General features: G+C 38.0%; 2 protein-coding genes across 2 annotated transcripts in view; one reads left to right on the top strand and one right to left on the bottom strand.

Annotated features, from left to right (window-relative positions):
• ppp2r3a (protein phosphatase 2, regulatory subunit B'', alpha) overlaps nucleotides 1-28,198 on the bottom strand; it is an 85,667-nt gene extending 57,469 nt beyond the window's left edge. Inside the window, exons 1-2 of the mRNA XM_034029400.3 lie at nucleotides 27,940-28,198; nucleotides 8,547-8,616 (exon numbers count right to left, since the gene is read on the bottom strand). The gene's annotated coding sequence lies outside the window, so the exon portion shown is untranslated. The remainder of the gene's footprint in view (nucleotides 1-8,546; nucleotides 8,617-27,939) is intronic.
• Nucleotides 28,199-62,448: 34,250 nt separating this feature from the next.
• On the top strand, nucleotides 62,449-71,544 carry nceh1a (neutral cholesterol ester hydrolase 1a). Its single transcript, XM_034029546.3, has 5 exons — nucleotides 62,449-62,690; nucleotides 65,596-65,824; nucleotides 66,140-66,209; nucleotides 66,538-66,709; nucleotides 66,967-71,544. The coding sequence occupies exons 1-5, from the start codon at nucleotides 62,553-62,555 to the stop codon at nucleotides 67,582-67,584; spliced, it is 1,227 nt and encodes a 408-aa protein (XP_033885437.1). The 5' UTR covers nucleotides 62,449-62,552; the 3' UTR covers nucleotides 67,585-71,544.
• Nucleotides 71,545-72,089: the final 545 nt, after the last annotated feature.

The following is a 72,089-nucleotide window of genomic DNA, read 5'->3' as shown; positions in this document are numbered from 1 at the left end:
ACTGTTACCGTGCCAAGAGCTTGGACAGGATGTGACTAAGGGATACTCTACAGACTGCATGCACACTCTCAAGTTTATTTATTTCAAAACTTCAGCAAGATAAAGCATCTCCTTTAAAAGGGTCTACTGGTGAAATGAAATGCGTTCACATTATATAAATCGTACTACTATCCAACAAAAAAGAACATCACTGTAGAAACATCCATATTAAAAATGTATTAAAATCCTACAAAACACTGAGAAATTAAGCTGTAGAGTCCTATCAACACCCCATTCAATAAGAATATCAGAAAACTGCTGTATAGCTCACTACTGTGGAGCTCCATCTTAATTCTCCTTCTTGTCCACATGTGATAATGTCTGCTTTCTTGACTTCCATTCACTGTTAGTCCCCTATCCAAATCTGAGTAGCATGGAAACGAAAAAACTGTTTGCGCTGTACTTGAAATAAACCTCCGTTATCGGGTTATAACCATGGGCACAATGAAGCACACTGCTTCATTATACAAATAATAAAAAATAAAAAAACCTCCCAACTCACACGTATACATTACTATGAAGTCATTCTGTTTCATTGCCTTCAGCCAGCGCTGCTATTTTAGAAGACCCTGCAGAGTGTTTGCAGTTAATGCACTAAACTGGGTGTCTGGGTGCTGCAGACTTGTTGTAATGCCATTTGTCACTTATGATCCAATTTCAGCAAACGCCTCATGTGATCTCCAGCCATGTTCCTGGCTGTGAGACAGGGACCCAGCAGATCAGAGTGCTACCAATGCTGGTTAAAATGCATGAGACAAAAGGACAGGTGAACACCTTGTATATATTATTTCTTTCTGGTTACGGACGATGCAGTATTTTGCTTTTTAGGTGCCTCGCTGTTAAGGTTAGGTTTTCCTTTGCTCGGATTTAGGTTTCTTTTATGGGAAATTCAGTAATTTGTGGTCACTGTCATAATATGACTTAGTCGCTTAGAGTTGCGAGCCAATCGGGAGGTGAAGTACAGATCTGATTGACCCTAAACTACATAGTTTTCGTTATTGTAAAGCATTTTTTTATATTGGGGCTGTATGCTTTTTAGGTTCAGCTTCCTTAAAACCTACAGTATGACACTGTATTTCTGAAATGACTGTAGTTCAGGTATGCGATTCAACCAGGCCTTGGAATTACCAATATCTTATCTGAAAAGCAGGTCACTATTGAGATAGTCTAGGACCAGGATTGCCCTTTGGAGACCTATTGCTTTGGGGTTTCAAAGTCAGTCTCCTGCAACCTGATCAGCACATGCAGCTGCACTCAATAAAACTCCATCTCCCACTTTATAGTGTAGCGTCAGAAAGAGTAGGATTTCAGACTGAAGACGACACGCGAAGATCTGAATATGTATTTCATTACTTGTTAAATGCATTATAGACCAGACTCTCACCCAGCACTTCATGCTGAAGCAATGATCACAGCCAGATACCCAGTGTCCATCCTTCCAATACCCGATCAGTCATGTTCTTTTATTTCTTTTTTATTAACTCACTGCACAGAGTCATAACAGACTGATTGTCATAAAGCTCTCATATAAACTGTATTAATATATCTATCTTGTATTTAGAAAGAACTATTGTAATTGCTACATGTCGCACATCTGTTTCACCCCACTTCCAAAATTATTTTTATATATACCGGTAATTTAACCCCCAAATTAATCTTTTGATGGAAGCCCAGGGATTAACTATATTGTAATAACAATTGGAATCATTACAGTTTATCTTAAGTAGCACAAAAATTAACACTTCAGCTACCACGCACCAAGAAGTTACATTAACTAGCCCGGCATAGACGTTAACCTGTGAGCCAATATGTCTGTTTCAAATGTCTAATGTATTTAATATTTTAAAAAAACGACATAAGGAGAGACATATGGTATTAATAACTTTCTATATAATTTTTTACGGGATGCGACTTCTCACTCTTGAGGATAGACCTCCATAGCCCAGCCTCTAGAGGCTAAGCCAGGCAGTGATTTAGTGTGGCATTCCTCTATGGTGGGATACAAGTTTTGCATTCCATAAGAGAAGACAAAGCAACCCCCACTTATCCGACATCTGCCTTGAATTTATTGCGTCATTTATAGATTAAAAGGTTTATTAAACTACTTACTGTATTTAGGGAATGATCTGGCAATTTACAGTACCGTTCCATTGCATTAGGACAGCATAGAGAAGAAGACATTCATATAATGCCAAACACTTAGCGATAAAGACTTGCAGTACATACATGTAAACTATATTTGAGCATGGGCAGGTAACAAAATAACCACCGAAATGATCTACTGTGCATGCAGATAATATTATCTAATAGTTATTATTTAATGATGATCCACATTACTTTGGTACTTATTCATTATTTACTCACTCCAGATTGAATCCATACCAAATACCATGACTGAAGTCCTTGATCCTTTAAACTTGACACACAAAACCACTGAATATCTTAAGATAAGGCCTTTACAAAAACAGCTACAATGCCAACATACTGCGACTGAACCATAAATGTTTCACATCTGCTACCGAGTTTACAAGATTAGGAGTAATTTGCCCAAAGATTGAAGCAGATATCCTATTTATTCAGAACAGCTAGAACACTTAGTGATTGTTGTCCTGTGTTATCAAAATGTCACGCAAAATGTTAACAAGATGTAGTTGGAAACCCTGAATCTCCACAAAACCTTCTGTGTCTGAAAATATGGCTCTTAGAAGATCAGCATTGAGATGCAAAAATGTGAAACACAGCATCTGTAATCACAGCGGAAGCTCTTTAGGATATTCCCTGTGTATGAGAAGATGCCTGACAGGCTGCTCCTGGGCACAAAGCATTTGTAGTGTTAAAATAAATAAGAGTTATAATGAGGGAGCTTTAAATAGGAGCCTGTGTAAGTAGCCTGATGGGAGACAGCCTTATATAGCAGAGAGTAATATAATGAGTGACTGGTACATTTAACATTTGTGGTATATTTAAGATACAGACTAAAAAAATCTAGATCTGTGGCTCTTTCTGCAGGCATAGTATAGGTCTGAAGGTTTCACCTATACATGTGCTGCATAAACTCAGCTGTTTAAAACAGTTTGCTTAAAATTACAGATCTGGGTCACTAGGGATAACTATAGGGCTGTAACACTCAACAAAACCTGCCAGCCCAGGACAGAAATTGACTGCCGCACACCACAGACTCCAAGTTATTTTTGAGCCTCCCCCTTTAATAAAGCCCCATGTTTATAGTCTATTATTAGTTTGTGTTTACACATGTGATTCCTCAATTGGCCGGCTGGCCTCACACACCAGGATACGACTTGTCTACATCAGCTGTTGGACTGACACAGGGTGGCACCAGGTATGCAAGTGAGCTGGTGGCACCGAGACCTGTCTCTCAGGGTGATCTGTGATTAGGGTTTTGCAATTACCTCCCCACGCCCAAAGCCTTTAAGGAAACAGGGGTGTGAATTCAGTTTTACTGCTGGGGAGCCACCTTTGAAAGTTGACACAATGAACTGTGGGCCAAAGTCAATATGCACGATTCAGTGACACCTCTTCAGCTGTAGGTGAAAGCGTTAGCATGATGTAAGTGATTTCTAGTCGGCTTTGATGAATACAAGAGCAGATTGCCCATTCTTCTGGGGCCTTAAATGAATCCTAAACTGTTTAAACAAATATACCACAAAATGGTATGTTATTGTTCTTGAATTTAATATTGAAGCATGTTCTTGTATTTAACACCCACCTCTGTGTAAACTAAAACAGCCTACATTTGAAAATAAAGAATAATGCATACTGCTCTGTTTAATGTCCATCAATTATTTAGCATCTGTTACAAATCTGTTTCAGTAGGAAACTGTCTACACTGCATTGCGTTTAAGAAGTATTGCAGTCTAAACGGCACAATAATATGTAGGGAAAAGAAGTAAATACTCATCCACAGATGTGTCAACCATGTGCCTTGGCAGGCTAACGCTATCCTTTCCTTAGGACTGAATGTGCTTTCAGAGACCAACAGAATAAAATTATACCTGGAGGAGGGTTCTAGGTTACCATCCCCCACACCTCCCTAAGACAGTTTGAAGATGATTAAAACATTTTTAAACTAGGTCAGATATTTCTCCCTGCAGGGCAAATCAGCATGTAGGAACGTTTACTCTTACGAACCAATCCCATGTAAGAGTTAATATTGAGGTAACTATGGCAACTGGTTTGCTCTCAACCTAGTTGAACATTAAACACTATCATTTTCACACACTAAACTGACCACTCATGGTGCACATTTTCATCATGACCCTTTTGCTGTAAGTATAGGGCCCTCTGTCAGAAGCAAGCAGTGACACAGAGCTGTATGAAGCACATTTGGTACAGTAGTGCCTCCTATATCATATAAAAAAGGAACAAGTATTAAAAAAAACAACATATAAATCATCAGTCTATTTGTTTTTGTTAGAATACAATAGGCGTGTAATGATTTAGATTGTGTTTTCGAGCCAATATATTAGGTTACACCCAGCAATTCCAATGTGTTTAGAAATGTGCATAAAATGGCTCTTTAGTGGACCGTAGGCAATATCGCTATTTATGGCTCGACAAGGCTCTCACAGTCACAGCACAGCTCTTAACCATCGATCAGCCTTGCCATGTAAACACCAAACACCACTACATAACTGAGCGGGCAGAAGCATGATGAAATCCCAGGATACAGGTGAAATAATAATTATGGAATGGACTTTTGAAGCACATGGCTGCCAATATCTAGACTATGCCACCAACTCGCTTGCGTAATATTAGCACACAGTCTGCTGCCAAGGCATATCTTAGTACACAGATTACTTTCACCCTATGGATAGTCAGTCCCACATTGACCAAAGCAGTATCAGTACTATTGCTGGTTAAAAGGTGTCCTGAATACATTTTCATAACCTTAATTAGTTTTATACATTTTTCACAGACCCTTATCAATCACGGTTATATTTTCTTAGCTTTAGAAGATAATAGTGCCAGGAGATACAGAAGAAATTCTGTACACAGTACTTGTTTATATACAGTATATATGGTTCATGTATTTACATATATACCATATATAGACTGTATATATTATTTTCCTTCATAAATCAAAATCTATTGTATTAAATCCAATGATGATATTTTAAGGTACTGTCAGTGAAGCAAGTTTGCTCCTGCTGTATATCTCGATAAATTCAAGCCAGTACAAATATATCATCGGTCCCTTTGCTACTTGATGTGTCTCCTGAGTGAAGTCTAGACTGAAAACATCCCAGCCTAATGACAAAAATGGCTTCCTTATGTATTCTTTCCATCACTTATCTCTCGCAATGGCTGCTGCACAGAATTTAATTTACACAGTGACTGACAAAAGAAAAAAGCATCGCAGCATCAAGTCTGTATATTAAGGCATACTTTCATCCAACTCAAATCCACTCAGTGTCACCGTGGCTACGACAGAAATAACAAACAGGAGTTCAGTACCAAAAATGATTATGAAAATTCCATAATGGTTTGTGCAATAACTTGAGAGTCTCAAGAGGGATATTGAGTTCCTGTCCAGAATGCACTGCTGGGCAAACCACAATTAATAATACTTAATAATAATAATTACTTTGTATTAATGACTTTTTATTTAATCTCCGTAGGTGGCAGAATGTTTTCTTCATTTGGACAAAGGACAGAAAAGTAACACTGCCCAATCCGTCACTTTCAGATGACACAAGATGGACAACGACATTCAGCAGAAGAGTTCTCCGATTTGATTTGTACGTTTCCAGGGGTATCTAGTCAGGTTCCTCCTACAGATGAGGAATGACCCCATGTAAACAAATTGTAGAAATCGAAGCAATCTTGATTATGCTGAAAAAGATATTGTGGAGACATTTACACTCTTAATTCCGATTTCTTTAACACCTCAACAAGTAGTATAGAGGTTACACACCAGATTTCAAAACACATGGATATTACCAAAACTTTATTACAGCGTTATGGAACGGGGGACTTACGTATACGAGCACTGTGTGGCTCACTGACAATACAGTCCTGGTTCCCCTGGCTCTGATAGGTCAGATCTAACCACTAGGCAATTATTATATTAAGTTCAAGTTATAATAAGCCTTTATTTAAAAAAGTACATTAGTAAAGACAGGGTAAAGCATTAGTCTAGGAGCAGCAAGGCTCTCATTAAGGGTTCGGTTCTCCTGTCATCCACGAGGCCCCCCAGATGACACACTAAATTCCTTGATGAGAGCAACTCACTGAATCTTCGTTACTAATACATTGTAATTTAGAGTGGGTTCCTTAAACGTTGTACTCCCCTACTCTCTCAACATAGGACCCTCACACCCTACCCTGCCTCAGTGTTGCTAGGAGGGACAGGCTCCCTGTGACCTGCAAAAGCCCAGTTTAGCAGGAAGCTGAAAGCTGATGACAGGCGCTGTGATAATTCGGTGCTGGTAATTGCTCCGGAGGGCAGAAACTAATGAATGGCCTGATTATAGGAACAGGAGCAGGGTAGGGGGACAAGAAAGCTGCCTGTTCCGATTAGTGTTGTCATTCAGCATTCAACAGTAATAAACCTAGTAATAATTGAAGTTCTTCTCTACTAGCATGGCGCAGCAAAACAGCTCCGATCCTGATCAAATTCAGGGAGAGATGATGTGTTATTAAGGCTATATGCTGCTTATCACAAGAGTACAATAATGGCCAATGCTTCATTTCTCTGAGATTTTTTTTTACATTTTGACCACTTTAACTTTTAAATTGCATTCCCTGCCTTAAAATGGCTTCCCATACACTCACCTTACATAAACAGTTGTAGCAACACATGGGAACATGTAACACAATTAAATAAAAAGGTCCTTATGTGCCCTTTAAGTCTCCATTTCTACCAATCCAGCTCCATTAATAAGCACCAAATCTATAATTAGCAACGTCTAAATTAATAAACAAATAAATAAAAAAGGACTTATAAAAAAAGTGAATGTACCAAGAAGAAAATAAATATAAAAAGGACATTCAATATGGCATGCACTCAATTTAGTATTATTAGACTCCTTCTATAAATCGAAGAGAATGATTGTGCTAGAAAAAATATCTGTCATTCCTGTGTTACACTTTCTTTACAACCTGCGCGTATCGTAGTAAATAGTCTGCCTCTAAGGCCAATACATTTCTTAATGTACTGTGCACCTGTTATTAACACATGCGTTTTCTATGTTACAGTGCTGTGCAATGTATCACAGGGGTCTCATAACTAACACAGTGGCCGCTGTTGTAAAGCTGTAATGAGTGTTTGCTGCCTCTCACTTTTCAATAGGTACAATAATGAACAATAAAAGATTAGCTCATGGAACAAATGGCCCATTCATCATAAATTAAGGGTTTTTTTGTTTTTTTTTGTCCCAAACCACACCAGGGCTGGGTTGCACCAGCTGTGTGCAAGTTCTTACAGAGCTCTTTACTAACGTTGGTTTTACGCATTACTATTATTTGTTTATTTATTTAGCAGACGCCTTTATCCAAGGTGACTTACAGAGACTAGGGTGTGTGAACTATGCATCAGCTGCAGAGCCACTTACAACTACGTCTCACCCGAAAGACGGAGCACAAGGAGGTTAAGTGACTTGCTCAGGGTCACACAATGAGTCAGTGGCTGAAGTGGGATTTGAACCGGGGACCTCCTGGTTACAAGCCCTTTTCTTTAACCACTGGACCACACAGCCTCCTAATTACTAGATTTACACAGGTTTTACATTCAGGTTATCCATTAAGAAAGTGGTTATTGGTCCCTTTTCTCAACAAATACCACAAACAATTTCTGAAAGTAACAACACAGACTCAGACCAGTATTAATATAAGCTTCGTATAATAGGTGTAATGCGGATGCAATTTCATTTACTGAAATGTGCAACTTGTTATAATGAACACTTCTATATATTGTAATATAGGTACCGGTATATTCATTAGCCTTAGATTAGGCAGTATGTTAAACAGTTTCCATTGAAAATGGAATACATTTGGAAAATATATACAGTAATAATATTCAAAATTAATAATAATAATAATAATAATAATAATAATAATAATAATAAATACAACACTGAGTGGAGAGGTAAGGCATCTATATATGCATTCAAAACTGAGCATCCAGCCTAGAAGAAACATTATATATTGACCTTCAAGCCAAAGTGAGTGGGGGGTGGGCATAAGAGACATTGCAGGAAAAATGGATGCTGAAATCCTATCTTCTGAATGCATTGAAGTATTGAAATATTGATATATATAAGGTTAGGCAAGGAAATACATTTAAGCACACAGTGCCAAAAAACCCCAAAGAATTCTGGTCTGACAGTGCTATTGTAAATATGATCATTGTGGACCTCTTTTCCAACCAACTAATTTTGCTGGAGTTCTGGAAATTGCACACAGATTGCAGCAAATAGCCTGAATTATTTAGGCTCATCAAATTGTATTTGTGAATCAGTTTCTAAATGAAGAGTTATTTTGCTTACCTAGTTACAAATAGGGTAGACAAAAGGGGCGGCCACATTCCACAGCTTCATCTCAGCATTCCATTTTGAGCTGAGGGAGAAAAAGTGCGAGGAAGGTTAAAAATAAACAAAATAAAAACACACACACAAAAAAACAAACAGTTGAGTAAATATCAAAAGCGACACCCACAAAGGTAAATTCACAATATTTGTGGGGAAACTAGATTGTATTCCCATTAACTTAAATCCCAGCAATGTAGCTTTGAAAATAACCAGGTCAACTGCTTGCATTGCCCTTGCTGTGTAACACACTAGGATACTGACCTCATCTCTCCTATTATGTCACAAATGTACAGGCATTCCTCTATTTCTCTCTGTTACTGGCATATTAAACCTGAGCTTTGATTAATCCGGCATTGTGCTAGGTTTGGATGCCAACAACAAAGTTCTATATTACAGTAGCATTACCACATGACAAGGCTGTCATTTAATATTGTGAATTTAAAAAGAACCCCTAACAGTGCTTGTTTTTGTAAGACAGGTCCACCCAGGTTTGTTACATGGCCCCAACGTCCTTATTGATTTTACAGCATTGATCTATTCACCACATTGATCTATTCACCACATTGATCTATTCACCACATTGATCTATTCACCACATTGATCTATTCACCACAGTGTCAATGAGGTGCTGCACAAAACCCAATACCTTCAGCATTGCAGACTGACTCATTAACAACTGGGGAACAAAGAGGTGCAAGCTCAATCTCGTAGACTTTCACAGTAAAAAACTGAAATATGAACATTACTGTACCGTGCCAAGGAGACCCTGAATGTGAAATAAAGTCTAATCAGCATGGTTGTGCTAATTATTTAGGTGGAAGCCAGGCACACTTAACATTGAAGTGCTAAGCCACTAATTTGCTCTGCATCATATATGTGGTTTTAAGGGTTTGCTCTCTCATAAACTCTCGCCATACATAGTGTGTGTCACCACCTACATTGAAAAGAAAATTTCATCAAGGTAACAGAACCTTCTGTGATTTTTCTAGAACGAGAAAATCAAACACAACTGGCTGGTAACTGGTATTCTTTAAACCACAGTGAAGAACCCAAACCCTATCCCTTTTTACCTTGGTCAATTTTAATAGTAATTTTGCAGTTTATTGTTCTTTCATCATACCAACTATTTACAATGCTATCATTTTACTGTTCTTTACTATACTTTTACTACGGTTTACCATAGTAAGCTTTAATATGGGTGGCTAAAAAATAAGTCTAATAAGAAAAATGGTTTTACTATAGCTAATCACCACAATACCTTTCTTTCTATCACACCCTTAAAAAAAACCCAAAAGCTCTCATTAGTCACTTATCAAAGAAGGGTTATAGAAAACATTAAAGGCAATCTGGGGATTAAACACAAGCGAGCCTTTGTGTGCTGCTTCTGTGCACCAGCGAGTTCAAGTGCAAAAAAAAAGAAAGGTGCAGATAGGAAATGTCAAAACCTACCTGAGCAAGACGTCTGTGATAAAATATTCCTCCATCTTCACAATCATAAGCATCTCAGAAATGCAGAATAGGTTTAGACACTAACACTTTTGTTCATGAATTATTCCATTACATTACAGTAGAGATTATACCACTTCTGCACTGTAGTCAAGAAACCACAAAATAATCAAAGTTGAAATTCATGCACGCGTAACTCATTAGCTGAAATGAATTCACTTCATCTCATAAAAACACACAAAACAGGACCCTAGTCATCACAACCTCACCCCACTGCCTTCCAACCTTTTCCAGAATGGGGTCTTAGATCATGCAGAAGTAGCAAAATAGACCAAACCACAAACCCTCCTGACAGTGTTACATAACAGGCTAGGCCCTTTCCTTACATTCCATCACCGCGACAGCAGGTAAAAGGTTCTACAGCTGGTGAATTCTACAGTATGAGCAGCAGTGTCCTGCCCTGGTCCACCAGCAGTATCCATTCCTTAACCACTGGCAGTTGGCAGATGGTTGTCAGCATCTCTTTTTTTCTGGCTTTTTTCTACCTGCCTTACATACAGGGTGTGTCTCCCAATTATCGATCAATAAACCATACATGTACTGAACATTTTATTTTTTAGTTTCAAAATATTTTCCCCTCAATTAAATGACTGGGTTATAATGTTCTCATTATAATCCACTGCCTGCTTCACTGTAACCTTCAACCCAATATAAAACACAAGCAGAAGATAATGTCAAAAAGTAATGTTCTTACATAACTTGAAAGTGTAGAGGCGTTGGGATTGGCTGCAAGATCCTTGTACTCCATCATGTATTTTTCCTGGTCCAGATCCAATGAACTTTCCAGGTCTATTTTTCTTGGCTGCCACCTGGAGTCTTATTTATCAACATACCATAAACAGACTAACTCAGCTCCAAGTCTAAAACAGGCACAGAGTTCATTATGATGAGAGAGTACTTTGTTACTCTGAGTCATCCGAAGCAAACCAATCCTTCTCATGCCTTAACTCTCATTTCCCATTCTTATAACCTGTAGATACAGGCAGGTACTCTGGCAATACTTTATGTAAGAAACAGGCTCAGTGCGCCTGATTTTGGTGCATGAACACTGTAAACACACCCTTACATTGCAAAATAAAATTAAGTTGAGAACCAGAAATGATACAGAGTAAGCTGAACCGTAACTTGCGTGTACATAGGAATGCCTAGATGGTCTTTTGTTGTTGTCTACACAGACGCACCTACACCAAGATCACTGCAGACGATAAAGGTTGTTATCTCTGTGCAAAAACCCATTTGAATCTAGTACTGTAGATAGCATGAGACAGAGCTTTCTTGCAGGAGCATAAAACATTATCCAAGCTCAAATTCTGGCAAAAATAATGGAAGGAAAAGAAATGTCCCTTGCCAGCACACGATCCACACTATATAAAGGCTTGAGTAGTTGAATTTCTATGCTCATCTTCACAAACCTACAACTCTAATTCAACCTGGGAAGCCTCTTTCATGGGAAATGAATTCTTGAAGATGGTGTTTTTGATGTTTATTTTTGTACTCAGAAGATTTATGTCATGTCGTGTGTGTGTGTGTGTGTGTGTGTGTGTGTGTGTGTGTGTGTGTGTGTGTTATTGCAGCAGCTTTGACAAGGGTGAAAGTGTTTTAAAAATAGGGTACTGTCCTGACATTATTCCACAGGTTGCCAAAATAAACAGACCTGTAATCAACTGGTAAGATTTGCACACCTACACCTATAATCTCATTATTAGCATCTTTGTATGAGCCCGATATTATAACTTGTATTACCACTGCTCAGCCTACAGTTATTATGCATGCAGTGAATGAACACCAACAGGCTCCTTGAAAACCACAAATGGATGTTATTAAACTCGGTTGCTTGGCGAGGATGTTAATTGGGTGTGATAGTGGTTCTGAATCATTTATTTACACACATCCGACATTCCTCTGGGGTAATTAGCCCAGTTGTAGTAACATCTCCCATCTACGATACCTTCCGTAACTGGGTACTGCAAAGGCGCCAGTACTATTGTAATAAAACAATAAGCACCACATACATGCAGAAGGATGGTGTGCTTCAACTGGTAATCTAATCTATATCTAGGTTTTAGAAAGCATGTTTTTCATTTGGGAATAGACTGTGTTGTCTGTTTGGCCTGTTTTTATATTTGATCTTTTTCAGTTAGTGTTCTGGACTGTGCACAACTAGTCTGTGCGCAATATGGTTAAGCTACCAATATATTTTTTCTACCATTTGCTATGTTACAGTCAAGTCACTGATAGTTACTTAAGTTAGTACATCTACCTTTGGTAGACATCCATTTACAGTCAACTACTTCAATAGAAAAATATTTTCTTTTTTGTGAAAGCTGCCTTTGCTTATTCAATATTTAGTCACTGATCACGCTCAGTCTCTGTTGCAGAAACAAGTGTGTTTGTAACCATGGAAACAATTTTTAAATTCTGATACTGTGTTAAAAGAAGCCTTAAGGAAGTCCTTGGCGATTGGCCAAACCAAGAACATACTCGCTGAACTTTATGACATTTGTATTACTGTTGTTCACACTAATACTGCAAACCTTATTTCTAAAAATATGTGCCAGTACATTTACTGGCATGTAACTAATCGTTTATAAATGCATGCCCTTTTCCTTTAAATATAACTTCATTTCGGCAGGTGATGCTAACATCTTTAAACCGTTTCCATCTAAAAGGGGTACATTGTTCACACCCTAAAGACAAAACATAGGTGTTTCCTGTACAGTACACATTTTTTCTGTTAAATGCCAATGGATGTTTAAAGTAAATATTTTTTATGTACTGCCTATAGATTTATTAGCCAATTATATTCCAATGGTGATCTAATAACAATATGTACTAAATATGTGTGCCTGCAAGTGGAATGTACAGTTCTTACAGCACAAGTACTGGCCTCTAATACTTAGTCAATATTTTGTGTGATAAAATGAAGGTTAACCAAGCATTAGCAAACACCCTGTAACTTCCTCACGTCATACTACAGTACTCATTTCTCAAACTCTTCTGTATACCAGTTGAGTGCTTACCATTGCAAGCTATCAATCATTTTTTTATTTTATATAGCGCCTTTCATAGTGGACCACCATCACAAAGCGCTTTACAAGATGCAGGTTATGAATGCAGATGGCATTCTGTGGCAAACTAAAAAACTAAATAACTTGTAACAAGCATGAAATTCACAGGAACGTTGTGAATGGGACAAGGAAACTCTTATTTGCATACAAGATAAACTCTCACCAAACTGTTTAAACATGGATTTGATTTGCACATCGAAGACGCTTTTACATTTTTACACTGACCATGACAGAAACATGGGTGTGTTTTGTTATGTTAGGAATCTGAAACATCTGAATAAAAGTGTCTACACGGCACAAGCAGAAGTAATGAAGTAGACCTTTACCAGTATCCCAGGAAACTAGGGATTTTCAGTTTAGGAGCACTTCATTGACTTTTCATCAGCATTTATTTTCCATGGATCTGCTTTTATCAGAAACCACCTTGTAGGCTGTTTGTGCGAGAGCTGATGTGAAATGCTTGAGTGACACAGCTCTGAAGATGTCCTTATTTGGCTGTCAAACCTTGATCAACACCTACTTCACCCCAGTAAGTGTGTTCCTGATCACTGCAGCACCAGTGATTACTCAAAATGTCTGTAATGTTAGGCTCAGGCTCTGTATACACAGCTATCACTTAATAACCACAAAATAAATACAGTATAAAATCGCTGCCTTAAATAAGCTGTGGAACAGCAGGCAATTCTTCATGTGCTAATACCATAACAAACAATTTTTATTTTAAAGCGGTTTTGACTCAAATCGTGTTCAATTCTCTACACAAATCCCATTTCTGTCTGTTTTCTTCCTTAATTTACCCATCTGTGCACTTACTGTATTTCACTAGAAACACAAAACTGTAAGCATTCCAGTCACAACTGATAAAGGCAGTTTCAGCTGCCTTCTTGCGATTCTGTCACACATGCCGGCCACGGCTACTGCCTGCAAAGGCTTCTGTTCTTGTGTCACTTGGTTGCCATCAGGATTAAAGCTTAACTGGATTCTATATTTACATTGCTCTTATACTGCTTTCCTAGTTTGGGGCCATTTAGGTTTTTATACAACAGAATGTTCTCAGACAGGCAGCTAATACGTCCCAGCGCATTCATTTCACATACCATGGCTGAATCATTTACTCTCTGGAGATTCCAGGTTGTTCTAGACTACCGTCTACCATAGGTGGACAACTCTGTGGTAAAGGGAATGCTACCATTTACGTTTACCTGAAACAAGACACTGAGACACCTGAAAGAACAAAACGAAGAGGCAGGTGTGCTACACAAACACGCACACACCAAGAAAGGCACTAGTATCCTTCACATTTCAGACTGTGAACATTCAATTAATAACAGAGGAGAATGTATCAGACTAAATATATTTTATAACAGTACAGTGCTTTTTGAAATCTAATACTGTACATACCCTGTGCACAACATGAATGACCTTGCATATAACACGCAACCTGTAAATAACTATAACAGAAAGTCTCCTACAATTTGTGTGTTATACATTACTGCTATGTGACAAGCATATTTATTAAATCAGTTAGACCAAGCAGGCAGAGGTTAACAATGTTTTCACTCTGGCTACACCTTTGTAAATCTATCCCCCCTGGCATTCAGTTAATCCTTGGAGCTCCGGAAATTAATGTTAAATGCTAACATTTGTCAATTAGATTAAAAAAAAAAAAAAAAAAAAAAAAGCAGATAACGCAGGGGTGGAAGTACTCCTTGCTGCGTTTATCCCAGGGCAAATATTATTTCTACTTCCTCTATAGTGTACATGCCTACAGGTCAGCCGTCTAGAACACACAGGGCTCTCACAGTCATTGGTACAAAGGTGGGTTGTCGTGGGTCTCCTTGTAGTTAAAACCGAAGTCTGAAGACCGCAAGATCCTTAGCTTGGACACTGACTTACCATGTAATCCTTGACACCCAGCATTAAAATCAGGATGCCAATTTAAAAGGACTATACCCACCAATAGATACTGCTATTTATCAAGGTGGACCCAAGAGTCAACCAGTAGTAAAATGGTTCATATTAACCTTTCTATTTAGATGTTACAGTTTTGCACCCTTTTTAAAAACACAATAAAAAGTATTACAACACTGGATTTTACCAAAGTATATGAGCTCTTATAATGAAATGTTAGTTACCCAATTAGTTAGCTTCATTTGCACATTTCAATGACCAGTTCTTCATCTGTACTAATAAAGGCAGCCGAATGGCGTTGGCTGCACAGGTAAATGGAGTAAAAGTTGAATTAACCAGGCAGGCAATGACTATTCATGTGGGTTGTTTCTTTATGATCCTGCAAACATGCTTCCTTGCAGCAAATAGCACTCACCAGCTACAGTATGCGGCACTGCCCGTCTCAGAACGTCACTAAATAAAAGGACCTGAACCTCCATGTACTGTACATTAACACCCTTTTAATATTTCAGTGGAAAATATACTTATTTTTTAAATACCTCATACATTTTGCACCACAAGACTGAAGCACAGATGGTTGGAGTTTCATTTTCTGAACAGCAGTACCTTTAAGCTCTTTCTGCTTTATGAAAGGCTATCTTTGGCGTGCTGAGTACTGTGGGCATTCAGAGGCCATTTCAGACCCCCCCCCCCCCCCCCCCCCACCAAGCACAAAAGGGAGTTAACCCAAAGTCGAGTCATTGAATATCTTTGTTCTTATTTTTGTTTTCCTTGTTTAGGATTTGGCACCGATTGTAGGGATGCAGAATATTTCAGCAACTGAAACAAAGGAAACCTGTGTTAGCACAGAGGCCAGCATCTGTAGCACACTGGACGGCTGTTTACCCACTGAATTACATTCCATACTGCACATCTGAACTGTGACATTAAAACTTTAGGGCAGAAGAATCATGAATAATACTTGCGACTCGCCCTCTTTCAGACAATAGCTTTCTAGTTAAAACAGATGCATGCTCCACCTTGCAGAGGCCGAACAGAGATTTCATGTATAGAGATTATTTTTCATATGCAGTAGAATATTATATACAGGGATGCAAAGTAAGACTTCAGTTCAGGTTTTAAAACAGGTTTCATTTGAGACACCTGATAAACACTGTTAACTGGCTTGGTTGTGTAAGAAACCAAAGAAAGCATTTAATCATGTACGTGTGCAATCATAAAATGTGGATGGTCCCCACAATTTGCATACATATAAGGGACCAAATGCCATTACACTAGTATCCTTTTATATAAATACAACTTTAACCCTTTCATGCATGGCAACCTCATATGGGGACAGATTAAAGAAAAAAAAAAACTCTTCTATGGGGACATATGGAAGCCACAAATGCATGATGACATCAGATGAGGATGTAATTTGTTTCCCCATATAAAGCAATGAAAAAAAACTACTTTTTTCAATATTTCCTGCATGAAATGGGTTAAAGTTCCAGGTAATTGTAAGTCCAGTTAATTGTATGGGGGGGAAGCCTTGTTGACACAAATGTACACCCAGTCCACGCAGCCTCACCTATACAGACACATGTACCAGACTACTGTAATAGATTGTCTACTTAGAAGGGAGTTTCTCGGAGAACAAGGAGACTATTATATGAGTAAAAGATACAAGTAGAAACAATAGAAAAAAGGAATGAAAGAAAATTGTTCAGTTCTTCAGTTAAAATAAACATTGGCGGAGGACCTGAAGAGCAAGACTTTCCAATCCAAAACAAGTGCTACTATGAGTTTTTTTTTTCTTTTTGAAGCACTGCAGCAAACGAGTGTTGCTGCTGTTATTTGTAATGGCACAGCATGCAGGTGCTGCTATTAATGGTTTTCCTGAATACTTTAGCACTTATGCTTGATTTCTTGCAGTGCAATATGTCACTGTCTCAGAACCTGCTGCCCTTAGTGCCCCAAGCTTTTAATATTTTTGATGTTGCTAACTAATTATAATAAGAAACATGTCTAAAGGGCATTAGAATTTGATGGTGCTGTGTCAGAAATTACTTTGGTCACCTTTGCATGATGCACTAGACTTGACCTTGATTGGGTAGATAAAAGACAATAGCACTTAGTAGTCAGACGACCCATCATTGTCACCTATTCCAGCATTGTGTACTTTAGCTGTGTACTTTTTGGTGTACTATAGTGTATATGTACTAAAGCATCTGTAAAACTAAGCAGGTGACTGATTTTTAAAACTTAAGTGAGTAAGTGCATTTTGAGTTAATTTACTCATATCAATTTCAGATGTAATAGTCTCCTTGCTTTTGCACAGTTTAAATTAATGGTCCATTTTGCTCAGTTAAATCTTGTTGTTAAATAAACGTACGAAAATGTGATTTGCTTTTTTAGTATCACAGACTTAATAATCAAGATTAACTTACTTGAAATTACCAAGTTTGAAAAACCATGCCCAGAACTTTGAGGAGCTGTTTTACAAGGTCTCAACATTCCTTATCCTTAAAACAACATCATATGCCTTGTTTTAAACACATTTGCAGTTATTGCTGAGCTCAAGTCTTGGAGTGAAAGTGTGACAATCCTTAACCAGCCACAAAACAGTTCTGCTGCCAGACACCCAGGCTTCTGAAAAACGTTGGAGCTGTGCAAGACAGGAATACAATCCGATTAAGGTTTCAGGGCGGCTGTGTCAATACTGAACAGTAACTATCCAGGCTGGCTTAACTGCTCCATCTGAAGTTCAGTGGCCTCTCTGACAGGGGGATGTAAACATTGTTAACTTGTCTGTTGACGCCACTCCTCTTATGTCAGACGCAGTGAATCCACCCCAAGTTTTTCTGATACACAGATGTTAAAATGGGGACCTAGTGTGACAGTGCCCAATGAAAGGTGACCTTATCTTGTGGACTAACCCAGTTCTCAAAAACTCATGCAGTCAAGCCTTTCCTGTGTAGTATTCACTACAAATGGAACCATAAAAACGTTTTGTACAGATGTATTGTTTAGCATAAATACTGTCACAGTGCTTAAGGGAGTGGGAGTTTGTCAGGACTTGACTGCCTTTGGGAATGCCTTTTTTTTTCTGTATCAAACTGCGTATTACAGCCCATGTCTGTGCTTTATCTCACCTACACTAAACAAACAAGAATTTACAGGAAGAGGTAAAAGGGGTCTGGAATTCCTTTGTACAGCATACTGCATTGTCATTGAGACTTTAATACAAAGAATAAACAGAGGAGTGTCTTATCAAAATGCTGGCTTTTTCAACAAGGGGTCAGTATTAACAGGGGGGGTAAATAGAATCCCACTTCCTAATCCAAAAGAATATCACATACCTGACCCTACTGGAAGTCTGTTTCATTGATTTAAAAAAAAGCTAGATTGCCATTTTCTTGCTGATATCTATATTGTCATTTTTTAAATATAATGGAACTGTATTTCTTTGCAACATACTACATTACTGAAACTTCTCTCACGCAGCTGGTCAGGTGGTATTGTTAGACTGCAATACTGCCCCTCCTGTGGGTGCTGCTAATGCCATTGTCTTTACACTGTTTCTTCTCAAAGAATACACTCACACATAACACTATTCAAGAGGGATGCAAGTTTGGGTTCTAGTTAAAGTATACTTTTGTCAGGAGTTCTAGAGAGGAAATAGTTTCCAGGGTCTATTCACTTGATCTAAGCAGTGGTAGAACACGACACTTTTCTGTATGCTAAAAGATAAATCAATTTTTGCCTGCATTTGCCATTAATTTACTTGCATACTGATCAATTATTTACAGCAGCATGCACATGTGGACATTACAATACCTCCTATAGTTTAACCATTTAATTGCCACCGCTGCTCAAATAATCAGACATGGACACAGGCTACGGGGTTCATCCATAGCCATTAGAAATGAACCTGGTCCATTAGCAGTGCATGTCAAATTATGATTTGATTTGTTTATTTTAGCAGACGCCTTTATCCAAGGCGACTTACAGAGACTAGGGTGTGTGAACTATGCATCAGCTGCAGAGTCACTTACAATTACGTCTCACCTGAAAGACGGAGCACAAGGAGGTAAAGTGACTTGCTCAGGGTCACACAATGAGTCAGTGGCTGTGGTGGGATTTGAACCGGGGACCTCCTGGTTACAAGTCCTTTTTCTTTAACCACTGGACCACACAGCCTCCTTATACAGGGCCAAACATTTCTAAAGACATTTCCATGTTTAAACCCCCCAACAGAAAAACAGTCCTGGCTACAATTACACAGTCCCAACTGAAAGACCTACTCATTATAACCACCTGGATGTCTGACAATTTACCATAGACAGACCAGTTTGGTCAGATCAGTGAGGAAGTCTGTGTAGTATAATGATTTCATGCACTATCCATTCTCCTCTGAAGGCTTGGCTTCAGCTCACAAGCTAGCAGAGTTTTTGTCTCAACTTCAGATAGTAGTCCACATCAAACTGCAGTACCACATAATTCTGCCACTGCAGCCAGTCTCAAATGACCAAGGTTTGGATGGGCATGGACACTACACTTCTCCACCCCTAAAGAGAGTGAGACCTCTAGGGTTTGAGGCTTAGCCCCAGCACTGTGGTGAGGCTCACATTACTACTGTTCTCTGGAAAAACCAAGGACTTCAGTTCTCAGTCAACCACCTTTCATCTTGTTCTGTTTTTTCAAGGACTGGTTTTCACTTTGTTCCATCACAGTGGAATGATGCTTAAAGGCAGCCTGGATTCAAAAGGGATTCACAGGGATACTTTGGCAACTGTGTCAGCAATCCATTTTTTGGCACAGCCAAGAGGTTGTGGAACGCTCTCTCTCAAACCATTGTGTCTCCTTCCGTTAATCCTGGCTACAAGCTGTTACCCAACTTGGCTGTTCTATTTCAGTAGGAAGACACTTGCCATTGAAATGCAAAAGATCAATGATGAATTTTAGCACTCTAAAAATCATTTAAGATGATTATTTTTAAATGGTGTCGCTTGGTGTTTAGTACTTGCAGTTTTGAGGTTTGTTGGTGGCAGCAGGCAGAAATCAAAAAATAAATCAGTCATGAGGTAAAGCTGGGAGATGACATCTGAACAAAAATAATCCTCAGGCTCCAACTGACATCCACTTTCATGACCTATTTTTACTTACGGTGATATCATCTGCATGACTAACAAAACAACTCTTAAATCACTTGTTTGGATGTATTACACAGGATGGACTTGAGATTTGTAACAATCTAAAAGATCAAGCACCATGTTATCTTTGTATAGTACTTCTCAAATGCAGTTTGATACATTTCTGTACATTGCTTATATTCAGGCACAGCTTAGTGTAGTTTGCTTATGGTTTGCTTATGGTTTGCTTGATTGAGCTGAAGTGGTTTGGATTGAAACATTAAAGAAGTGTACTTATTCACTCCCACATACCCTCCAGGAAATAAACAATGTTCACACATGGAGGGTTCTCATCTCAGACTCCATTCATCTAAATATTTGTAAAGAAGTGCACAGTAGGATGAACAGATTGCATTTGGGTATAAAACAGTAAACTGAATGGTCTACAGGAGGACAGGGGTATATAAAAGTTTTGGAGAACATTTTGTGCAAATTCAAAGCATACATGGTTAAGTAGACTAGGAACCGTCTTCAGAGAGTTACTGCTTAAGTCACCAGCCGTCTTCACGGTCTGTAAATAAAAGTCCCAACGCACAAACCAAACCACTCGATTGGCTATTTTTATTCATCATGTGCCTGAAACAGCTGTACATACAGTACAGTCACATGTATTGTGGGTCATAACCTACAAAAACACATGCCAGGGCACTAGCAGTACAAAGCTTTTACCTTTTACACTCAGAAATGCTCGCAAATACACAAGATTTCAGTATGCCTGAATGCAGTGTTTTACATCCCTGTGCAAGATTAGAATTTGAAAACAGGTCTGGAGGTGGGGGATCTGTCTCCATGCTACTAAATACAAGACACCCTCACTCTTTGAAGAACAGATTCGCAACTGAATTGTAAAAATATATCAGGGCACTGGGCCAAGAACTAAGAGGGGAGGGGGGTCAGCAGTCTGTCAGCACCCCATGAGATAGTTGAGGTGTGTATGAGTACTGGCTTACCAGCTAACATTTGTTTCTTTTATGTGTAGAATAGTACTGACCCAGTATATTCCATCAGTATTCGCATTTATATGTAGTTTTGGACTGCATGCCACCCAGCTTTGCACACAAAGGGAAGGACAAAATAAAGAACAGTTGCAGTATTAATTCTCTGTTCTGAAAGTGGACAGCAGGATTTCAAAGGTGCATGTGCTTTGTTTAAATGCTGCTTATATTAAAACGTAAGCCGCGCTTCATGTGGATGAAAGTTTCAAGACAATGTATTTTAGTTATGGCAGGAATACATTTGAAGTACAAGAGCATAGATACCTGGCCTGAGTAAAGTCAGTGTGGTCTTAAACAAGCCTGGTTAACAGAGAGATTTGTAAGCAGATGACTATCCTGCTCACTGGGAGCAGGATAGTCATCTGCTTACAAATGGGAGCAGGCATTACACTGTATCTCTGTCCCACTGGCTCGCGAATACCTTTGACCTCCCAGGAGGATCATGAAGTCTCTTAGCTGTCTATCCAACATGCTTCCAGAAACATTCCAACATGCTTCCAGAAGCATTTGTGCGAGATTCAGGGAGCGGGCATTGGGGCTGCTTTAATTAATGTCTATCATTATTAACTCTCTATTTAAGGCACAATCTTACGCACTTCCCCTGTCTAGTGTTTTCGCTTTGTAGCAAACATGCAGACCCTGATATTCATGCTTCAGCTTAACGTTGCTATATCTAAACTTCGTTGCCTCGCTCCTGAGCTTTCACTGCAGGTCACTTCTATGCACAGCGCTGCCAAGATATCCATCATTTTCCTACCTGCTCCGGTGATTCGTCTCATCATTCAGCTTCTCTATTTTGCTGCAGGAGCTCCAACGTTAGTCCTTCCTGCAACCACTCACCTTTCCTACCTAGCGTTTACTTCCTTAGATCTCTGCACTGTTCAGCAGATCCCACTATCTACTCTTAATCTCTTCTCACTACAGCAGATCTCGGCTCCCTCTTCAGATCTGCTTACTATTGCAGCATGCAAAAGTTGTTTAGTTTACCATTTTAAATCTGCAACTGCCCTCCTCCAGAGCTTCCAACACTCCAGCTTGCCTCCAATACTCAGATCGCGGCAGCCATTTCCGCTTGACTTCCTCAGCAATCTAGTCATATGTCCGCTCATACTTTCAAATACTACAAATTTTAATACATGGTGAGAGACTGGAAATCTGTCTTTATTATGAGTTAAGGAGTTCCACTATTAGGAGAATGACTGGAGTTATGAAACCCAAATCTCTGAATGTGAGTTCACCTTTTCCATTCCAAGCAAACATGATAGTAGCAAACCGCTGATCGATCCCGTATTAACTAACACATAGTATTCTCTCACCTGTCTCGTCTCCAAAGCCAGCCTTTTTTACCCAACCTTATACCCCCCCATTCAGTTTGAATTGGAGCAGCTACTTTCAAAGCCAACATCAATCTCCGTCTAATCAAAAAACACGGGGCACCGGTCCTCTGCAGGAATCAATTTATACATCCGTTCATCCCATACCGACATAGCAATAGCCCATCAAAGACTAGTTAGCATGCCCAGAGTGGGGGATACCTGACTGCCGGGGCAACCAGAGGTTTTCACCTTCTAGCAAAGGGTTTTTTTCCTCTCCACTGAGCGGCAGGTAATCACTTAACCATACCACACTAACACTATTTTAACCTCTCCAGTTTGTTTTGTATGTCCTTTCCTTTCCTGTCTTTTCCAGCTATTTCTTTTATGTTATGCACTGGTGTGTCTCCTGTTTGTCTCACAACGGGGTTTCTGCGGGGAGCTGGGGGGTCCATTCTTTGGGGTGCAAGTGAGTCTCACTTCCCCGACCTCAGGTCTGCTTCAGCGCCCTCGTCCTCGCTCGGGGGGTTCTCACCCCTGTGAGTCAGAGGGGAACCCCGGCCACACTATCCTGTCACAGCTCATGCACTAATCTTACCTCGTCACCCGAGGCTCTGTTCTATTTCCCTCGGGACGTGGCCCGCTTTACGCTCTCAGTGCCGAGTCCCAGGCTACCCCATCTCTCTTTGTTCCAGGTTCCCTGCAGGATGCCTCTCTGCTCCCAGCTTCGGAGGCCTGTGCCTCACCTCGTCCCAGGGCAGAACCAGATCAGTCAGGGAACCCTTTTCTATCTCTTCTTTCAGGTCCTGATTCATCTGACTTTCCTTTGCCCCGAGAGGCACCTCTACCAAGTCAGAGCCCTATTATGTGTTTTCAGATCTTCCTGGCTTCAGCCTTCGACCAAGCCCGGTCCTACGTAAAGGTGGCTCATCTGTCGGGGATCTCTTCCTATCTTAACTTCAAGTCCAGGCCCCTCCAATCCCGCCTCTAAGTCAGGGCCATTGGCTCACCTTCTATCCTAAGTCTGGGCTCTCTTTGTCCACCTCTGTCCCACTAACAAACTTGTTTCTGCTTCCTCTATTCTACCCTTACAGCCTCAACAAACGCCCCATGAAATATAAATTAGACGGCTGTTTTTCTTCGAAGGGGTCCAATGACACACAGCTTTGAAGGGATTTTTCTAATTGAGATCATTTCTTTCAAGAAAAAAGCCCTAATTAGCACAAGCCTTGTGGGATGGCGCTTCAGCAGAGGATCATCATTCTCTCCCCTGCTCCCACACCCCTGCCTTCTCTGTGTCACGCAAACTTCCACCATAGACACTGGGAACTGCTCCAACCCAGACTAGTCTAAAGACAGAATTTTGGGATACTTTACAGAATCAGAAGGAACTCTTTTTTCCTTCACACCCATTGCCAATATCTGAAAACATCAAAAACAATTATCGAGAGTAGTGACGTACATACAGTCCCTTATACAGTAACGTATACACGTACAATTTACTGCAAACACTTTTATTTTAATTAAAATATATTACAGCCCATGCACAGGGATAATTACTCTTAAAGGTCAAGAGTACTAATTGCATATGACCCAAGAGTACTAATTGCATATGACCCAAGTGACCACAAAGCTTTGTAGGAAAGTTCTAAATCTGCAGGAGAATATATGGTAGGTAGTTACATCTGATTTTACAGAGCAGCAAAAATGAGGCCCCATCAGCTCATTTTACCATAGCCTCAGGGAAGGTTTGCAGCAAAAATAATTCTTTCTGAGAATGATGTGCCATTACTGAACTCAGTTTAGCTTTTGCTATTCTCCCACAAAACCTCTTTTACTGTACGAGTTGGACTTATTGTTGGGAGAGGGAAACTAACAAAATTCTAATAAAATGGTGCCGAATTGTACACGTCCTAGAACAGTCCTGGCTTGTCAGAACCACATTGTAATAATAAAGATCAATTCCTACATCCTCAACTCGATGCAGATTCTTAATTCTTACCCAGAGAATTAAGGGGAAATAAATATATATATATATATATATATATATATATATATATATATATATATATATATATATATATATATATATATATATATATACACAATTGCAATAGGTAGTTATGCTAGTCATTGCAGAATGCATCATCTCACACACTGAGGACACATTTTAACCTGAACAGTGCCTATTGGTTTGTGCTTCAAACATGAGGCTTCCATGGCAACAACAATTACTACCCAACTGCATCTGACTTGGATTGTCTGGGATTGTCTTTTAGATGATGCCTACATTAGTTTTGATGAGTTAGAAGTTGTTCCAAATTGAGATTTAGTATTTTTTTTTATTCAATAAATTGTTTGATGAAATTCAATGACACACTTCAGAGACAAGGGAACAGCATATTCCCCAAATCTGGCATGAAGCAATTTTGCATCAGCATGGTGGACGGTGGTTGTGAATATGTGAGAAATGTGGTGTACATACATACATACATACATACATACATACATACATGCATACATACATACATACATGCATGCATGCATACATACATACATACATACATACATACATACATACATACTGTACATACAAACCTGTAATGGGAACTACTCAACCTCCTATACTTATCCTCAAGGCCTTAGAAAGGGATCTATGGCATCAGTCAGTCAAAATGCTTGCCTTTAAAAAGAAATCCCTAAACCCCAGGTATATATGTTGGCTTTGCAACTGTCACTTTCGCTGCACTGTATATGTCTCACAGTCAAAACAAAAAGGGCAATTACATTGAACTAGCTCTCGGATCATTAACACGCCTATTAGCATGGTCCTGTGAATTGCCGAAATCCTTTAAAATATTTAACCAACATCTTAACCATACTACAAGCTACTGAAACCACACCATTGTCATCTCAAGTAAGGGTCCTGTTTGGTTGGCATGGCGATTGGTTTCTTTATTTTGCCACTGCACAGTGTATGTATGATCATTTTATACAAACACATTTCGAGGGATGCAGTGCTGGAGCGACTGAGCACTGTCATCTAACACATAATAAATGCAAGGTTGAAGTTTTCTTTGTTAATTAAAGCGGGCACTGATCAGTGTTTGAGACCCTGAGTGGCATGGTGACACTGGTTTATTGACACTGCACTTGAAGACTAAGTCCCACACCTTATGGAAAGGCTTAGCTTCGAATAAGTTAAGATTTTGATCATGCAGGGTTAGTTGTTAACCTCTAGAACGGAAACCTACTGAAATCCCATTATTCCAGGCTAACCACACTGATCACAGATGGCTGGTGGCAGATAGACATTCATCACAGATGACCTGCAAAGTACCCAGCCAAAGACAAATACCCAGAAATAAGAAATCATGCCCTTTGAATACATTGGGAAAATCCTGACAAGATAAATGAGATCTGCTTGTAAGCGTTAAATATTCAGAGGTACTTGCACACACTGTTGAGTGTTCTTGCTTATACATCAATAAACTGAATACTGAAAAAAGTTACATCAGATTTTGCTAATAGATTTGTTTCTGTTAGCTTGAATACTCAAAGCTACTAGAACCACATTTTACTGCACAATTCTCAACTGGGAAACAGTGTTCCTAGTCTATGCAAATAATCTCCAGTTCAAAGCAGGCTAGTAAGAAGAAAAAAAAATAGAGCCTAAAATAAATGCGGGACTCTGAATTATAAAAAATCATCAATCAACGCAGTACATGGCTAATTAGTTTGGAGAACAACCCTGAACAAACACAGAAAACAGGTTCTATTTTTGGTGAATTGCAGGGGAAGTAACTACACTGTGTAGCTTCTCTTGGTGGGAGTAAAAAGAGAACATAAGAAGATGTTCTGGAGCTCCAGTTTGGAAAAAGCGCACACATTCATTAGCGGCAGGATGTCACGTTTGTTCCACTTGGGAGAAATACTGCTAATCATCCATGAATATCTGTATTTCAGGATGCACTGGACAGAGTGGGAATGAGCCAGTATCCCGCTGATAAAATCACTGTGAATATATTATACCTCTGACTGATGTGAAGATGGCTCTTTTAATATAATAACTGTCAGTATTTAAAAATAAATAAACACACAACACCCCCTAAAGCTAAATGTTTAGTTTCAGCGCTTTTCACTTTATCAGCATAATTCCTTGGTCTTAAAAAGACTGTTTAAATAAGCACTGAACCCAAATTACATAGACAACCAGGGTTAGCCAACATCCACATTCACATAGCACTCTATTACACTTGGTATATTGTAGCTACTGACTATTTTAGAAAATAGCATGCTACACATTACAAATCATATGCACAGTTGGTTTGTGGAAACTACAGCAGTAATAGCAATCGTCTTGATCTTGCGATCACTTATTTGCAGGGTCATAAAGAAAAACATGCTGTGGTACTAAATGAAACATTTGTGATATGAGCACAACAACGTATATCCAATAGAAACTCCAACATTAGTTACTGTTACTAGACACTTTCCCCTTGGGTATGTTATAAATAGCCATCTGTAAAGCACAATGGTTTTGCTGTTAAATGCATTACCTTCAAGTGTCATTTAATTTGCTGTATTAGCAACCTTCTTTAGCAACATAGTCGTTGGGAACAAAATCAATGTTAAGGTTTAGGGATACTACACTCCATCAAGTATGTGATCACCCAGCAAGGTAGCTGTGCAGGTTGTACAGCACATGTCCCCCAACCAAGAAACACAATACTATGATTGAATTTGACGTGGCACCTATTCCTCAATGACTCTCGATTCTCCCATATACAGTCAGAACTTTAGGAAATTGCAGAACAGCAAACGCCTTGACGAGAAACAGTCTTTTGCATGCTACTGCTAGAACAAATGCAGATTCATTGACACCACCCGTACGGTAAAGTAACCCTAAGGTCTTGCAAACGTGATTCGAGGAGCGATACTAGACTGTATAGCCCTGACTACGACGTATCCACGTACTGCACAAAACATTCATTTTTGACATGTTAGAACGTTGCAAGACACCGCATTCCAATTTAAGATGACGCCTTAGTTTCTGTGTTCCAATCAAACAAACTCGTTGAGGGTTCCTGAATCAGTGATTGAGTGCAGTGCTGTTTGTTAGGTGCTGACAAATCCTGAAACTCACTTAATTTAGTCAATGCTCCAGAACAAGTGGATGGCACAATGGTACGCCGCTTATTTTCTTACTAAACATTACTTCTGGGTCGTTTATTTTTGCATAGGGTTTCCTTAGAGGCATGTAAACTGCATGCAAGCAACTCTTACTATACTTCATTTAGACGAGAGAAAGAGAGCGCGCAATCTAGCTATAGTACAAATACTAAGTGGGAAAGCTCATATTACAAAAATAAGCTCACACGTACCATTTTCAGTATTAAGTCACGCTGTGGGTTCTCTGTTGATGAACAAAATCCATGACTGAAATCGTCCCTTTGCAACGCTGTCGTAGACTTGCTTATCAAAGAAGAAAGAGTTCCAAGTGGCTTACTGTTTTAGGGGCAACACCAATAGCTGCAGTGCTAGTGGTGAGAAGGCTTGCTCTGCGAGAGTTCTGAGGAGACCGTGCATGCCGCTGTACAGCTCACAGAGAAACTGTAGCGCTCACAACGGCCTGAGGGGTAGTTTCTGACAGCCAAGTTTGTGGGCGGAAATGTTTAGTGACGCTACATTTAGAACATGTTGGAGTTTGTAACACGGCAATTTTCTATCAATCTGGTACTTTTACATAATGTGATAGTTACAATTAAGTAAGCTAAATTGATTTTGTAAATTAATACATGAATTAAAGCATTTTTTATATGAATTTAATAATACTGACAATGCGCCTGAAAAAAAAAAAAAATGTAAATGATATACCGGTACCTAAATATGTTTATTTAAATAAATAAAAAACAAAGAAAGAAATTGATAAATAAATACATAAAATGAATATAAACAAACAGTATGTAATACCGTGCGTGTTATTTCTACCTGATTGCAAATGTATTTATTTATTTATAGTAGTTTGGGGAAACTTTGAAAGCAGTCACATGAAAAGGTGAAGTGTAACCTGTGTGAGTCAATCCAACCTTGAGGACTTTATAAATTACCAGGTGCTGGCGACCTGACAGAAACCCCACCCCATTTCTACCAAGTTATTCTTTCAACTTGAAATCTTACAGGATTGGTTCACTGAGTTACTTGATACATGTTTTAAAATTAGCTTGTGTTTAAATACATTGAAAAAAAAACAGAAAAGGACAAGGAGGAGAGTCAGTAGGTCTACTTTTATTTATTTTTTAGGCTCTCCTAAGCTTTTTACCTTATTTATTTGAAAAATATTTAGCAAGGGGGGGAAAAAAATGGTAAAGTTGTTGCCAGTTTTGCAGCTGTTTTTAAAATGAATATACATGTATATTCACAAGCATGCAATGCAATTGTCACACTGGACAAAGGCTTTGTTCAACAGACTGATAAAAGGGCTTGCTCAAGTCCAAAGAACACTTGGAATCTGTTCACAACATTCACTTCGGGTGCTTTGGAGAAATATTACTTGTACAAGAGCAGCACTCACTTCACATCTTTTAAAACAAATTACATTTATTTTATTTCTTCATTTGAAATTCTTTTCAGAAAACAAATAAAGTAATCTTGTTTTAAAAGATGTGAATTGAGTGCTGGTCTTCTTGTAGCATTTGGTAGATGGGAGGCTGCTGTACATATGAAGTCAGAGAGTTTCACTCAATAATTTCTATGTAGTCGGAATGGGTCATATTTTCAAAGCGTTTATTCCAGTCTTTAATTAAATTTTAACAAAGAACAAATCATATCAATGTTACCAAATGAGAAACAAACAACTTGAGGGTGCTTTAGGGTGCCATTTATTTGGGTTAGCTTTGTCATTTTATTATTATTTTTTTCTTAGCAGATGCCCTTATCCAAAGCGACTTACAATTGTTACAAGATAACACATTATTTTTACATACAATTACCCATTTATACAGTTGGGTTTTTACTGGAGCAATCTAGGTAAAGTACCTTGCTCAAGGGTACAACAGCAGTGTCCCCCACTGGGGATTGAACCCACAACCCTCCGGTCAAGAGTCCAGAGCCCTAACCACTACTCCTCTATCCAGTGTAGGAATTACATCTCCATTTTCAGATGTATGCCATCTTGACTGGCTCAAGATCTCATGCCATATATATTAACTGACAGTACATTTCAACCTTTTAACCTGTAGCGGGATAACAGAGGAAGTCAATCCAACATGACTTTGGTTCTGTGGACACCAGATACAGGAAGTACTTCTAACTTTAATGGACTGTAATTATTTTGAAAGCAGGAGGGAGAGCTTCATTAAAGACAGTTTGTTTCATGTTTCAAGTATGTGAAAAAAAAATCCAGATGTATGTTGCTGTATAAAATTTTCAAGAAGTAAAGTAAACACTGAAAATGCAGACACTCAAAATTGTACTATTTGTTGCAACCAGTGCCAGTTCAAACCATTGCCAGCAGGGGTCACTGTTAGTATCAAGCAGACTCGCTGGACTGAAAGTGCTCAGTAGATAATGACCAGTACTGCAGCAGGTCATGTGCTCTGTCAGTTGTACAGCCTGTACTCCCTGAAGATGTCATCCAGGGACATGCTAAAAGGGAAATCATAAATAATCAATTTTCAACCTCTAATGCCAGGGGTCACTGTAGGAGATTAAAGGGAACAAACCAATAAAGTGTAATAGACAAATGGCCCCACGTTCCATACAAGTGCCCTTTAGTATACTTAGACTGGAATAATAACTGCCATGGAGATCCACCAGCTGCCTTGCTACTGTCATTGATGATGCTGAAGTATGCATACTTATTCATTCTTATACAGGTACACTCTTCCTTTAAAGCTCAGAGGAACTAATAGAACAACTCCCCTTTGAAGGTAAGAATGCAAAGCAGAGGTTAGGTTTTCTGGGTGTTTTAGAATGTCATGGTCTATGTATATGGATTTTGAGATTGTATTTATAAATCATACACAGGAGTTTTTGGGGGAAGCTGAGACCAATAATGCATTTGTGTGAGGGCATCATGCGTCTTAGAAAGAAACTGATGGCATTCATACCGCCACTTGAACAACCTTTCATAAGTACTTTGCAAACAAGCAGAATATGTGTATGTATTAATAACAGGTCATGTTTCTTTATTGCTGCATAATCTGCATGCACATTGTAACTGGACAAGGAGGTTTTTATGTTTGTGCAAAAAACTAAAAATAACCCAAAATACACCAATATGTGCCAATCCATATATTAAAAAAAACATGGACAAATGTAATAACACCGGTCGGAAAAAGCAAAATCTATATTAGTAACGTTATGTTTCTTGTTCTTGGTCTTTCTGCTGTTCTGAGCCTTCACAAGAACAGAAATAGCTGAGGGATTAACACATTATTTAGTAAGCATGAAATTCACAGGAAGTGTTGTAAATTGGTTAGAAGCCAAGAAGGCAAATCAGTTTAAATCAATCTGCATTAACACAGAAAAATCACTGAAGGGAACAAAAACGCTCATTTGATTCTCTAAAAAAAAAAAAAAAAAAAACCCAGAAGCAACTAAAAAAAGATCATACAATTCCTGTTGGATTAATATATTCACATATCATCTCACAGCTCTCAGAAGCCAGCCAACCCTATACTGAATACAAATTAACTAGAGCTTGCTGCTAATGTATATTATTTACATGTCACGCTGTAAATGTGAACAAAGAATCTCTGTACCGTGTAATTTAAATAGGGGTATTGCAATTTCCTCCACAGTCTATGTCTGTGTGCATCTCCCCCTCCCAAGCCATTGCATTTCAGTGTTTGTCTGTACATCTCTCCCTCCCAAGCCATAGCATTTCAAGGCCAAACCCTGTATGAAGATTCAAAGGCTCTTATCCGCCAGCATTACTTCATCATGGGTTATAGCTACACTGTCACAGTGGTGACTAATCAGTCAATCAATGGGAGCAGAAATAGAAAATGATTTGCAGGCAGATGTCCTTCAGATTGTGAATGTGGTGGCATTTCTGAAAAAGCTTCCTACTGACATAATTTTCATATTAGCCTTCCTATTGCAATGAGCTGTTTTCATTAGAATACAAAGAAGCAGAAATGACACCTAAAGAAGGCAAGCATCCTTTTTATGAGCTTTGTGTATTGTCAAGGTAAGCATTTCTTTACCACAGTAAAAGCATAGTAAAGAGTAACAAAGCATTGTTAAATCATGGTGAAGCATACAGGTAGGTAATCATTTTAAAGAATAGCGAGGTATGGTAAAGCATATTAATAAACATGGTAAACTATACGAAATGCACTGGAATAGGAAAAGCATGGTAAAACTGAAAAAAATCCTGTGGAAACTTTTATAAGGGATATCAGTGCTGAGCACTGTGGTGAACTGAATTTCTGTTGAAAAAAAAAACAAACTTTGGTGACTCAGTATACTGTAGGTAAGGTATCGTAGTATGTTACCTTCCTGTGCGGGACAGAGACATGTTCAAAGCTGCCCTTTACAACATTACTGGTACTGTTGCCTATCATCTCTCGTGGGAGCCATTACAAGCAGAGATTTAACAAATTCAGAAGAAAATGTGTGATCATCATAATCCACAGAACAGAAAGGCCGACCTCAGCTTCGCTTTAGCTGTTTTTGTCATCAGTCACTTTGCTTTTCCCTTTTTGAGCTGCAACAATGCATCTGGATGCCAATTAGTGGCGACTGGCTCGGGTTTTTATGAGGAGCACTTCCTACTCACTGAGAACGTGGCTGAGACTAACACGGCTCTTTGAAAGACAGTATGCTTCCCCTGCTGAAAATAACAGCAGAGGCGTGTGAGCTGGTGACCAGCACGAGTTTGGAATTAGAACATACATAATTCGTTTCTTACTGGATATCTATGTAGAATACACAAACCCAACACAGGTCAGAGCTGTTGCACTGTAGTGTGAGATGGTATTAGGAATATTTGATCAAATGGGATTTTATTTTACTCCATTTAGTTGTTTCTAAGAGGTTTAATCTCAAAGTTAATGAGTTTTTTTATGGGTTATGAGGGGATCCAAAAACCATGCAGTCAAATGTTGAACCCCAAGGAAAATGTGACACAAACACAAACTCTTTTCTACCAGCTCTAAACAGGAGAAAAACAGTGATGGATTCTGGCCTGTTTCTTTCTATTTTAAATGATGTTGGCTCCAAATCTTTTGTCTAGTTTCAGCTGCAGGTTTTCCCTTTCAGGGTTAAAGTCTGAGTCTGAGCGGATCATTTTTAATGCAGCGTGATCTTCTTCCAGTGATCACATATATGTGCCAGCCAACGGAATAAGGCCAGGTTTCATGCTGGACAAACTAAATCATGGGTGCCTGTACACTAAACCATTTCAATGTAATCTCTGAAATAATGAAAGTTACAATGCTGAACCGACTGTACATAAAAACGTTTGAGCTGCCTGACAGCTTTACCCTCATAAACGTGGCCAGACAAACCGACACATTAATAGGAGCAAATTAGCTTGCTATTGTTACCACTAGTTATCACGTCAGAACAAATGTGCTTCTCAACCTTGCTTTTGAACCTTGAGCCTCATCTGAACACATGCCAGAGCCCAGAGCTGTAGACACCCAAGAGAGTCAGGCTAATGGTATGTTCTTTTCCTCAGACCTCTGTTCTTATTTCCTCCCAATTTCCTCAAGAGAATTCTCTTTTCACTTCTCAGGCTGTTAATCAGGCCCAGCCGATGAGGCGTGGGTACAGTGGACAGCGGCTGCGGGGCTCGATTGGAGCTAATGAAGGATAATGATTTTGACATTGAGGTTATTGAAGGCTACTGGTACACAATTATATAGTTAAGATTTTGTAGTGAAGCAGTTTATTTGGAGCAACGCAGATTTGAGCAGATCCATTTAGGGGAAATCCTTATGTTACAACAGCGATGTGACAATACACAAAAAACACAGGTGGAAAGATCAACTATTTCAGCTTGTGGCTAATAGTTTTTTTCCCCAAACAATTTGCATCTTGAAAACAGAATATTATAAATAATATCTAAAATATCTAAAATAGTGACTTGAAACAGAATATTATAAATAATATCATCAGAATAACTCAAATATGTGTAAAATACATAACATAAATGAATATTCTCACATATTTTCTAGACATTCAAATAGAATCTTTATATTTTGTGGTGCATATAAGAGCCCTGTGTAGCATTCTTAAGCCTGAAATTTACAATTCAATACAATTCTCTTGATCACAGCCATAGACACAGCTGTATGTTTAAATTCAGTAATGCAATCTTCAGTTAAGTTTTTTTTTTTGTATATTTAAAAGGAAAGTAACAGCAATGTAAAACAGCGTCTGTGGTATAGTTTAACTGAATGTGCATACAACATTCTAAAACTACTCTGTCACTCAAAGTTACTACTATACTGTACCAGAAGCAAAATACGCAAAACTGAGTGTAGTGAAAAATAGATACATTAAAATAGAAAATACACAGTATTTCATTTTTTTCATAATTATGATTTTCCTGTTTCTGTGCCTGTAAATTCAAACTTACCATTCATGCATCAATATATAAATAAGTGCCCTTGGAGTTTCACAGTACAGAGACACAAAGGACCGAAACAGAAAGAAAAGTATTCAAAATAACGTGCTTGTGGTGTTCAGATAAGATCAAAAGAAATAATCCTGGCTTCAGAGCACATCCCCGTATAAAACCACTTTATCTTGTCTGTTTCCAATAATGCACACTGGTCCATTTGAACCACTGTAACTAATTCAATTTGACATAAATCAGTACAAAACTTTGTGAGGTTCATGCACAAGGTTTTGATTGGTTAAAAAGGCTTGCAGTCTGTCATATAACTGTCCTATGTATCTATTACTTTTTATCTGCAAGAACACCCTTTTTAATAGACGTTTCATGCTAACTGGAACAGGAAATTAAAGGTTCAAGTTAATTGTTTCCCAAACAAACCCATTGGATTGTGTGGGCTGGGAAAAAAAGAGGTCAGAGGTCAAAAGGAACAACCCTCATTCCGTCTGAATCTTGGCATTCAGAGGAACACGTCGAAGTCATGGAAGTCAGCCTAGCTTTGGCACTCATTCACTGCAGCCTTTGTTAGAGCTGACCAGAGTTCAGCCATGCCGAATTCAACCAGTGAATAGACGTTCTCTGTATCAGACTGTATCCTTGCACCCAACAGGCAACTTCAAAGACTTTGGATCACTTGAATTACCCGTTAGATATGTAGTAGAAGGTAGAATCAAGTCCTCTTTTTGTTCTTGTGTCCTGGACTCTGTGGCGAGGGGGCTCTACTGTATTGTTTGCTGATTTCCTCATGGGCTTTTCCAGAGGAGATTTGAGACCCAACAGCTTACTGTGGTTTCATCCCCCATGGTAATTCAGTTTTTTTCTAATTAAGAAGGATTTGCGGGTAGGTTTCGCAGCTGACAGGCAGGCAGTCTGCAGTAAACTTCTCACTCTAGACACAGATGAACCCTGGAAAGATATCAATCAGCATCCTCCCTATACAATAAAGCTGTAATACAATCAAAGCAATGTGTGTGTTGGGGTGTTTACTGTGTTACAATGATTGCAATGTATTGTGGGATCTGCTATGGATCACAATGATTATTTGTAACAGGGTGGAGGCTGGGAGTGAACTGAAGACCTACACAGTGCAACCAAGCCTGTTAACCACAATGTAAAATAGCCAGGCTCATCTGCATTTGTGGTTTAAGAGCTTTTAACCTCACCTCATCTCACCGACAAGGGGCAGTCTTGTAATTGATTCTCAACTGTGTTTTTCCCCACACACTCTTTCCCCCATCACACTTGACTTTTTATGTCCAATCAAGGAACATATTTTTATTTTTGTATGAGAAACAAATACACAAAATGGGTTAAATGTAAGTCCAACATTCTGTTTCAGTAATAAAACAGAAAAATCCAAGAATATTATAAAATAAAACAAACCATGAAGATTTCCTTGTTAATGCACTCTCACAGGACAACCTAATTAAAATAATAGTTTAAGTAATTAAGCAAATATGCCCTTGAGGAATTGTGCAGTACGCTAATGAGACAGAGAAACAAAAAGTAATGGTCTTTCTTATAAAATTTAATGAATGACGGATTCAGTCATTACTCTTCCATTGCTAAACAACATATCAAAGTTGCATTTTTTCAGTAAACTAACTACATTTTTTCTGTTCACTGAACCAAGGTAAACTGATAAAAAAATAGGTATTTCTATTTGTGGATTATATTTCAGAATCTTGTTTAATAACTTTGATCTCCCCTTCCTTGTTCTAGGCTAAATAGATTCAAATCAAACACCTAACAGTGCGTGTATGTGACTCCAGGAAGGGTCCTGATAATGATTTTAATAACAGAGATAGAAAGGTCCACTGATGTTTAGATAAATAGATTTTTGCATTCTGCAGCTCCATAGCATTACTAATGTTGGGTGTGTATCAGGAGGCTCATGACATTACCATTCTAATTTGACTCATTAGTCAGGAAAGTACTTAATTCTAGAGATCCAAACCATTTAACAATGTTATTAAAATAAGGTGGGTTACTTAATTGATCAAACAGTTGTAAGACAACATAATCTCATTAAGGTAATGTTCTCGTGTCCCAGGTGGTTTTGAAGAACTCACATGTAATCAGCATTGTTATAATATGTATTACATTACTACACTTAGGCTTGAATGGCAGTGCAGTTATCTCTGTATTAATTCACGGCACATTGAGCCAATTTGGTGCGGTAGGAAGATAATTGTATAAATACAACTAAATATCTTCACCAGCCCAATCTTTTTAGCCACTTCACTGGCACTGTTTTGAAAATTATTATTGAGTAGGAATAGTTAAGTGCATTAGCGTCACTAAAAAGCACTTTGAGCAATTTTTACCTCGAAATTTCAAGGCTTTTTAAATCCACACAGCTTATACAATTCCTTTTAAAAACAGCCACTCAGCACACGAACACACTAGAAACTGCATCGAATTTTTATCAGTTAACTCCTTCCAGGTCTATAGAACAAAAGGATAATGAAAGTGCACACAAAATACATAAAGAGGAACCAACTGAAACAAAAGACGCCACTTTTTTGTTTTCTGTTTAGTTTCCTGGGCTATTTATAGAGATTCCCAATGTCATTGATAACCTGTTACTGCTGTAAGCTGGCACAGGGATATGACTATGTGGCTAACACAATCCTATAGGGACAAGCAAGTGCTAAAGAGATCATGAGTGGAGAAGGCTAAACAGTGTATCATGCAGTACGTGGTTATGGCATACTGCATATGAAAACTGATATGTAAGAAAGGTAGCCTATTGGGATTATACCAGCAACAGCGCTTGTCACAAAGATGCTTGTTATATACAGCATGCGGTACTCAGAACATTCTCATATAGGAGACAGGGACTGGTTGTCAGTTGCAATCTTTTTAAACATAGCCTCACAGTGGGATATTTGTTATGACAGAGGAGGTTTAGAGTTTTTCTTTTTTTTTAATGTGATGATTCATACAGTTCTATAAAACAAACTGCAGCTTTCACAATCCTGGTAAATCCTCAGTCACGGATTTTTTGAACCCCCCTAACAAACAAACAATGCAGGCCCCTGTATAGCAATACATTCTACGTTAAGTTCATAGGCCTCACTTAAAATAAAATGCAATCTGTGTTACGCGTCTGAACTCACACCATTGTGATCATTATTGCTTTTAAACCACTCCTAGAACAAAGCATTCTTCATGCTCAGAATGTAGCTTTCAGATGTGCCTGACAGGCGATCTTCGTGGAACCAAATGTCACTTTATGCTGACCATTTATAAAAATGATATGAGCTGGATGAGATGGGCTGATGTTTTTAAGTTTCTTCCCAACTTTGATCCCACACCTACTACCTCATACTACCAAAATACAATGTGTGTCTACATTCAAAAAGCCAAACTTGCATTTTTTTTTTTAAAGAATGAATGAATTTACCCTTTTAAAATCTTATTACAAAATTATATGTAAGACGCTTTATACAACAGAAGGTGAAAGCACTCTTCCGTATTTGTTTCAGTATTTCAAAAAATGCAGTTAGTACTGTATAATACTGCATTAACTATAGTAACCATAGTAAATGCTGGCATAAGTAGATACAGCAGAATACTACTGTATACTAGAATTTCTGACATTTAAAACAAAATACTACTGTAAATTGTAGTATTAGAATACTGCAGTAAGTTGCATTTTTTTTAGGCTTAGGGTTAACATATGTACTACTATAAATCTGGGAACAACACTACATACAATTATAAACTAACAGTATAAATTCATGAACCATATCAAATGTTTGCTTTGTTGAGATCAGCTCACAGAACGATAGTAGGCGTGTTGTAGGCTACATTTCAATTACATCGTGGCAACAGGCTTTGCTTGTTTACAATCTATTGTGTTTCTGTTTTTTTTTTTTCACTTGTCATTGGAAAACACAAAGGTTCCCTGAAATTGTGAAACAGAAGATTTTTTTTTTCCATTGTAAATATAGATTTGTTTAGAACCAGGTAGCAACAATCACCAAGGCACCCATAGTAAACGCCCCCCTTTGATGATGACAAAATCACACTTCCTTTTTAAGCTCTTTGCCTAAGGAAAAAGCAGCCATATAACAATAAGTGGCTCTCATACAATGCAGCTATAAAATCAAATATAATGTTTAATTGATTGTGAAAGAAAATAACTGAATCTTCACTTTCACACAAATTTCATTTAGTTTGACTACCTCTTTATTCATTCTACATTGCATTAATAACACTGCTGGCATATAAGATGTAGTACATATATATTGTGCTCTGGCTGTATGCTAAAAGCATCACTGAGATAGGAATGTTGAGCATGTTGAGCATGGATGACCACCCAGCCTTGTGCCAGTAAGCTCTCCTGTGTAAATGTCTCTTGTTGTTTCCGGATTCAGTTCTTTTCTCTAGTGAAAAATGCTACATCAAAGGCTCTCAATACAGCTGTCCCTTCACCACTGCAGTTACAAATTGTACTGTGACCACAGTTAACTGTTCTGGATTTAGTTTTTGCCCTACAGTCTTTTTTAAAAGCCCTGACGTGCAGATGCAGATTGTGATATTAATCATGCATTATCTCTTACTAGGTAAATGAAGACATTACGAATATGACATAGATATATATATATATATATATATATATATATATATATATATATATATATATATATATATATATATATATATATTGCGTAAAGGTATTTTCTGTTTTAAAACTTGAGTGAGTAACAAAGCTCAGTTAAAAGCATGGTATGGCAAATACAAGCATGGGGATGCATAGCAATGCAATCATGGTAAATGAACAGTACAGTTGCTCATGGACCCTGTTTTCAAAGCTTTAATTGACATAGGACCACATGTTACATTTATAGAAAGGATCATTTCTGCTATTAATTCCACCCTACTTGAAACCTTTTCTCTTATTGTTACAGTACTTCAGTGGCAGTATTGTCCAGTGGTATGGTTTACTGGTGCTATCAGTGCAGAATACCTCACATACCCTGGAGGTTGACAGGTATAAAGTTTTTGGATTTTGTGTTTCTCATTTCCCTTTGTCCATGACCTGCACCTGCATATAACTCCTTGATCCCAGTCAGCACATGGGAAGTATTAAAGTTTTATTAACAAGTTTATAGTACTTCTGGTTATAATAAAGCTCTGCGGGGTATGCAAGAGTGCAAATATAAAAATAATATAGAATTATCATAGTATGTTCATAAAATGGACATGAGCCACATTTATTATCCAGCTAACAGAATATTTTATTTCAATAAACCACTAATAAAATGAATGTTGTAAATGGTCATACACAGAAGTAATGTGTTGAAGCACTGCGGTCATGCCCTCCTTTTCATGCTTTGTCTGTATAGCTATACATCTATTTTTATCTGTCAGACAAATGCTCTGTCATACAAAACCAAGGCTTCAGATTCTGCTTGATGAAATGATTTGTGATGTGATGTGACTCAGAAGCTTTCAAGGACTTCATTTTTTTTATCAGGAGGAAAATAGCTGAGGTAGTTTATCAGTATTCGGAAAGTGTCACATTTGTGTAATACAGAAAGTTTGAGTTTATTTCCGTTTAGTTGTGGTCCTAATGAACTGGAAGTACAACATTTTTAACCAGTATTTGAAAAAAAAAACAAGGCTGTACTGCTCTGTGTATTTGGGCTTTCATTTTGCATTATATTATGTAATTTTCCGAGGGTGCACTTGATGTTGATGAGTCATATTCCTATATTGTCAGGACTGCCCAGTCCCTGACCACATTCCGGCGCCTCCTTAAGACTCACCTCTTCAAACAGCACCTGTAGAACTCCTCTGTTTGTATCCTGGGACACTATCACCCTTCATGTAAATGTGCTTTATTTTGCTCTTATCTGCCCCCTATTTTACTGCATTTAATCCTGTACTTCAGAATACTGTAATCTGCCAAGTGTTTAACCTGTAGTACTTTGTATTTAATCACATCCTGATGTAACTATCACTATTTAATCATATCCTGATGTAACTATCACTATTATCTGCTGTATTATTGAATTGTGGTTTGTCACACTTGAACAAAAGTTATTGTATTTCTTGCTCTCATTGTATTACTTGTATTGTAACACTTGAAATGTATTTGCTTACGATTGTAAGTCGCCCTGGATAAGGGCGTCTGCTAAGAAATAAATAATAATAATAATAATAATAATAATAATAATAATAATAATAATAATAATAATAATAATAATAATATTGTGAGGAAATGAAAAAAAAACATTTTAAAAAACGGAATATTTACCCAAAAATATAAATAAATTAAAATCCACAGTTAGTGTTAACTGGAGTTAACTGCATATCTATCAACATTAATTGTGTTTAGTCTGAAACCTGTATCTTTAAAGCCAACAACCAGGACTACACAATATGTGATTGGAGGGGTGGGGTAACCACATCAATGGCTGATAAGTCAACGCTGAAGACAAACTTTGACATCTCTCATCTTTGAGTTAAAACTATGACTCACCTGTTGGTTGACAGCATGATAATTAAAGTATAAATGATATACATCTATTGGACATGAATCACTCCCCTTTTGAGTAAGATTTAAAGTTTGTGACTTTCTCTTTACAATAATATAGGAGCCATATTTAAAAGGCGAGTCTCCCTAACATGTTCCAAAGCAACACTTTCCCTGCAAGTTGGCCAACCGTGATTCCATTCTAATCTCCAGTGACAACAGTCAATAAACTAGAAATATTACCTGAGGCAAAGCATGCAGTAGAAGACACTGATCAGATATGTGAAAACTGCTTCTCTTGGGAATTACATCTTAAATTTGATATTCATCATCTCTGACTTCACACATGGCAAAACAGGATTAAAAGGGGGAAAATCCCTTTATTGAGAATCCCTTTGACTTCCTCTTAGAACCAACTTCTTGTTGTGATCTGCCCACATTCTAAGTACTGAATGTGGGCAGATCTAAGTGTGGCTGAATGACCAAATCAGCTAACAGACTTGCTATGTTTCCATTGTTGTCGTTTTATGTAGAATCACTTTTATTTTATTCGTACTACCTTGATTTTTGGGAAGAAGTAATGGGGTTTACAACCTTTTATTCCCTTGTGTATAGTATATTTTCCAATTATTTTTCAGAATGACTAAGATAATGACAGTTTGTATCTTAAGCCTACAAATAAATATTGCATTAAGATTATGCATTACTTGGTAACTCTTACTGTGAGGTTTTGGATTCTACTGTGAATAATGCATTTTAAATCCTGTTCTTGCTTCACGAAATGGTATTTGATGATTATATAGTATATCATCAAAGAGTAATAAATCAGTTCAAATGGCTCACCTTTCTTACTCCTTCCTGAGATGCAAGACCTGCGATTACAACAAGCCATGACATTTTCTTTCAAAAGCATTGAAAACCTTTAAGATGAACTGGCTGTGAATGACTGAATCAGTCTGTAAGTCTACGACGACAGCCTCTGCCCACTCTCAGGGCAGGCCACTGACATGACTGCTGGCAGCTGGTACCTGTTAAAGACTGCTAACAGCTGCTTCTCATAAATGACAGGGGCTGGGGCTTCTGTGTGCAGTAGTTTCTGCAGAAAAGTGTCCACCTTGTAATAAACTTCATGCTGGTCTGAGAATCAAGAGACTGAGTTTCCATCCTCAGTCATTACTAATGCTTTTTTTTTTAGCTTGCATGTAGCTTTAATGGCAATGTTCCTATGTGAAGTTTTATATATGCAATATCTTAAAATAAATAAATAAATAAATAATAAACTTAAAATGAGATTAGTCCAAACTCAGTGTTGTGATTTGTTTTTTAAATTAAGTTTTCAACTTCATAATACTTTTGGAATATTACATCACTGCATCCTTTTTGAGTTTGGGTAGTTCTCAGATTCAAGCGAGGCATTTTGTTGAATTTTTGAACTTGCAATAACAGAACTGTGACTCTACCCTGTTACCAGCAGGGGATTGCTGGAAATAGGAACCATTTGGTTTAATATCTGTCACTTGTCCCCCAGTTTAGAAACTAAATCTCTGCCCTTGAGATGTTCTACTGTGAAGGGATTAGGCGGATAACTTGGCCTTGGTTTAGGATATAACAGTCAGGTAACAGAGCTTTGACAGAGAAAGAGTCATGGAAAATAGTTTGAACTCACCATGAAAGCCTATTTTAGGCTAAAAACCTAACATCGGTGTATCGCTGGTTACAAAACACTGATATTTAATGAAATGAAGTAGACAATACCATAGTACTTCAGTTTATGCGATAGAAGGGCATTGTAAGGGTATCAAACGGAATGAACACCATAGTCTTCATTGCCAAATATGTTGTTGAACACTTTAGTAATTGCAGTCTCTGTGTTGTCTGCTGCTCCAAATCTTCCTACTAAAATTCGACTAGGATATTATTCAGCATTTGTCTATGATTATATATTTATACTAATAATTCCTTTGTTGCTTTTCATGCAAACACAGAATAAGAATTGTCAGAAAATTGGGCACCAGAAGTAACAAAATATCTAAAAGCAATGCAGAACACATTAGTATTGAAAGTTATAGCGACAAGTGAAAGATATGAAATCTTCAGAGGACTATGATCTCTATTTTCCAGGCTCAATGTAATTTATTATTGTTTACAGGCACATTTTAAACAGCTGTTATTATGGTTTAAATTATCACTGGTGCCAGTTTTAAGTTCTCGACACAGACCATAATGACAAAAACACATGTCTAAAATTGTGAGGCAAAAAATAAAATAAAAAGTTACAAATAAAGGGAAAGTTTGTAATTGTATAAGCCCCTACTGTATTTGCTTTCAAATATGGGAATAAGGATACTGCATCGTGCTTTGATACTAAAAAAAGTGAATGGGTAAATACTGGAAAGGAAAAAAATGTCCAACTTTCACAGAATGGAACCGTAAGATGCAATATATACTAGAGCTGGAGAGGCTTCACCAGACACTCAACTCAAAGTTAACTCTCCAGAACTATTTTAAATACAAATATGTTAAAAATAATAGAATTTTCCCCACAGAGCAACTGAAATCCTTGTTATATCTTTTCAGGTACACACAGGTTCACATCTTGGAAAACATTTTAACAAGAATCATGTGTAACTCCATGCCTTTGGCTTTACAGTATTGACAGCTCTATAGCGACAGCTGGTACACACAGCGAGCTGGCATAATAAGGTGAAATGTCCATTCAAGCACAGTGCAATATGCTTCCAAAACAGGAAGCTGAAAAGTAGATCCTGCTACTTTAGTGCTATTTATTTCACATATGTATACAGGGTGAAGTAAGGACACAGCCCACTGGGATGTTACATCTCGCTTGCATGAGCACTCTGCTAAAAACACCCCACAGCTACAGGCCACTTCACAGACACTAATAATGGAGTACCTCCGATTCAGTGTGTGCAGCATACAGAACATATAAACAACTGTGCTTTAATTATACAGTACAAAAAGTTTTGTTTGGTTAAAAAGACAAAATAGATAATGATATAGAAGTATGATTACTGTCACTTATAAACCTTTCCATTGATTTGCAGACACGAGGAAGCAGTCTTTCTATATTACTGTGTTATTTAACCCTTTCAGTCCTGGCAGGGCCACAATGTTCCTTCTTATTTTAGATGCAGTATGTTAACATATGCCGATGGAAATCACGTTGGAACCTCACAGGAACCATGTATGTGTGTGTGTGTGTGTGTGTGTGTGTTGATGTGTGTGTGTGTTCTTGTATGTGTGTGTGTGTTTGTGTGTGTGTTCGTGTTTGTCTGTGTTTATGTGTGTGTGTTCGTGTGTGTGTGTGTGTTTGTGTGTTTTTGTGTGTGTGTGTGTTCGCGTGTGTCTCTGTTTGTGTGTGTTCTTGTATGTGTGTCTGTGTGTTTGTGTGTGTGTTTGTGTGTGTGTTCGTGTGTGTCTGTGTTTATGTGTGTGTGTGTGTGTGTTCGCGTGTGTCTGTGTTTGTGTGTGTGTGTTCGTGTTTGTGTGTGTGTGTGTGTGTGTGTGTGTTTGTGTGTGTGTGTGTTCTTGTATGTGTGTCTGTGTTTGTGTGTGTGTGTGTGTGTGTGTTTGTGTGTGTGTGTGTTCTTGTATGTGTGTCTGTGTTTGTGTGTGTGTGTGTGTGTGTGTTCATGTATGAATGTGTTGCTGTCATAATACGTTTACATCTCCTGCCCCTGTTTGTATACTTCTTGTTAGTAGCCGGTCCAAATCCCTGTGTGTGTGTGTGTGTGTGTGTGTGTGTGTGTGTGTGTGTGTCTTTTCATCACAGAGTCAGATGCCATCACTGTAACACAGGTATAAGTATAAAGTAGTCTGTCCTGGGTCTGTCTTCCACAAAGTAAACGTGTGGGCGTTCAGTGCAGATGTGATAATTAAAATCACACTCTGCTTCTGACTGCACAGGTGGAGGGTTATCTGTAGGAAGCAGTGGCATTCTGTTTCAGCTAATAGTAAAAGAATAAAAGCCGTGCTGATCTAGATATTTTTTTAATACAGCCTCTGCCTCAGGTCCACCCTCACTTAATGTTCTGGGTCATTTATTTTATTTTTACTGGTTAATTGTAGCCGTCTTTAACTTTACTTATTTCAAATCTGTATTGCATGATGTACATGTTGTCGTGTTTCTTCTCATGTGTTTTGTTAGGAGTGGCTTATCCATCTCTGTGAGTAATGGGTACCCACTGGTAGTTGATGTACTGATTTGATGTGCCCGGCTGCAGGTAGTTTTGTCAAAAGGGTAAGACGTCAGTCTCTGAGATTCAGGGTTCATGGTTAGCCCCAGTTTCTATGCTTAATTCAGTGGTTATATTCCACAATTGATTAATGACACTAGGTGGATCTTCCTACGGCACAGGACTTCTTTGAGATGTTAGAATGGAAAAGGAAAAGGTTTACTGATGGTGTACATATGATAGTTTGGAAATGGATTCAGGGATTGTTGAAGCAGTTTAGATTGATGGCTGGTGTCTGCGAGTATCTATGTTTCCAGTTAGTCATGCTGATTTGCAGTAGACAAAGGGACTTTGATGAAATTGTGAACAGACCAGGGCTGTACAAAGTGCTGTACATTCCTGAAGAACACAAAACTGCAGTGAGGATGTTACTGCATCTCTGACTGTTGAGATAAGATTCTTAACCACCCTGCGGCAATGCATTTAATCACAGTGACTTAGCTGGCGCACACCTGCCAGTGAAACCAAACCTCAACTTCTTCTCCCTGCTGTGTCTCACTTAGCATATCAATAGAGGCCCTCAATTACTATGGCTTCTAAAGCTAATTTTAACATTGCAGAAGAGATATTTGTCTTTCCAATAAAGAAAAAAAAATGTTGGCACATGTCAACTGTAATAAACATTTATTCTCCACCGATAAATGTGCCTGAATGAGACAAATGCTCCTCTACCTAGTATTATTTTACCTTATAGTGCAAGAGAATAAAAAACAAAGAGCCTTTTAGGAGAAACAGGAGGCAGCATCTGCACTGTCCAAGCAACCTGCAGATTTCAACAGTGGTCCGATAACTCTCAACTGGCATGACTAATATCTTTATGTTTTCACACATGGAGCTGTCTCTTTGGTATCCATGAACTGTGAATCTGAAAAAAGATGCTGCTCTGCTCAGAATCTAGATTTATAACATCTGCTTGCTTACTGGAACCAAGTCATTTTCCAGTGGGTTTGGTTGTTCGAAGCCAATGCTGCCAATAATGCAAACCATCCGTGTTAAATATCTATGCAGAATGTGTAACAAACAGCAGTATAAATATATGAATAACATGCATTGATGCAAAACGTCACACATTATTCCACTTCGACCTCCTGTTTTGCTTCTTCTTTTCAAACAACAGGCCTTTTGAAGTGAACTGTTGTTATTATTGTTTTTTTTTAAAGATGAGCAGGGTACTGAATCTTTCAGAGTGGCAGGCACAGTAATAGAGAATACTGAATAGGCAAAAGCGCCTGTTGTAGTCTCACAGGCAGAGTTTTTTGGTTTTGGTTTTGGCCACATTGGGGTCAATTTTAATGATCTAAACAGCAGTGGATATTAATACTGATAGTATCGGACTTTGTATTCATTCTGCTGGTGTTTTTCCAGGTGTGATATATTGACCAACTTATTAACGTTATTATTATTATTTATTTCTCAGCTGATGCTCAAGGGTACAGCAGCAGTGTCCCCCACCTGGGATTGAACCCACAACCCTCCGGTCAAGAGTCCAGATCCCTAACCACTACTCCACACTGCTGCCCTCATAATTATAACACATAATAAAAAAAAAAACTGTATACATTTTAGTGTGTCAGTATTCAGATCTGGTACTGTTTCATAAAAATAGATTCATATCTGACAGTGAGGTTCTTCAGCATTGCTGGAGAGAAGGGTTGAAGGCTGAATGTTTCACATAATAGGCTTTGTGGTCCAGTGGTTAAGAAAGGGGCTTGTTATTAGGAGGTTCCTGGTTCAATCCCAGCTCAGCCACTGCCTCACTGTGTGTGACCCTGAGCAAGTCACTTAACCTCCTTGTGCTCTGTCCTTTTGATGAGAAGTAAAACCGAGGTCCTATTGTAAGTGACTCTGCAGCAGCAGTTGTTATGCGCAGTTCACCCCCTAGTCTCTGTAAGTTGCTTTGGATAAAAGCTTCTACTAAATGACTAATTAATAATAATACTAACAGAACTCCTTAGTAGGTGAACATATATTTGACAGTTCAAGTACCTTGGAATGTCAATTCATTTGAATGAAATATTCAACTATTTAATTTAAGTTCAATATAGTTATCATTTTCATTCCTGTTTCCTTATTTAATGGAAAGTTAACTTCTAATTTGACATGAAGTATCACCTTTCTTTTCTTGGTTTTGGTTTTGCAGAAAAAAAAGTTCCTGCTAGATTTCCAGAGAGTTTGACATGAAACACCTTTCAGTGCACAACAATCCTCCGTGCTGATCTTCTCAAGAAGACACTACAGTGTTTGGAAACAGTCCAATGCAAGCATGAGCCCAGACAGGCCTTGGATACCCCGATTCTGCTCTTAGCCTTAATGACACTTCCCCTGTGCAGCCAGTGAACTGTGAGCAACAGGGGGGTGATGCACAATTTGAAAAATGTATTGAACTCTATACTGACAGCGGAAAACAATGACAGTACTGGGACATCTCACTGTACAAAAATGAGGATATTTTACCACAGCTGTCATTTGTAGAGTAAGACTTTTTTGTCTGATAAGGATGTCAAATACGCTCTATTTTGTATTTATTTTTGCCTTACAGTAAGTAATGGTAAGGTTTTCAAGTTCCTTAAAGCAATGGCTCAAACTAAATAACATATACAATCATTGTTTCCTATTTTATTATTATTTTCTTTTAAGCTAACCCATTGGTATGTCTGAGATATGTCTCTACACTACAATTAAATAGACTCTTGTATGTTTGGAAATTTAATTAATATAACATGTGCCTTAAAGCTGACAGTTTTTTGGAACGGCTCATTGCGGAAGATGTGTAGGGAAGGAAGGTGGAATGGTTTGATTTCCCAAGTCCTGTCCATTCTGTTCGGTCTCACAAAATTCCAACCATGAATCCCTGTAAGTATTTTTTACAGTACAAACAACACTGTTGGAAGGCATGCATTATGGCACATAATTAGTACAACCCCCGCCCCCCCCCAGACCCCCCCTCCACCTGGGACCTGTGGCCTGATACAGCTCATTCTCTTTGGCACTGGTAAGCTCAAGCCCTAAGGATGCTGGTAAGGAAATTATTTTTGTTAAAAAAAGTCTGTTAAGACCTGTTAAGGTTGGTGGGTTAATTACAAGGCATTATGGCATTGTAGCTAGATCAAAGATAAGGACAGGAGAGTCTGATAGTTTAGATCCCAATACTGGTGTCCAATCCAGTCCATGCTCAATCAGACTACTGCTACCAGCAGTGCTGGTGATAATAGTTATCTCTGTAGTGATACCCCCCTCCCTTTAAATTGGGTTAGTGGGCAAACATGACAATCACTGCAATTAGAGCACAGTGTTAAAGTATTTTTCTAGTTTAATATGAATGGCACACAGTAGTTTTTACTTCTAGAATAGTGTAATTGATTTAGCTAGTCGGGGGTCTGTTTATAGCAGGTTCACCCTCCCATGATAAAGAAAGTGCATTTTTCCATATGTCAGTGTTACAGTTATATCCATTTACTTTAAACATCAGGGATTTGAATTTTGTGTTAATTTTTTTCAAGCACACTTGGCTGTCGAAGAGCTAAGTGATTTGGGCACTTTCAGCTTTCCATATGGCAGCAGTGCTGAGAGAACAGATTGATTTAACAATGGAAAAAACAGAAACGAATGAACTTCTATTATAATAGAAACAAAATCTTTTTTTTATTTAACAAATCTGTTTCATATAACTCTGAAACAGATTTTAGACTGGATAATACGGTTGTGGTGCCAGTCGTTCAAGGGGAACAAACCTAAAAATTGTGACAGAAATGGTTTGGGGTTTGCTGTCGTGTCATAAAAAAAACAGTTTGTCATTATTTGACGCCAGGTTTTGGTGAAATCAATGGACTTGAAGACGACAGAATGTCAATGCTTGGGTAAAGAGAGGATTGAAGTGCATCTGAGTTTTGAGGAAACCTAATGCTTCTTCCTTCAGTCTACAGTGGCATCTTTACAGTGATAATCCCTCATAAGGAACAGTCCAAACCACAAGCTGCCATACTCTAAGCTTTAAAGTACTCTATAAAAGAGTGGCCATATGTGTTTATGCCTAGCTAGCATAGTTCACATTTTACCTCTAACCCCAGCAATTATGTGGGTTCAGTCGTACATTTCCACATATGAATGATGGAAACTGCAGAATATATGTGTTTGGTTATTTTTAAGTAAGACAAATAGTGTGCTTTTGGAACCTAGCTGAGGGTCTGCCGCAGCAGAAATCGTTCCCCTTGGCCATTAATCAGTTTAAAGATTGATTATATCTTTTGTGTCTTGTTGGTTACACTACAATAAAGTGGTAGTTAAAATAATTTTAAAAAGCTCACCGGTCATTCACTTTTGCTTTGGTCTGAAACGTTCAGTTTGGAAGGAAACACACATTATAGCAAACATGTATTTTCATTTTACAAATAATATCTGGTACTTGTCTAGGTTAAATAAAATCTCTGTTGGCAAGCCTAGGAGTAAACTGTAAGAAAATAGAAATGAAAAGGTTGTAAAAGCAGGATTCCTAAATAGTATCCCATACAACTGACCAGCGTATCAAGAGATTGTCTTTTGCGGCTATCCACAGCAGTTGTGATCAGTCTCTCTGCAAGCGTTTTGTGGATTACGAGAATGATGATATCATTTCAAGTTAGGATTATGCTCCCACTGAGTAGTAGTTCACTCCCTTTCTGAATGTTTAATGTAATGCTTGCCTTGTAAACAAGTTATAACTCAACCAGAGCCTGCATGCTTTAAGGCAGACGAGCTTGGCCCCCAAGCTTGCAATTAAAAGATAAGAAACAATTAAGCAAAGCATGCCTGAATATGATTAATACAAAACTGTACATAGTGTGCATTCAGTTTAATAGTAAGTTAATAAGTCACCATGAATACTTTGTGCTTTCCTTTCACACTCAGTTTCTCAGCACACATTATCTGAGAATAGTTAACTAATGATAGCATTTACTGACATTTGCCTCATTTTATATATTTCTTCTGTCTGCTCTGGGGTTGCTGAACGGCGGACCATGCACACTGAACTTGTTCTCCAGCCTGTGATGGCTCGTAACCTGGCGTATTTCACTTCTGTCCCTCATGTGGAATTTCCTGAGTGTTGATCTGGTCTGATAAGTAGATTAATGGGGCTTCCTTCTGTTGCTGATCAGTGATTCCTTGCAGTCAGGGGTTGGTGGGAACTGGGCTGGTGAGAACCAGGTATGACTGCACTGTTCTACTTTCTCCATTTTCATTTAATGAACACCTTACTTATATCTTGGAATTATAATTAAGCTGTTGCGTAATGTATCGCTACGAATAGGCAGGCACAGGTAGCTGTTTTCAATCCCTTTTCTTCTTACTTCTCCATGCCAGCTGCTATTGGGCTTTTGGAAACATGCAGCAGACTAATTAACTAATTAACAGTCTGAAAGGACTTATGTCCAAGCCTTCAAGTAAAATACTTTTTTAAATTATATTTTTTGTATGCTTTTCTGCTTGATATTACACTCTCTGGCTGACCTCGAATTGACGAAGACTTTTTTTGGAGCCATCACAGATCCGCCGAAAAGCTGTTAACTAAATCCTTCGCTTACTAGACGGTGACAAGCAGGTGATCATTGCTAATTGCTGTGCTCTTTTGGGTGATAAATACAGGAGTTAGATAACACTCCAGAGATGTTCTTGCTTCTCATCATCAGCCTTCACTGGATCTTTGTCTGGATCTTACATAAGCAGAATCCAACCTCTCTCCTAGACCACATTACATCTACAGCCCATCTCCAAAACACCAGCACCAAACGTGCTAGCTTGTGAGTTTACATTACAAAGCCATGTGCGATCAATTTGATCTGCCGAGGAAATAATGCAATGCTGTTATATAATCCAGCTCTTTTAAGTCTTGGCAATCTGCTGAGAGGCCTCTTTGGTGTTAAAGATCTTGGAGCCCATCCAATTAATCTAAACAAAGTTGCATCTGAATACTGCTGTCCTTTAAATCTGTAAAACTACTAAAATATATGCCTGATTTAAAAAATGTTTGTAAGACCAATTGAATAGGAAGAAAATAGGACATTTTTTCTTCTTATGGCTTTTTACCTGCTGTGTACCAGAGGCAACCCACAGTGCCCATAGTCTCCCCTACCTCCCACGCCCCCGCAACAAAAAAAAAAAGGTTTGTCTTGCAATGCATGCAAAGTACCCTTTTTTCTCAACGAGTCCCTGCCCTTTTAATGTCCTGTGCATGTTACTGCTGGCAATGGAACACAAACGCATTAAGTTCTCACCATATCTAAATCTCTATTGATCCGAAGATAATTTGTGTTCACTCAGTCTTTACCTGTACACCTATACTTAACTTTTGCTTCCTAAATAAAGCAACAACGGGACCTGGTGTCTGTGTTTTGTTTCAAAATTTTTGCCGAGCACCTTGAAAGCTGCCTACAGTATACTGTATGTAGAAAACTGTCATCTATATCAAACTTTCTGTTGGAAACAAAGAGGCAGGGAACTGAAAGCAACAGCAAAGAGAAATAGCTGCATTGCATTTGGCCTGAGGAAACTCGGTGAAGGATGAGGTAATTATGATGGTACTGTCAGTTACTCCCACAGCCATTTAATGTGTCTGCTTGCAAAAAGCACTCCATATGAAATCATTAATTGGTCTCTCTGGTTTCAACAAGCCAGTACCAGCTGTTGCCAGTGTAAAAGTCCACAATCCTGCTCCTATAATGTGAAGAAAATCAGATATTCTCAAAATAATCCTTATAAATGTGGGTGTTGGTTTGACTCCATACATTTTTAATGGTTTAGCAGTCCCAGTTCCAACTACATTACAAGAGCTTATAAAACTTAGTGCTGGCTGTTGTGGAACAATTTGGTTGCTAGACGTTTTAGTGCGTAATATTCAGTGAGCAATATTCCAAAATAATAATCTTATTTTTAAATGTGTTGGATTGTTTAAGAGAAGACAATTATATTGTTATTTGTACTTCTATTGTATATTTTATTGTGTTTTACTCTGAAGAACTGTTTCAATGTATTCTAGCTTTTTTTCTGTATTTATCATTTGTAAAAAAAACCTGTGTGAATCGATAAACTTGCTGTATATAATCACTCGAGAATTATTCTACGGGGTTAGTGTCAAAGGTATTGGAGATTAACAAAGAACAATGTATTCCACCAGCCTATGGTGCTTTGAGAAAACTTTATCTGCACAGAAACATCAAAGTGTATGTTCTTTACTGTTTAGAAGGATTATTCAGTTAGCTTCTATTAAGCCGGAAAGTATTAAACTCCCTGATCTAATTTAGTGTAAAGGCAAATTCTCAGAGAGGAAAAAAAGTGTTGATCCTTGATAGGCCAATCATCAGTATCTTCTAAGACATACTGTATCCTTTGGTTAATGCATTTGTAGTCCCATAATGGTAATCTTAATTTATTTGTTCTACTTTATATAGAAAAAGTATGCAAGAAACTTCACAAAACAAAAATATGTTGCGCAATATTTCTCTGAGGTGTGTCCAGCAGAGTGGTCCAATTTCTTTTTTTTTATATTGGACAGATTATAACGTGTAATATTTCAAGGTATATAACAGTGATAATTACTTGTCTTGATAATAAACAGGGATCGGTACAATTATTATTTTTCCATTAGTCTCCTGTCAGGAAGTTTCAGTTTCCCCGAGGGAGGATATTGAGGGCTGCCATTGTAATATCAATGGAGTATTTTATGATTAATGGGGAGATTCAATCAGAAAATACAGCACCTGTGTTATTGCAGTGTTCTAAGGCGACATTCAATCAAGGCACAGTTTAGATGTGTTTTAGACTAATTCAGTGGTGTGCAGGACATAACTGGGAAAGGCCATTATAAACCCCAAATGGTTTTGATGTGAAGATCCAGGATATGGGAATGGGCAATATATTGTTGGGATGGATTGTGTGCAATGTGGCAAAGATCTGAAACATTCACTGATCCAAGACCTTACATCTCTGAGAAGGTTTTTAAAATCAACAGCCAGGAAATGTATGGACTCATTTTAGTTTGGTACCTAAACAGTCTTACAGCAGACATAGCTTTTCAGTCAGTAATGACCTAGGCTGGGAGTGAAATGGTGACCTAGAGGTGAAAGACTTTCATCACCTTGGCAAAGCTTTGTGCAAAACTGTGTGCCAGGAAACAGACAAAACAGCCCTGCATGATCATCACCTTGAGGACTTGTCGCTAGACTAAGGTAATATTATACAGTACATTAGTCATCTAATACACTAGAGATTGCAGGCCCCAGGGTCTCTTTGCAGTGCTTGCTGGATTATATCCGTCCTCACAAATCAGGGAATGACACTTTTTTTGACCCAACGTCAGTCAGGTAGTAGATAGAATTTGGCTGAGATTGTCGAATGACAGCTCCTTCCCTTCCCCTTCATGGCTATGATGAATTACTCTCCTCTGCTTCTCTATTCAGCATTGGGTCAGCATAAAGTGTGAAAGTATATTTTTGATGCATGAAATTGTTTATTAAAAAAGACATGCCCTGTGAAATAATGTGAATGTGTTACAGTGTCTTTATGTCCTAAATAGTAAAAATGCTGCTGTCGAGGGCAGATCAGGAGGGGGTGTTTTCTCTTGTTTTTTTAGTGCAGTACAACACTTTATAGTTATTTCATTTTCTGTGCTTGCCTTTATCAGTTTGTTTCTTATGTTGAAATTTGAACTCTGGCTGCCACTGAAAGACTTTCAACCCACAAAGCAGGTGTTACTTTGACAGCCACAGTGCAAAACTCCCATGACAAACACTCACCATCAAAATGGAGTCCAAAAAATATCATCAAGACAACCACTCGCCATCAAAATGCATTGCAAAAATATTGCTATGATTACAAAAAAATGGAAACGTGGTTAGGGAAGTATCCTTGAGTGTTTGTTTTAAATCTTATTACCTCAGCTCTAATAGAGGTTCCAATGTCTGTGGCCTGTGATACTTTGGGTAGTTTCATTGTTAATATCACCACAGGTTAGCTTTCAAATACTTAATATTAAGGTTTGCATTGGCGACAACACTGGATAACCTCCTTGAGTCAAACCCTGACTATGAATGAATGAGGTCCACTCATATGAAATGATGGGTAGATAATACAAATCATATTTGTTCACAGTTTGCAGACCCCCCACATATTATTTAGTGTACTTCAATGCACATATCTTCCTGGAATAGGGAACTTGTACTCCAAATTGTGACTCTTTCTTTCTCAATAACCTATCATCACTGCTTTTACTTTTCATGTTTCTTGCCATCTCTGCTTTGCTTTTCCTGACCTCCTGATAGGAATGCTGGGATGTGGAAGAGCAAGGACCCCTTAGTAAAAGTTACCAAAGTGTGCTTCATTCAAATGGTAGATGTAGGAATCTACGGTAAATTCATATTAGGTAAGATTTACTGGAAATATGAACTAATCTCAGAGTAAAGACTTTCTGCCTTTACTTCCTGGCAACTGATTCTGTACAAGTGTAACAGTTTTGAAGACTGCTTTCCCACATAACAATTCTTGTTTATATTCTTTTTCTGGAAGCAACCCCAGAACTTTATGAAACACCCTTTTGTCTCAATCAATAGATTTGACATCAATGGGTTTTACATCAGAATAGCAGCAAATTCAGTATCTGTATGCAGAGTTTCTTTGTGAATCAAGGCTTGCTGCGGTTGTATGTCATTGTATACTGAGACAGATTAGCACGCCATTACTGCATTTGCAAAATTGCCGGTGTAGATGTTTGAGCGCAATGGTGTGATCTGCCCTTTACATTCACTGTCCCAGCACTGTCTGGCAGTTGCCGTGTGGAGAGTCGCAGATTAAAATCTTATTCAGATCAGCACGACAACATTTGTTTACTCAACACTGCTTCAACGCTATGAAACCTGACATGCAGCTGTTTCTGTGTGTTAAAAACCTAGCCATGCAGCTTCTTGAAGAACCCTCATCCTTTATTTCAGACTAAAGAAAAGATAAAGGCTAGCAGAGAACTGTCTTCAATATGCCACATTCTTTTATCTAAAATCCTGGGGTTTCGAAGATACAAGAACAAAATGAGTTACAAGGTTTCACGCCACGAACAGAGCAATTCTTGAAATGCAAATTACTTTAATCTACAATATGCAATATTGATGTAACAGATATTGGTGTTCAGACAGCTAAACTATCAAATACAGATATCCCATGCTCTTCACCTATATCAGCTCTAGTCCATTACTTAACCAATTTGTATGTAGGCTAATGCTTGACAATTTACTCACATATTGATGCTACTTAATTAACGTTACCTTATAGAAACTAACATGGAATAAATATCTTGTAATGGTGTAAATAAAATATGTATGCAATCCGGTATCTTATTTTCTTTTCTTTATAAATATCTTAACTTTATTATTACTTAGCAGCTATTTTATCTGACAGCTAATGCACTGGATATTAGAGTCTATAAATGATCTAAATGCTATATGTTAATCTTGCTGGTATAAACTCCCTGGGCTGTGTGATTGATCCATTATTGCTCAGCTCCTGAATAAGGAATGATTCACAGAAAGATTGCTTGAAGCATTACAGCTTCATATTCAGATGCTGATACTAGTACTGTTATGTCATTGCCATCTCAGTGTTGGCATTATAGATACTCCTGGATTTGTAATGACCTTCATTTAAAATGCATTGCAGTTCTGTCAGTTCTTTAGTTAAAATAAAAAATGCATTGCGTGCCTAAAGATTTTCTGTTTTATTAGAACGGGATAAACTGACACTCCCATAGTGAAATAATGACAATAAGTTTATTTAATTATCCTCATCCAACCCCTTAACTCTACTAGTTTATTTACCTGTCATTTACATTGCATTCAATAAAAGCTGCAAGCTCTTCACTCAGTGCTACGTGCTGCTGTAGGATTTCTGCGGTAGTGGGCCAATGGTGACTCAGAAAGACATTCAAATTGATTGTATGTGTCAGCGAGAATATAAATTACACGGATAATGGGGAAATGGATTTTGAGCTGAAGCTTGTAGATGTTTAATTGCACTCAGTGGAGGTACAGTACAGAGGGAGATCATAGATTTCACAGTGCCCACAGAATGAACCCAAAGGGGACAGAACTTTTCCGTTAAAAAAAAAAAAAATGTATGGGTATGTGAAACAATACCCATAAACCACCAACATGACATAATCCATCTCTCCAGATTCCTGTCTCTGCAAATGTGCATGCTGGAATCAGGAGGAATTCTGCACAGTCTGGTAAAGGCATGGCAGTGTGGTGTGCAGGGCGAGTCACAGAGAGAGCATGTTCACGTCCTGGCTGTACGAAGGGATTCTACTGGATCTTTCAGAACAAAGATAAAAAGGAGAACACCACCACCCACATGGAGCGCAGACATTGCAAACAGGTTAGGACTCTGTTAAAAAGCCATTTAAATGTAATTGTCGTGCTTCATTAGTTAAGTAGTCATTGTGGATTTACAACCTGGTCTCCACAGGGAGAAGTTACCACAGTTAATTGTATTGTGATTACTCTTACCCAACAACAGAACACACTCCTGCTTCAATTAGATAGAGCTTTCATGCGTTTTTCAATTTCTTGGCTTCTACCACTTTAATGGACCTTTGACAAGAATACCAAAGACTTGGTCATAAGGACGAATCTTACATTTTCAGACTGAGTGGAGTCCATATGTTATACTGTACCTTGAGTGGGTTCAAAAGCACAGGTACACCCGACATCTATGAATTGAGAGGGTGCAGGATTAAATACTGTAGGAAAAGTTATTCATACAAGTGAAGCATTCCCTATGTTTCAGCTGCATCATGCATTACATTGTTAAAGGGTTGTAAACAACAAACAAACAAAAAAAAAACAAGCAGCTCAGCCAGGTCAAACCAATTGAGTCAATTGTGCCATTTCCATCTGTAGCAAGAATGCAGGCAATTATTTAAATATATACTGTATCTTATAGTCTCTTGGGAGACTTAATGACCCAACACTGAAAAGGGAAGAAGAGGAGAATAATTTATCATAGTCATCAACAAGAAACACAAAGCCTTCTCTCCTGCAACTTGGGAATTAAAAGGTTATGTACTAAACGCAACCTTAGAATCCCAAGGCATCCTGGTATTAATTGTTTCAGTAAACTTGGAATGGCTACAGTTAAGTGTTGATTACAACTGAATCTATTACTGTTCTGGTTTGCATGCTTTTATTTAGCTAGTTCTGGTAATCTGAGGACATCAAATGTTGTATCAAGTACATTTTTCATTGGAACAAAACAGTCTAGGGATAATCATTTGGAAAGAAACTGAAAACTTTTGAAAAATAATTCAATAACCACCAGATGCACTTTTCAGCAAGACGTCTTTATTCATGTCTATCCTTTTCTTCTTAGTGTTACTGTATGTCTATGATTGACAGCTAGCTACACAGACCATCATTGGTACTAATCTTGGACTACCTAATCTAATGGAGGTCTGTGAGATCAGCCTTGAGTGGGTAAAGTTATGCATTCTGTTTCAAATTCAGAGATAGTGGGGTGGGGCTGATCCTCATGCTTTGTCTATACCGGATGGAATGTGGCAAAATGTGACCTTAAGAGTCTTTAAGCACTGATGCTTAGAAAATGTACATGATGAGACAAAAAAAAAAAAGTGCAGAAACATGTTCTGCATCCCTAACAAAATATAATGGAATTGATTTTGGAAACAACATGTGATGTGAGAACAGGTTTATTCGATGTAAAAGTTACAGAACAAACACCTTACGTCATGATTATGGGTACGGTCCCTATCAGCAAGTATCGATTGATCCTTTTTTGGTTAGAATGTGCTTGTTGGATTTAACATCTACAGCAGCATTCTCTTAAGCAATGAAACTTTTGAAAGTAAAGTAACAAACAACTTTAAATCAAGAATGCCCTGAAGTGTGTTACTGTATAAAATATAAAAATGTTCACTGCCATACAGTACGTTGCAGTTTAACTCACCGGTGCTAATAAAAAATATACAAGACCAAACAGTGTCATAATTTTCCCAGGAATGTAGATATTGCATTTGAAGGGAGCGCTTGTACTTTGTGTGTCTGCAGGGGGAATGAAATGTGGCATTTCAAACACTAGTAAATATATTTGATACAGTATCTGGGAACTAGGCCAAGCTCCCATTAACCCTCATTTATGGAAATATATAATATTCTATCAACAAACACTATAGTTAAATACAGTAATAAAGCTGTGTAAAAATGTTGTTATGTTTCACTGTAAAATCATTACCTACCATACTAAGTTTAGGGGAATATATATATATATATATATATATATATATATATATATATATATATATATATATATATATATATATATATATATGATCTATATATGACACTGCCCTGTCTCCCTTCAGATCAGATACTATATGGAGTATGTCTTACAGAGGGCATGGCTCTCAGATTACCTGTGAAAGAAGAGTACATGTTGTTCTGTTTCTAATAAGCTACATATTTAATAGTCATTATTTCGACTGACCTGCAGTGATCCCCGGATTTTTCAATTACATTCTTCTAAATAAATATACAAGTGAATTGTCATTGATATCAAAATGATAGAAATAATAATCATAATTGTATAGAAACTGTATAATGGTCTGACTTTTGTATGATACATGTATGGGAAAGTAACCCAATAGAATACAATGTTCTAAATAGCAATACTAGTACGATAACAAGGGAGTCCCATAGAGTGAAAAAACAAAGTGTCTTTTGTAAGCACACGATATCCACGATAGCACACGATAGACTCGACAATGTATCTTAACTTTAACAATGCATGATACTATAGACATAGCTTTTAACGCGTAACCATGCAATGTCTTTGTATGGAGTAAAAACATTTTAAAATGTATTCCGAAATCCATTTTTTTTATGAGATGGCGCCCTCTTGTGGCCTAACCACGACACATGCATGTAATCGTTAGCGTGTCTGCTCTTGACAAAGCAAACTTGGGAAACATATTTGTACACTTTTCTTTTAGCCTGTCTGCATGCGACATACCTTTTAAACCCGGGATAATTCTGGTCGCTCTTCTTTGCACTCTTTCTAGAGCAGCAATATCCTTTTTGTAACGAGGTGACCAGAACTAAACACAATATTCTAGATGAGGTCTTACTAATGCATTGGAAAGTTTTAACATTACTTCCCTTGATTTAAATTCAACACTTTTCACAATATATCCAAGCATCTTGTTGGCCTTTTTATAGCTTCCCCACATTGTCTAGATGAAGACATTTCCGAGTCACAAGTACAAGTACTGACCACTGTCTCTGAGACCCTTTCTCAGACCTTGAGGAGCCTTTTGAAATGTATCTTTCTGAAAGGTGTCTTCTCAATGGGCTCTATTCACAAAGCTTTGAATCATAAGTTCATTAAACAAAGCACTTTTAAATGCTGTTTTATGATTAAATATATAGTTTTCTATTGATTTAACTGTTTTAGACTGTACTTTACACAAATGTTAAATATAATCTATACAGCATGTATCATGTTTTCAATAATGCCATTAAACTCAGCTCTAGCATATTTTTTCATTATGTGTCTTCCTCCGCTTTTGCATTGTGATTTTGTTACTTCATCCCTGCCAGTGTTTAACCCTTTCTACAGAAAGCAGACCTAACCTTATTCTTAAACACGCACTGTAATTTGTTCCAACCACTTTCTCAACAGCAAAAACATATTATTAATTTTGGTGGATTTTATGAGTGTTGTTTTTATCAGTGTCAATGCCTTATGCCAAAACGTGCATTTCATCTGCAAAACGAATGCACGATCTCTACATCGGGATAATTTTTAAACAGCTCTGTGACATCATTTTTACAGAGACAAAGCAGTGACACCTAGTGCTGAAAAGTCTAATTTGAAATAAGCCAGTGAATTTTACTCAAGATTTCCTCAGATCCCCTGTTGAAATAGTGAGGACTGGAGACAGAGCTCCATATTTAACACATCAAGGAAATTAAATGCTGTTTATCAAAGGAGTAACAATCAGGTTTTTTTCTCTAATTAAGAAAAATGGTTCGCTTAGCTGTCATATAGCAGGAACGTGTATAATGGGTGTAAATTTAGCTTTTAATTGATCATAGAACATCGATATTTTGTTTGAATTGTCATAGCAAGCACACGCTATATGTCCAAATAGTGTTAGAGTAGGTATAATATTTACATATTTATTTAAGTTTTGTGTCTATGCAAGCAGAAAGGAAAACAAGTATTATTAGTTTATTTAGCAGACGCCTTTATCCAAGGCGACTTACAGAGACTAGGGTGTGCATCAGCTGCAGAGTCACTTACAACTACGTCTCACCAGAAAGACAGAGCACAAGGAGGTTAAGTGACTTGCTCAAGGTCACACAATGAGTCAGTGGCTGAGGTGGGATTTGAACCGGGGACCTCCTGGTTATAGGTCCTTTTCTTTAACCACTAGACGTGGTATAGCTTTAATAACGAGGAGGAAGACGATGAAGAGGATTATTTTTATTCAGTTTAGATTTAGTTATTCAATTTCTGCTAAGCAGGCATAAATAAAATAACCATTATATGCATGCGTTATATGTGCACTAACATTAAAAGTGATTTACATTTTGTTAAAAAAAAAATAATATAAACAAAATAAAGTTGTGTATTAATCATTATTACCACGATCTTATTTATTTTGTTAAATTAGGTTATATCATAAATAAAGCCTCTTAAAAAAAATAATAAGAACTAGCCTATTCAAAAAAATGGATTTAATCGTGATTATTTGTTATCTGGATAAATGTAAATCCAGCAGTGACATTTTCTGAAAAACCGGATAAAAATGCCTAGATTCTTCCCCAGACAGCTCCCTGGAGAGACCAGAGTGCGTGAACTTTAGTGCAGTGGGTTATACTGTATCTACATTGACATTATCCCGCAGACAAAACAAACTTAAGCGCTTAACTTTTTTTTTTTCACAGTTTTTTTAAATCTTATTTATTTTGTTAATGTATGTAGCCCAACAGATGTTATTGTTTCATGTCCAATGTGTATCCATCATAGATTATTATAATTGTTTTACTTTTTCATTTTTTTTGTAAGAAAAAAAAAAAAAACATAATACAATTTGAATCTCAACAAATAAATAAATAAAAGCCAGTATTTTCTGGGGTAGGGTTGGTAGAAGGTGGGGAGGAGAAGTGAGTGACTAATTGAGCTTACGGTTGATGGGATTTTCTAACTGGTTTATAAATACCTAGTAAGTAGTGAAAGGTGTTGTACACAGTAGTACTTTTGTGTACAAATTACCTTTCTAGAGCTCGTCGGGACCTCGTAATGTTGTTGAAGCTGACACCCTGAGATCCTTCAAGAAGCTGCTTGATGAGATTCTGGGATCAATAAGCTACTAACCGAATGACCTCCTCTCGTTTATAAACTTGCTTATGTTCTCACTCGTGGAATGGTAGTACACCATGGGACACCAGTTCAACTGGTTTCTATCCGTTAAGGAAGGCACTCTTGTTAAACAACTATAGCTCCCGTAGGTAACTAACAACAAAGTAAACAGATAACATGACTAATCATAACCTACGTTTGTATTACCTTCGCAGTTTACAGTTTGATTGAATGTATAACTTCTAACGTCTAGCTGAGTAACATGTTGTATAATGAAAACATTATGTTCTTCAGAAGATTAATAAAACATAAGTACTAGTACGATATAGAACAAATATCCATGCATTATTAAAAATATTGCAATAAAGAAACAATGTATTTGCCTAGAGGAAATTACATGAAAATGTCGAATTGTATGATTTGAAAAGAGACGGCGAATACTTAACCTAGCTCTTTCAACACAATACAATACAATACAAACCAATGAACAGCACTTCCATTAAAGTAGGTCACAGTTCAGACGCTAACGGCACATGCATTCACATGCTGTATTTATTTATCCTTGCTCGTTGACATGTGACGTCTGAAAGACCATTTCAAATGCATTGTGGGACTTGAAGTCTTTGCTCAATAACATAGAACGCCGCCAATGTATTAATTGTTTTGCTTGAGTTTAATGCAACATACAGGCCTAGGTTTATAATATGTTCATTTATCAATTTATCAGGGCAGCAGTGTGGAGTAGTGGTTAGGGCTCTGGACTCCTGACCGGAGGGTCGTGGGTCCAATCCCAGCTGGAGGACGCTGCTGTACCCTTTACCCTACTTTACCTAGATTGCTCCAGGAAAAACCCAACTGTATAAATGGGTAATTGTATGTAAAAATAATGTGATATCTTGTAACAATTGTAAGTCGCCCTGGATAAGGGCATCTGCTAAGAAATAAATAATAATAATCAATTCCAATTTGGAATTTTACATCTGTGTGTGTGTGTGTGTGTGTGTGTGTGTGTGTGTGTGTGTGTGTGTGTGTGTGTGTGTTTCAAGATAACAGTCTTTGAATAGAACTCCCGGAACTTCAATTCCCATGCTTCTATTTTCCTGTACAACCTGATTGGTTTAATGGCGTTATATACCAGATGAAATCGACTTCCTCGAAATTGCTTGTCTTAAATTTGCAGCAGCAGGTTGACAACTGTATTTGTGGCAGCGACACAAATCAGCAATGAAGTCGACTCTGGGTTTTGTTTTTTTCTGTTTTGTTCTGACAGCGTATTACATCTACATTCCACTGCCACATACTATCTCAGAACCTTGGAAACTCATGATGCTGGATGCGACATTCCGAGGCGTGCAGCATTTGGTGAGACTGTGTACAGCAGGCTGCAGCGTGTGTTATGTTAATCGATGTGCCTAAAATTACATACAAATATGATTAAATACAGATTCACTAGATACGCATTCTGGTGTAAAGGAAGCTTCGGATTGAGCAAGTTTTAGCTTACCGTGTCATGGGTATTGTGTGGATGGGGGAGGTAGTTTCATTGACATTACATAGGTTGAGTGAGTAAAGCAGGGGCAATTGGTAATTACAATCTTTGAATGGGGTTTCTCATTGTTTTGCATTGATATATCGTGTAGTGTATGAAACATGTAAGCAATATTAATATTTACTGGAAGTGAGAATTTAAAGAACTGGCTACTAATGCTGTGTGCAAATTCAGCATGAACAAACATTTTCTCAATCTATGTTGGTAGGCACATTAGCTATGAGGAATGAAGCTATCATTGAGGTCTAGATGAGGACCAGGCAAGGCAAAATCTATACCATCAAAATAAAGTTTGGTATGTTGCCTAGAGGACTAATAATTTGCATTAAAATTTAAATTGTTTTCAGCTCGTAAAAAGTTGCAGAGTTCAAGTTACTTATAAAATGTTATAGCTAACTTGAAATCTGCAACTGTTTAAGAGCTGAAAACAAGTAAAAAGGTCTAATTAAGCAAATTATCAGTTCAATTAAGGGTATAGTTAAGTGAGTGAGAGCTCAGTTGGAATGAAAACCAGCAGACACAGGGGGTCCCCTGGACCGAGTTTGAGAAGCCCTGTTCTAGACATACCAGGGCCCGGGTTTTCAAAACTTTTAATTTAGACAACAGTGATCCGGATTTTGTAATCCTAAAGAGATTACTTTTATCTGGATCGTTTTGATCCGGTTTTTCAGAAAGGGTCTGCTGGATTTACATTTATCCGATTACAAATCATTACGATTACGAAATACTTTAAAAAATATATATATATATATATATATATATATATATATATATATATATATATATATATATATATATATATATAAGTAATTTCGATCACAAAATATAGAATTACAAAATCCGGATCACTGTTATCTTTATTAAAAATGTTGAAAACCCGGCCCCTTGAAGTAGGGTTTGTCTAACTTTGTTTCCGTGCTTGGAATCAATTTCCACCAGATGGGCTGTTACGCAATTGCGTTCTGGGTGACCTCTAATAAACTTTCACCTACTTCTTTGGCGCCTGTGTTTCTTGATGTGGATTTTAAGATGAGCTCACAGTAAGATTCCGTGAGTAGGGGTCTGCTGTGTGGAACTGTCCAGGCTGCACGCAATTCATTTTTTTATTGCTCCCTGATTAAACAGTACCAGTCTACCTTCTCTATTGTTTGTTTTATGTTTGTATGTGCGCCTCACTTATGTTTAATCAAAAGCCATTAATATACCAACATAAACAATACAGAGATGGCTGTAAATGTTTAGCAGTTACTTTAAAACAATCTGCGCTGTACGTACATGTGCGGGGTTGGTATTTGCTGTATTTAATTACCTGCGTGCAAATTCAGTTTCTACAGCGGCTTTAAGCGTGCGGTTCAGCTTTAGTTACGTTTGGACTACTGTGTAGTCGTGTGCGTAGGGTTCCGCGTGATCAACCTCCACAAACTGTTATTCTCCCTGTATTCTCAATAAGGGTATTTTCAGAACTTGGTGAGAAACCTTTAACGTTTTTTGGATGTACTAAATACCACTTCATACGAAATTCCTATAATATTATATATATATATATATATATATATATATATAACTCTATTAACAGCATATGAAATAAACCGCGTAAGTGTGATTGTGACTCACAGGAGGCAAATAAATGAGGATGTTAAAAAGGAGAATGATCCTTTAGCACAATGAAACCCCAGCCAATGAACGTCAGTGCAAGTCACACCACGTGAGCAGGAACCTACTCTGTTGTGAGGGATAACCAGTATTCATGCATCACTCTGGCTGGCGTTTCATAACTAAAATGTGAGTCAGCACATAAAACCCTTAAAAGGGGGACATAACCCTAAGGGGTTCATTCGATCAACCTTGTACAGTATTTTGCTTTTGCAGCTGTTTAACACATATCTTTTTTAAAATATTTGTTTGCATGTTTAAATGTTTATGAAATAATTCTGACAGTGTGACAATGGAATGGCAAACTTTGAGCTACACCGCACCCCACCTCAAATATGTTGTTTTTAAAGAGTGTTGCAACTATCTGGTTTGACTTAGGAACTCTCCCATGAGACCATGTTAAAAGATTGGACACAATGTTATTTTCCCTCTAAATCAGATGGATTTGTTAATTTGTCCTTGAGTAACCAAAGGGAACATCATGTTATTTTGTAGTGTAACACTACGCCATGCATTGCTATAAAATATATATTTTTTGTAAATCGCTTTATGAAAAGGATGTATTGGCTTGGATGTTACGAGATCAAAGTAAGAATAACTGACTAGATCAAGGACAGCAAGTTTTCAATGCAACAGTATGACAGCAGTTGTGCCACATTAAGCAGTGGTTTTCTGTGCCCTCATGTCCTGCAAAATAATGACATCTCTGTGAACATTGTGCTAATACATTTCTTTCCAATTTTAGCAGACGATTCAATTGTAGGTGCGCTAATAAGATACTCAGAGAAGCTCAAGAACATCTGGAGACACCGGAGAATTTATAAAGCACCACTGGAATTGGCATATATTGTTTGGCCGTTGGATCCATTCCAGGTTTTAGTGCAAGCTTGATTAACTACAGTGTGTATGTATCAACCTCTGGAGTCTTATTAAACTCCTAGTAAAACCAGGAATGGATCCAACTGCTATGCAATGGGAGTCTTCTTTCTTTGGTGAATAGGCTGTAATGCTGTCTTCCAGTCCCTGACAGTTCACAGTAACGGTATTCCTGTCTCATCTCCGTAGGGTAACCTGGCACACAGTCTGGGGCTGAGCCACCACATCAGGGTACTCAATTTTGCGGTGACATTTTTTGGAATGCTCAGTCCCACGTCCAGTGAAGGGGTCAGAGTAACGGACACCGTGTTTGATGGGGTGCAGGTCAGGGTGTTTGAAGCTACCAGGGGGAGCGACAGTGAATTAAAGAGAAGTGTGGTTTACATACACGGAGGAGGATGGTCCCTGGGCAGCGCAAGTAAGTGTTGAATACAATGTTGGTGTTTTGAGGGAAGCATGCGATTTCACTAGCCCACCAGCAATTCTACTATGAAGTCAATGAGGTCCAGTCTTTTCCTGGACAGCGTAATTCAGCTCATCAACTACTATTTTACAAACCTCTTAAAAGGAAGGTTTGTAAAATATGTAACCTTATTACAGGCCTTATTACAGCATTTTTTGGATGCAGTAGGAAGTCACACTGCCATAGAATCTGTCCCTATTCTGGAACAGCACATTCTGTGTAAGACATCTATGCATATTCCTATGTTTAATAATGTGTCTTCATCCACAGGGATGCAGTCCTATGATTATCTTTGCAGGAAAATGGCAGAAGATCTGAATGCTGTTGTTGTTTCTGTTGAGTAAGTAGAAGACCATGGGGGCAAAAAAATACAAAACACTGTTCACTAGATATTGTTTTCTTTGTGTTGCATTGACAAAAATTGAACATCAAGAAATGACTTTGGAGTGCTTTGAAGGTTTCTGTTTCCAGTCTAGAATTTAAAGTCAAGACTAAAATCTGTTTGACTATTTGTTTTGGTTGTTTCTCATCAACATACTGGTGAAAACTATAAAAGAAAGCTTTCAGTTAAGTCCTAGAAAACTGCTGAAAAAAAAATAAGCCTGGGTTGATAATTCTTCTGATTTGAATGCCCCTGGTCAAAACATGATGTTTCTGTCCTTTCTCAGTTACAGATTGGCACCAGAGGTGCATTTCCCAGAGCAGTACAATGATGCTTATCTTGGCACCAAACATTTCCTCCTTCCAGAGGTGCTGGCTAAATATTCAGTGGACCCCAATAGAGTGGCTGTGTCTGGAGACAGTGCAGGAGGGAACCTGGCAGCTGCTGTGTCTCAACAGGTGGGTCACCAGGCAACTGGGGTTTCCCTGGCATTACTGAGATGCACTAGCAGGACCTTTTTTACTGTATGTACTCAATAGTGCTGCATTCGTTATTAAATGCTTTTCGAAACTGATCCATTCATCTACTGTGTCCAACACCTTATCTAGATTTTTATTGTACATTTTTTTGTGTTCAGTTACACCTGAACATGGCTTTGCTGTGCACTCACTATAACGCAGATTTAAGATTTTGTTTTCACTCCATTTTTATTTAGCTTGCTCTGGACAGCAGTGTCACCAATAAACCCAAGCTTCAGTCTTTAATCTACCCGGTGCTCCAAGCCCTGGATTTCAACACTCCCTCCTACCAGCAGAATAGGGATGTACCTATCCTTTACCGTCCACTCATGGTCAAATTCTGGCTGGAATACCTGAATGGGGACCCAAGCTTTATCCACTCATTGTTGGTCAATAACCACACCTCCTTGGACCTTAGTCAAGTTGCCACTAGCCGTGAAAAAGTCAACTGGACCTCGCTCCTGCCATCCGCATTAAAGAAGAATTACATGCCGGTAGTCCAGGCCACAGGAACCCCCAAGGTCATCCAGGAGGTTCCTGCTCTGCTGGATGTCCGAGCCGCACCCCTGATTGCTGACGAGGACGTCCTTAAACTGCTGCCCCAGACGTACGTCCTGACTTGTGAACATGACGTCTTGAGAGATGACGGGATCATGTATGCCAGGCGCCTAGAGCAAGCTGGAATCCGCGTGACCCATGACCATTATGAAGATGGGTTTCACGGCTGCATGATATTTGGACTATGGCCCACCTACTTTTCCATTGGCATTCGGACCATGCACAACTACATCAAGTGGCTGGACCAAAATCTGTAGAGCGGCTGACATGAGTGGCTGGCTGGGATTAAAAAACCTTTTACTGCATCTGTTTCTGTGTTAAAGTGGAGTTAAATTACTAATCAATGCAACATCGCAATGCAAATATGCTTTTTGTAGATCAAAGTCTGGCATAGAGCTGACTGTTCCATTGCTTTGACTACCTCCAGTTACAGATTTCTGCACAGCCAACATTCCATTACTGGCATTGGTTCTGTTTCAAATTAAACAAGTCGGCAATTCTGATCTCGTTGATCAGAACATTTCTACTTCTACAGCTATGGCCAAAAGTTTCACATCACCTAGAATTTTAGGATTTTGACATTTAATTTAAATATATATATATAATATAATTTTAGATATTGTATTTAACGTCATGTAATCAAAGAAACTACCAAATGATATTGCAAAAGTCTACCGGCAGCCATAATAGTAGTATATAATAGTAGTATTTCATGTTAGATTTTGAAATTTCACATTTTTTTTATTTGACAGTTTTTTCGTTCAGTACAGTCAACTTCGGTTAACTCGACATCCCAGGGGATGCCATTTAGTGTTGACTTGTCCAAGGTGTTGAGTTAATCACAGGTGCACATGAGCCATGGCATTAACATGCATACAAGTAACAGAACTCACACATTTACAGTATTTACAAGTTTATTTTGTTAAATGTCCTTATGAAAACGATTGAAAACTGCAGTGAATGAATCAATTACAGTATACAGTACTGTACAAGCTCTGTACAACTCGTATAGATCGATTGAAATAAGAATTAATAAAAGAACTACAGCGTTATTTTTACGAAAACAATCCAACCACAAACTGGGCACAAACTGTTGACTGCACTTTTAGTTATTGGCTTGTACTGTCTAATTTGACGGCATATAGCAAAAGTTAGCAAATGTACAGGTAGTGGACAAAAAAAATGTAAAGTCACTTAATAGGGCGTTGGGCCACTATGGTATCCCGCTCTGTGGAGTTCTCAGCAGACCGTTTTTGATGAAACTGGCTGCTCGCGCCCCAGGTTGAAATTTGCAGTCAATTGATCTGCAGTTGCTCGCCTGTTTTGCCTTGCACTTCGAATTAATGCACGGATATCACGATCCTGGAGTATGTATTTCCGCCCACTGTTGCCCTTTGCTGATGATGTCTTTCCCTCAGAGTTCCATGCCGACATCACCTTAGACACCGTTGCTCGTGAAACATCAGCAAGTTGAGCTGTCTTGGTCACTGAAGCTCCTGCCAAACGCGCCCCAACAATCACCCCTCTTTCAAAGTCACTGAGGTCTCCTCTTGCAGCCATGCTAGCCATAATTATAGGCAACCAGGCCTGTCCAGCATTTTTATACATGACCCTAAGCATGCTGGGATGTTATTTGCTTAATAAAAGCTTGAGCCACACCTGTGTGGAAGCCCTTGCTTTCAATATACTTGGTGTCCCTCATTTACCCAGATGTTTCCATTTTTTTATCCACTACATGTACATTATACAGAATTACCTTGTGAACAAAAACAGTAATAAGCAACAGTTTCACACAGAAATCAAGCATTGTCGATTGTTTCGCATGGAACCCCCCCCCCCTTTGAAAGTTCTGCTGACAAGCTTGTTATCCCGAATAACCTGAGCCTCTTTCGCGTCTTACTCATTGTGAAGTGATACGGTAACCAGCTGCACTTGGCAGTTGCGAATGAATGAACGATCCGTTTCAAGTCAGAGTTCAGTCACGTCAAATGAGTGTGTCATGTAGAGTTCAGTCATGTGAAACGACAGTGTTGAGTTATCCACTAGTCTTTTTTAATAGTTTTTATCCCTTCAAAACACACAGCATGTAATTCAATTATTCCGCAGGTTTCATTTGACTTTAGCAAGCAAAATTTTTGGCCATAGCTGTACACTGAATCAAGTGTATACATTTTTGGTTAAACTATTACATTCAGTGTGAAGAGCTATCTATTTTAACATAGTTTTACCATGTCTAGCTTAAAATATGCTTTTGTTTATGGATTGATGTTGCCGATCAATATTTAAGTCAACACTTTTTTTTTTTTGTTCTTCTACTCGCTTCAATACAATATTTTATTGAGAATGCAAAATGTCAAATTCCTGTATCATGTTTCCTTTTGAACATTGAAACAAAAATTCCTAAATAAAAATTTGACCTAGACCTTTTGACCTAATCAAACAAGCACCCAGTACAATGGAATACGAATGGGGCAGTTTGTTTTATTGGGTTATATATATATATATATATTATATAATATATACATAAGTGTTGTTTATGAATATAAAAAATAATTGTACAATCCTGAATACTAGAGCGCATTAGCATCCATAACATATCTACTGAAATATTATTGTGAGAATTTATAGTTATAGTTTTTATTTGTTTTGTTTTTGTTTTTTAAAGGATGCAATGCTGCTGTATTCAGGAGGTGCAATAGCTTTCTGTTTACAGCACATTATAAATCAGCAGGCAAGACCAGTGTTGAGAACATGTTGTGAAGTGGTATAGCTTATTTATTCAGTTGATTCCATTGGATAACTGGTTCTTCTCTCTCATACTTTCAGTTTTGGGATCTGTGTTTGCATTACTGTGTGTTCATGGAATAGATCCATAATGAGTATTTCTGTACACCTTTAAGCACCAGACCCAAAGTAAGCAGTTCACTGTAGTACAGACATGAATGTTTAATGGCTGTTTCAGAGGATCTTTGGGCTTCTGAATCGCTGGACACCTCATTGTATACTTGATGTATTCTGCCGATTTTGCTGCGGCATTATGTACACAATGTTCTGCTAAGTAATACATGTGTACTGTATGTGCAATATATGTGAGTGCATGTTTTGTATTACTTCAATTGTCAAAGAAATCCATTGGTTTACATTTTCAGCTTTAGATAATAATTCAGCTGAAAAAAAACCCCAAGTAGGAATTGTTACTGGATCTTTTATTTCAGTATGTCAGACTGTTCAATCAGACAGGCAGCACCCTAGGCGATCCTGATTTAGGCAATCTTTCAGCTCAGTTTGTTCATAGCTTCAAATGAACTGCAGCACAGTGAGGGAGTCTAGGAAAGATAATTCCACTTGCATGATACTCGGTATTGGTTAAGCCCATAGACCGATATGACATTTATTTTACGTTCTGTTTTTGTTTTCTTAGTCATCTTGCTGTTATTTGGTCTTGAAATAGTTTTTTTTTTAAAAAAAGCCCCACCTCAGATTAAACTTTTATTCATGTACTCCAAATCTACTGATTTCATTCTTTTCAGTTAGCAATTGTGACCTAAGTGAATTTGTGCATATTGTAATGTACGTTTTGAGCAACCACTTCTAACTGGGGTTTAATACTTTTAAAGTGTTCACTATTTAATGCACTACTGCATTAGCATCATGGTCTAGATGTACAATGTATGCAAAATAAGTCAATACTTCTAAAATTGAGTGTGTTTTTAATGTTTTCTTTTGTGGGGGTTTGTGTGTGTATGTGACCAGCCTTGGCCGGGACGCTACACCACTATATATATATATATATATATATATATAATATAATATACACATAAATGGTCAGGCTGATTCCCTGTTAATTTTGCTGTGTGCTGCAGATAGTCAATTTATCAGAATGTATTCCTCTTTCGATAAACACATTTTACACTGGGGGAAAAAAAAGTGTAAACTGTGTTTCCTGTCTGACCTATTGGACACCCTGTGCATATATAAATAATATTAGAATATGTCTTTTGTGGAGTATTTTGTTTTGAGCATTGATTTACCTATTTACTTCTCTGACACATATCTAAAGGTTTCCCTTTCTCTGAATTAGTTTTTACGTGGCGTTTCCTGTGTGGTAATCCCTCCATTTATATTCTGTTTATTTTGTTTTACTGTTGTGTAACTAGGTTGTGTGTAAAGTTGTACTTTTTTATATGTGTCTTCAATTAAACCTTCTAAACTGTGAAGCAGTTTTGTTTTTCTTTTGCATGTGCATCATGCCATACAGTATTTGTTTTGTATACCTGGAGGGAGAGAAGCAGAGAATCATACAAGGAGTTATTTCTTTTTACCCATCGTGATCCTGTCCTTCCTAAGTTTTGGGTTTCCATTTTTTACAATGGCAGCAAGGCGACTGGGGGATTGTTTCCTGCTGCTAAGCACTGTGCAGTTCCCCCTTCTGGAATAGCACATTCGCTTCCTCTCTGGACCCCCAACCATATGGTTTGCACTGAAACACAAACAGAAAAGCTGTCTCCACAGGAATACTGAACTAAACAAGGTTCTGACCACCTGCAGTTTGTCAGTGCAGTCCAGTTTGATACATTGCTGAATACAAAAATCTGTCGCCTTCTATCTCAATATAAGTCAAGTTTCTAAATGTTCCAAAGATCGTTACATACTAAGCTGCAAAAGGCAAAACTTTCAGCTAATGCAAATTGTTTTAAGAAAATTTAAAATTATTTTATGCTCTTCGCCTAATCACAGTACTGTTTTCAAACACTAGATGGCC

The sequence above is a fragment of the Acipenser ruthenus genome, chromosome 12 (assembly GCF_902713425.1).
Source record: "Acipenser ruthenus chromosome 12, fAciRut3.2 maternal haplotype, whole genome shotgun sequence".
Taxonomy (NCBI): Eukaryota; Metazoa; Chordata; class Actinopteri; order Acipenseriformes; family Acipenseridae; genus Acipenser; species Acipenser ruthenus.
This window is presented reverse-complemented; position numbering and strand designations above follow the sequence as displayed.

Excerpts from the sequence above, each read along its gene's own strand:
- nceh1a (XM_034029546.3), top strand. The coding sequence starts at position 62,553 with ATGAAGTCGACTCTGGGTTTTGTTTTTTTCTGTTTTGTTCTGACAGCG. Across the intron at positions 62,691-65,595 it reads TCCGAGGCGTGCAGCATTTG|GGTAACCTGGCACACAGTCT; the intron begins GTGAGACTGTGT and ends TCATCTCCGTAG. Across the intron at positions 66,710-66,966 it reads CAGCTGCTGTGTCTCAACAG|CTTGCTCTGGACAGCAGTGT; the intron begins GTGGGTCACCAG and ends ATTTTTATTTAG.